Below are 68,129 nucleotides of genomic sequence, written 5' to 3'. Positions count from 1 at the left end.
AGATTAAAAAGAAGAAGCGGTCAAATGTTGCAATAGTCATTTCTGGTACAGATGTTAAATGGTGAAAACAGTTTACACACACAGGCCTAAACTTAATGTCGCTGACACCAAATGACGTTTTGTTTGCTCTAACCCTGCAACAAAAGCTAATATTCCTATCAAACAGCACAACTTGTGGTCAAATGGATATATTCTTTTAATCAGTTTTTACACAGTGGACAGCAACATACAGCGATCTATATAAACCAGCCCAACCTTCATTTGTGCTATATGCCTGTGCCATTTGTTGATACGTTACATGTGCCAAAAAAGGACAGCATGAACTGTATTTATTTCTCCTAAGATGATTTTACTAGATGCACCAAGGTTATTATCGTTAACAAAGACGAACAAAATAATGAAAACTAGATGTGAAAAAACATTGTCATTAACTTAAATAAAAATAAAAACAAGGCTTTACACAAAACATAACTAACTAAAACTGTGTTGTAGGTTTGCAAAACTAACTAAAACTAGCTAAAATGAAAGAGTAAATGTCCTTAGTTTTCATTTATTTCTTTATTTTATAGACCCTAAATGAGCCTACATTTCGAGTGGATATGAAGCCGGTGGAACTGATGTTGCGATGCAGTTGGTCTGGCCTGACCGGCAGTTCAGCGCCGTGCGCACATTGCAAAAACTAAAATCTTAGTAAGATTAATTATCTTAATTGAAGGCAAAATATACTTGTTTTTTGTCTGACAAGATATTTCTTCTTGCCAAGCGGCTTTTCTTTTCTGAGAATTTCACTTGTTTCAAGTATTTTTTGGCCTTAAGTAGCAAGTGAAATGTTCTTGTTCTGTTGGCAGATAATTTTGCTTATTTTAAGTAATATTTCCCCCATTTTAATGCTTTTTTCCCTTGTTTTTGAGAGCTCAGTTTTTGCAGTGTGGTGATTAGCCGATAGGCACCTGTTGGTGAGCCGCGGGTCTGTTATGCTTTTGTCCTCCGCATGAAGAGCTGGCACTCTGCGTGTGTTGTCCATAAGATTGCTTTATCCATCAAGAGAGCCCGGGGTCAGGGCAGCGTCTGGTCACAGCGCAGCAGGTGGCGACCGCTGTTACCAGGAGAGCCCCAAATAACGTTAGGGGGAGGCTAAAGTGCAATTTATACTCCTGCTTCAAACTGACGGCGTAGCCTCTGTGTAGCCCCCCTACCCTACGCCGTCACCTACGGCGTAGCCTGACATGCACCTCCTCAAAAATGTAACTACACGTCGAGTCGTCGCGGTGTAATTGCAGAATGACTAACACACCTATGCACAAGTATAAATGCCTGGCTACGGCGTAGCTACGCACGTAGACCCTACACAGGAGTATAAATGGGCCTTAACTTAGTCGGGGAGACCCAGGTAGGGATCGGCTGCATAGTTGGTGCGATTTGAACATGTTTTCTATTATTTTTCACACATACATGTGTACTAAATAATATGAATGCAAACACTTTACAGCATTGTGTTTAGTTTGTGTTGCAGGTAGTCACTGTCTTGGTGGTTTTCTTTTCCTTGTTTTTGAGATTCTCTGTTGAAATATAAAAGAGGAAGAGAGACATTTGCTAAGAAAGTTGTGTTCATTTATTTTTTTCTTGTGTGCAGGTCTTTGTGTGTTCATGCAATGTCACTGACATGTAAGACCTGCAGTAAGAACCTAGACTAGATACATTTGGACATTTGTTATGGTACATCTTTCTTACTTTGGCTTAATTTGATCCATGCTTGCAAATAGCAACACAGAGGCATTCTTTACAGATGGATGAGGACTGTTTGCTGATTGAAGAGTTGTGCAAGGGAATTTCACACAGGTGCATTAGAGATTCATATGCAAGTAACTTCTATCAGCTGTGAATAGAAGTTTTCCTATTGTTCAATACAGTTAATGCAGTAGAGTTTGGGGTCTTTCTATAAGATCTGCGTATTTGAAAAAGGGTGCGAATAATATGTGAAAAAAATCAGTTAACACATTTGCAAGATATGAGCTAAAAGGTGATGATGAAGATCAAGTGGAACCAAGGGGAAACCTTAGGGTCTGAAAACTGAGGCGAGTGGGGAAGTCCTTTAAACCTGCATTCTATCAAATGACCAGTAGGGGGCGACATCTCTGGTTTCAAGAAGTCTGGCTCCATTAGAAATAATGTTAAAATGTTTCTACTTCTCAGCTGATTTATTACCTCAGTAAACACTTTCATAATGAGTTTCTGGTCTCAGTCGCTAGTTTAATGTCTTCTTCAATACAGCATGGTGTTCATTTAGTAAATTATGGTCCAATTTAGAGAAAAATAGACCATAAAGCAGAGCATACTTCAGGGCATTACTATCGTGATTGACAAGTCGTAACCATGGCGACCTGTCAATCAGGCCAGAGTGACTGGTACCCACGCTGCTGTGTAAATTTAACCAGCGTTAGGAGTCGGCTGTTTACTTTCTCTGGTGAGTACATTGAGTTTTAAACTGTGAATTACAGATGCACCTAGCTAAGTTAGCTCCACCGTCTCGTCCAAATATGGTCACGTCTGATGCCGCTGGTTGCAAAAAAATCATCATGGCGGAGGCCAAAATGCCAAACTCGAGGCTTCAAAACGGCAGTCCAGAAACCAACGGGTGACGTCATGATGACAATGTCCACTTCTTTTATACAGTCTGCGAGTGGATCCCAGTTTCATTAAGCGTGTCTTAGCAATCCAGAAAAACTGAAGTGCACAAAGGCAGTGTTTGATTTAAATAACCACTACCCTGTCCAAATTTACACATTACACAAGTACATAGTGTACACGGTGTACTGCATGTCAATGTACAAACAGAAGTCTGCTGTGCTGCTTTCCATTGTCTGTTTATGGCACAACTGTTGTTGTATGTTGATGTTGGTACAGTGTCGTACTCTTAACTGTGTGTATTTTTTACAGTAATTTTAAATGTGGTGTCATCGTTTGCATATTTGTTCGGAGAAGTCGAAGACAAATTTCCACTAAGGTGGACAATAAAGTCTAATAATAATAACAAAGTGTTTGAATTGAGAATTGAGTGTCTTAATTAGTGGTGGAATGTATCTAAGTACATTTCCTCTAGTGCTGTACTGTAGAACACATTTAAGGTACTTGTACTTTACTTGAGTATTACTTCTACTCCTCTACATCTCAGAGGCGAATATTGTACTTTTTACTCCCCTTCATTTGTCTGACAGCTTTGATAGCTACTTACTTTTACATTACAATTTTTATTCCTCTCCTGTTCAGTGAACACCATGTATCTCCAAATGTGGTGATTTTGAATTTGAACTCTTCTGATAAACCAAAGGATGAAATGTTCCTTTCAGTGGTGTGAGAAAATTATTGTACTTTCTAATATTAAAACCGACCTTAGATCAGCTGGAAACAGGGCTGTTTTTTCTGAGTTCATGAAAAGTTGACCCTTTTAGAGATACATGGTTGTCACAGGACAGCAAAGCTACAAACACATGATGATCTTACAGAATATGATGTATTGCTTTACCAACACTATATATCTACTGCACATCTTTTCAAATGCTAACACACTGTGTCCACAACTGTTAAAAACAGAATAATGGCAAATGTCCTGCATTTCTTCACTAACCAGACATATACTGGATAGAAAATATTTACAGAATATGTACGTATGTTTGCATCTCAGTGTGCAGTGTTTTGAACAAAGTGTGGTTTAGGACCACAGTCTAAGTGTAAAGCAGGAAATGTGCTTGTATTTTAGCATAATTGGTTCAGGAATTGTTAAAAAAACTGTTTTGCAGCAAATATACATTTTAGGAAGTATTTTTATTTTTTAAAATTAATTTACTACATGCAGTGATATGGAAAAAAGAAAGGATACTGACGAAAATGTCTGTTTCTGAATTTGTTACTTTTCCTTTACTGCAGTCTACGAAGTGAAAATATGATGATTTAATAGAAAATCCATTCAAGCTTCAAAGATAAAACATTTTAATTTACAGTATGTGTACACGCTCCCTGCTGTACTTTCTGAGTGAGAATTGTTGCCAGTGTTTAGTGGAACGAGTTTATTTTGAGATGAAGTGTTTTGGTGGTTTGAGTGAGTTTTGGAGGTGAGATTAACAGTTTGGTCAAGATGCTGGTAATGCAGACTGAATGAAAAGTTTTGACAGTTACTTGTAGGCAACTGAAAACTACTACAGGAGAGGATGGAAAGGAGTCAAACATCTGCAGGGATGATATGCAACATACTTGTAAATGCAGCTTGCAATCCTGCATCACTATCGCCTTACTGGCCATATCAGTTTCAACTTTGATATTTCCATTTCACACATTCAGAAGTCCTGCAGTTCAGCAGGACACCAAAAATTGAGTATAACTCTTATTGATCCTCTCCACGGAAATCTTTAGTAAAAGGCGAAAGATTTATACGATCTGAAGAGAAATCAGAGTGATCTATTTTAATTTGCAGTGAGAGGACGATCACTTCCGCGGGAACGTGACCCTCACCTCTGGTGTAAAGTTGATGCCACTAAACGGATTCATGTTGTTTACATGTGGCGGTTCTGATGGACAGAAAAGTCGCACGTGGATATAAATGTAGCCTCTCACGTGTTAACTGTGATACTGTGAGACGCAACTTTTATCCTGCGCGTTCACGTTTGTGCAACGCAAGGCATGCTGGGATTGTGTGTTCGCTTCTGGTTTACCTATTTAAAATTTACTCCCGGGGATTTTCGTGAGTTTAAAATATTAATTTCAACTACAGAAGGGTACGACTGCACGACACCAGTACCAACACTTCCAGCTGTGTCAGGACTCTTAAATAAATATTAAATTACGCCCCCCTCTCACACCCATTACACGTGAGAGGGACATGCCCCACCCCCCACCCCCCCGGTTTGAGTGACTAGTTAATAAATCAGTCACACACTCTGCATCAGATATGATTAAACGGTTGAAACGCGGACAAAAAGCATGTAGGCCTATGGAAAACATGCGACAGAAGGCAAAGGTGGTGCTGAAAAGTTAAGGGAGAAAAAAGAGTGGTGCAGCAAAGAGCCTCAATATTACTTTATTTTGTGCTTTTTGTACCTGAAGACAGCAGTGGAGACGCCTGCTGCAGGGTGGGTAGTGACTTGTTACAAGTAATGTAGTTTTGCAAAATAAATAAATTGTATTTTAAACTGTAGCCTACTTTTACTCTTTACTCCAATATTTTCTGTGGGCCAGTAATCTACTTTTAATTTCGGTACATTTTCCATTCATACCTTTATAATTTCACCAGTCTGTAATATGCTATAGGCTTCGTTAACAGAGGCGCTGTCAGCCAGGCTGTGTGCGCGCTGTTACGCAGAAGAGCGCCAGGTCTCCTGTGTGGTACAGAGACGGGCGCTTATCACAGATATGAATGAGCTGGTCAGATGGAAAACTTTAGCCTATAAAATCAGGCAAATACCTTTTCAGTTTAAGGCTTTATTGTTCTACTGAAGCAACTGAAATCCAGTGAGCCGTGTTGGAAAGCAGCCTGCGTCGCTCTTTAACGAGCCAGCCGGCACTTTCACTTTCCATTAATGGCGCATTAAAAGCGTCTTAGTCTCTGCAGAGAAAACGGAAACTTCACACTGTAACATCCAAGTCTGATGATCACTAGAATGATTCTAATGAATTAACAGTATCCTGTTGTTGAAAAGAGCATCGCTTTCTTTTGATGGATATTAGCCTGTTTTTTTTTTGGTTTGTTTTTTTCATAGCCTACTGTTTAATAGCGATGTGAACAGAATGTCGCCGTGAAACTAATCTTGGCTTTCACTCAGCAGCTACCAGCTGTTATTTATTGAGATGCACAGAGAGAGAAAATATGGTGGATGAAACAGTCCTGTTGGGCTTTACGCATGACGCACAGCTTCCTCTGTATGCTGGTTTACCTGCTTTAACAACGAGCTGCTCCCGTGTTACTGCCACAATCATTCTTTGCGTTGGAAAGATTATTTAGATGCTTTAGGAATAATCAGATTGTTTTGGCTGCCTGTGCTACTGCAGAGCAAGTGCTTTGGTTGGCTACATGTCTATAATAAAATCAAACGTGTTGGAGTTTATTCAGGCTCATCTCATTCCGGTGTTTCTTTTTCTTTTAAAGGAAGTTTTATTTGGTGTTTTTGATCTCAGGAGGGATCAGAAAGGACGATATTTCAGAACAAATCTTATATTCTTCCTTGCTAAATATAATATCCAAAACTGTAAATTTACTGGTTCTAAACCATTCTTCCCTGACTTGAAGAATGATCTCGATGCATATATGGACTCCATAACATATCGTTTAAAAAGACTGTAAAGCTCAAAAGGACTGTACAAAGATATGCAACACTTAAGCTCGTGGAAGTGACTGAAACTCTAAAACAGAAGTTGGTGCTTTAATCCGGACTTTATTGAAAATTAATCTGTAAATTGTTCTAAAATCAGAAAGAGCTTTATTGCCAGGTAGTGTTTTTCACATACGGAATTTGCTTTGGTGATAAGGTGCTACACATAGACAAACTGACAGGTGACCTAAATAAATGTTATACACTACAATATATAAATGCGGAATTAACAAATGCAAGTTATATAAGAACAATAAGAGAATAGAGAAAATAATACAACTATTTGCAGAGAAAGAACATTGTGGCAGATATTTACATGTCCATTAATCCGGTTCGTGTTGTGCAGACAAAATGTTGTTTGTGTCCTGTTGTGTATGTTGCATGATGTTTATGCCAACGTTTTAATAAAGTTCACCACAAAATGTTTTACTGACAGTCGGAAAACCCCTTTGACCCCTGACTGAAGTTATTATCTTTGTGTTGCAAAGAAGAACCAGAGACTTAAAATAATACTGAGTGGTCATATTTTGTGTACGGACTCGATTGTTAAATATTTAACTTGCTGTAGGTGAAACCTTTTTTTAATGCACCCATTAAATTTGTTTTTATACAGAGTAGGAAGCCCCGCAATAAAGCAGGGCATTAAAAAATTGAGTATAACTCTTATTGATCCTCTCCACGGAAATCTTTAGTAAAAGGCGAAAGATTTATACGATCTGAAGAGAAATCAGAGTGATCTACTTTGATGCAGCGCGAGCAGACCATCACTTCCGCGGGGACATGAAACTCACCTCTGGTGTAAAGTTGATGCCACTAAATAAAAACACACAGCGGACTCATGTCGTGGACAAACACATCTGTGCTGATACATTTAGTCTAAACTTTGCACTTGTTAACTGTAGTTAAATCTAAACACAACGCTTCTCCTGCGCTCACTTTGTGACGCAATGCATGCTGGGAGTTAAGGACGTCATTCTCTTTTCCTCTTCTCAGTGTTATTCATTTACTCTTCTGTTTTAATACGCTTAGCTCACAAGACATGTCGATGCACAATGTTTGGTTCATGAAAACAAGACGAGAAGATATTTTAATGCTATTTTGCAGAAATATTCAATGCTGAAATATCTGAGTTGGGTGTTTTAGGGCCCCTCCCCCAGAAGATTTAGAGCATTAAACACTTACTTTTCTGCATTCTGGATGAAATTTCTCTGTCTTTATTTCAGCTGTATAAAGAGAAACAGAAAATTCACTTGGCAGGTGACAATTCAAAATATAACAATATAATGCAATATACTGTAATTTTAAATGTGGTATCTAGTAGCTTGTTTTTTAGTTGAAGTTACATTCTTGGGACAATGCACATTTGTTTCTTCTATATTTACATTGCATAGCATGTTTTCATACTGTGCAAACAAGTCTTTCTCAAACCATTTCTATTTGTTATTTTACATGTCAAGAACTTTTTTTTGACAAATTATACTTTCAAAAGATGATGGGGACATTTCAGCCATTTCAAAAAGTGATGTGGAATTGTCCCCAGTGTAAATGTGCACACAAACTACAGTGTTGACTATAATTCTAATAGTTTGTATTAAAGCCTTAGTGTGACGGCCTTTAAACGACCACACAAAACTTGTGCACTTCTCTTTTTTTTAAATTTCCCAAACAGCACTTGTTTAATGCACCATCACCAAGTAAAATAAAGAAATAACACTATAAAACATATAAACGTGTTTTAAACAATGTTCTTTCTGTTAGGCTGTGCGGTTTTAACAGTATAAGAATACCGTAACAGAAATAAGGGATAGCCTACTAGCCACTGCAACAAACATAACGAGACTCCATCCACACACAACTTGAAGGTTTTCTTTTAAAGACATGCCCCGATTTCTCACAGGGGTATCTACCTGTTAGAAGTTATGTTTTCGACATATTCTTGCAGCACAGTTAATTGTATAAGGTCAGTAAAATTCAACGCAGTCTCCAGCAAGGTAAGGAAAGTTAAATTTAATTTCCCCTGTCCTCGACTTGCGTGACAGCAGCTGAAGCTTTAAGTTCCTCAACTTTTTGATTTTTGTTTCTTACGCTCCACAATACCAAATATCCTATAATCTGCTGTGATTACAGTAGCTTGTCTCACCTCTGCCCCCCTGCTTGACCTTTAGCTTAATTTGAAACAGGCCAAACATTCATTACCAAAAACAAGTGATTACAACCCACAACAAACGTAAAACTAGATACTAATTTAAAAGGGAAAGGTTTTAAAATAGGCGCCATTATTTGTAATTGACTTTTATGGCACTTCCTGAATGTCAGCAGGTGTTGCACACCATTCTGTAAACCGTCAAATATTGTGACCTTTCCAGGGATCCGTACATTTCAGCTGTAAATCTCTGTAAACATTTTTGTGGTATCATAAACTTTATTTCAAACGTACTGGCAAGAATAATGTGCCCCTATAATATTAAAAATAATAATAATAAATACTCAAACTGTAATATAAAGGCTTATCTGTAGAGTACTATTCTTGTTTCTATCTGTTGGTTTTACTACCTGAACAATAATCAAAAGGCCTACAGGGAAAGTTCCTTGTAGTCAGATCTCTAATGAGTCAGCAGGTGGTGCTATTTGTTTTACAGTTTTTTACAATTGCTCACACAAGATTTCAAAATCTCCTTTTTTTCAAAACTCTATACACACTTCTCCAAACTGCTCACACAAAATGCAAAATGATTGATTGAAAATAATCTGCTAAGAGATGCTGAAGTACACAGTAAATGTAATGTTGAAGCAAATATTTATTTGGCAAAACATTCCAGTTGTAACAGTAGCACAGTGTTGTATACAGCAGCATACAAGAAAAGGAAACCATAAACATTTATAAACCAAAAGTATAGTTTTTACTTTTATTGCTAAAAATGACAGTTTTTAAAAAATCTTTACATGTCAAATGATTTTTGAAACCTCTCAAAACCTCACTCAAATTCCCAAAACCATTAGCTATTTCTCAGCCTTTCGCTCAGTTTTCAATTGCATAAAACACTTTTTTCAAAACACTACACACAATTTCCTACCTAAAACACAAAAATATAACAGGAAATGACTTGCCTTCCTTTTCCAAACACAACCAATCAAAATGCTACACATAGGCCCAATTCCAATGCCCCCCCCTGAACCCTGATGATTGAGTGCATCAACCTCTTATAATTCATCATGCTGTAAACAGAGAGCCATCTCAAATCAATGAGGATGGTATGTAGCAGATTGTTGAACCCTTTCATGCTGAGTGAGCACTGATGCCCGCTTGTTGAACAAAAATGTATTTTTTTCGGATACAGAGTATTTGAAATATAGCTTGCAGTTAAATAAAAAATGAAAATACCTTCAGACAGGTTTATTTGAACAGTAAGAAAATATGTAATGGAATGGAAAATTTAGAAGAAAAAATTTGCATTTTCCAAAAAAAGTAACTTAAGCTGAAAAAAACAACAACAAGCTACTGATTATAAAATGACCCAAAGACGTGCAGCACCAATCAGTAACTTTAACAACTTTTCCGTTCTCTCCCTTTGAACATGAAAAAGAGGAGGGAAGACTAAATCATGCCTGCATATGTGTTGCCTCAGCAGGGATGATATTACACGAGAAAAGTTGATCTACAGGAGAAACAGATCTGAAAGTAACACAGAATGACTGAGAGCTGCACTGACATAGATTCTGTTATATTCATATAATTTGAAACGTCATGTGTTACCTGAATTTTGTGTTTCCCCACCATAAATTGGTGCAGAAACTTTCACCAGAATGCAGGAACTGAAGTGTTTAATGATCAAAATTTCTCTGAAAAGGACTCTGATAAGTAATGCATTTATTACAACCTGAGATTATTTATATATGTATTTATATATATATATGCATATGTAGCTGCACAATCAGTACAAGCAGATTCAGGGTCCAGCACAGCGGAAGCTGAGCCAGGGAGAGGCCTATTCAGAGCTAAAGCTGAGGGCTTTGATTTTTCTGCACACACATACACACTGCACTATTTTATGGCATTGTAGTTTTTAATTATATTTAACTATTTTAGCGTTCTGACTGACTCAGTGGTGCCTTGCTTGTAAAAACTTAAGAGGCAGGTGTCATAAAAAGTCAAAATGAAATAGAGTGTTACCAGTACAACACTATATATTAAAATAACTGCAAAAATCTTGCGCTGCGCCTCCACACGGCGCTCACATAAAAGTCCCGGGATGAATTTCAGTCCCAGTACATCCCTGTTCACGGTACACAAGAGGTTAATTCGGCAAATTAATAAGTTGGTCATTCATGTCATGATACAAAAATAAAAATCGTGTTAAATATCAAGACATGTGTTGAGAAAGGTTAGCTGGATTTCCTGTTGGTATTATTCTTATTTCAGACTTGGATCAAAAGTACGGATGCAGCAGTAACTTTCATTTTTAGAAGTGCTTCTCCATCTTTTAAATGGGGCAACAATTAGTTCAATTATTGATTCATCTGATCAAGATTGTTTTCAAAAATATCCTGGTAATAGTTTGGATTATAGAAGGATAGAAAATCATCCCAACAAGTTTGCCAGAGCCAAAGGGGACGTCTTCACACATCTAGTTTTGTTTGACCATTTTAAAATGAATCTCCACCCGCGACCCTGTACGCAGGATAAACGGATGAAGATGGATGGAATCTTATAATTAACAAAAAATTAACAAAATTAAATGACTTTTCAAATTCATCAGCGTCCAACATCTGAGATAAGACCAATGTCTCATTTTGGGAACAAAATCCTGAATTTAGCTGTGAGCAGTTTTTAATCAGTGTATTTATATGAAAAGGTATGCTGGTTGTTACTATCAACTACACACCATCATTCCTGCTCATGAAAGTATCTTAAAGATCAGATCCTGCTGAACTCTGGAAGACAGCCAAATTATTTTTAAGAGATGTCTGTGATTGATGTACAGTTTGTATGTAAACTGGATGTATTGACTGATTTGTGTGTTTCTGATGTGCTGTAGTTGTTTTACTCTTTGAATGTGAAATCTCTGATATGGAACCACAATCTGAAGTAAAACGGATTGATAGATAGATAGAAATATTGAGCTTTGGTGCATGAGACGGTGTTACAAAGAGGTGAGACAGGTTGCTGAACAGGATATATGTGTTTATTGAATCAACTGAAATTTAAATCAGAACTGTTAATTGGTTATCCAGCAGTGATGTCATCGAGGCTTGAGATCCTGGTGGAAAAACCATCATCAGCGGGGGAGCGACATCCTCATGCCAGATGCCAGATGTGTCGCCACATGATGAAGATCTTTACAGGCGTTTGGCACAAAGAACAGAATTCAGGTTGGTACAGATTACGTCGTTGACATAATCTCTTCCTGTAGACAGATATAACAATAACAGCACATTAGAGGCCTCTGATACAAAGTTTTCACAACAACATTGTTTTCCTTTTGTCAATTAAAGCTGCAGTAGGGATTTTTCTAATGACACTGTCATATTTGCTAAAACTGTCACTATATTCTGACAGGAGTACATGAGACAGATAATCTGTCAAAAAAATACATAAATTAATAAAAACCATCAGGTTCCTTCTACTGCTATTTCCAACAATCCAACTCTTCCTGAACAAAACCACCAATCAGAGCCAGGAGGAGTCTACACTCAGACTGCAGGCCAAAGTGACTCAAATCCGATTTTTTTTGCCCATATGTGACTCAGATCTGATCTTTTTATGACAGTGTGAACAGGCCAAGTCACATGGAATCTGATCTTTTCCAGATTTGGGCCACTTTCATGTCACATAAGAGCAAAAATCATATTTGGGTCACTTTGGCCTGCAGTCTGAACGTAGCCTTACACAGTGTCAACCGTCTGCTCATGCTGTCAGCTCACTATCTTCAGCGCTTGGCTCGTCAGGCAAAATAATTCCTTCCCAAAGAATACGGAGTCAAATAGATGTGTTGAATCATTTCTTTATGTAACGTGGCCACGGAGAGAACCCACTGTTACTCTCCCAAACTCAACGTTTCCTCTCCTTAAGTACAAAACAAGTACAAAGCAAACAACAGCCAACAAATGGTAGATGAAGGAAAACTAATGGCAGAGTTTTAGCATACACTCAAAAACTCTTTCTGAGCTAAGAAAGGAAATGCAAATGTATGTGGCATCAGATGTTTCTCTGTCTCTTGATTGGTCTATGTTAAAACTCTCACCTACATGCCAGCAGACGTTTATTGTAAATCAGACAACCCTTTGTTAAGGAATAAAAACCCTGTGACCAATGCTCATTTCTCACAAGTTAATTACAGTGAAATCCTAAAAAATCAGCAACTTATAATGCATTTCTCACAGACTTCAGATGTTTTGCAAACAGAATGGCTGAGAAACAACCACCGGAAATTAAGGAACTGCCCATCGCTCCTTTGCCAACAACAGCATGCAGTACAAATGTGTGAGAACACATCCCGGCTCTACACAGAGTTTCGGGCTCATTGTGTTTGATGCCATGGCGCTCGTATAGACCAGTGGCAAAGAGGCAATATGACAGACTCTGGGGGATAACTAATGTCCCAGCCTCTCATCCTGCTGTTAGACTTTGTCGCAGCTGTCTATGAAGCTTGGAACACTTTGCTCTGGGCCACTAAACGTCCGAGGGCGTCTCTGAGAAGACAAGTCACGTCTAGAGGGACCGAGGTCATGTCAAGACTTGCCGTGACTCTAGTCCTATGCGGGATCAGGATCACTTTTTCTTTTGGGAGGGGCTTAGCGTCATACGAGCAGCAGACAGAGAGGCCAAAGGTTTTGCATTATATGTTCAATTGTTACCGACTGCTGCGTTAAGTAAGTAAAAATTCTCCTGATATAGCACTCTCTTGCCTTGTAAATGAAAGCTTGTACAAAGAAAGGAAACAATCAAAAAGAACAGAATGCAAGGTATAAATTAGATAAAACAACAAAAATCCCAAAGCAGATCAGTTTTTACCTCCCGCGTTAATGTACATGCAGTTTTCATTTCCGCCAACGTTGTTGGGTTCCCCTGGAGCCCAGCTTTTGAAGTCCCACTTGGAACCATCACTCCACAGCCACACACCCTCCTGAAAGAAAAAGTTGTAAGGGTCAATTTATTATTTTTCTTGCTATACAGACAGTGCAGACATCCCCACTGCAGAGAAATCTGTCACCATTCCAAAACAACTGGTTATACACTGTATATATATGCTTGTGTCTTCTCTTTGAAGTTATTTCTTCTGCTGTATCTCTCGTGCAAAAGACATCGCAATGAGATTACCTGATAATTAAGCTTATGAAACAGGAGGACCATGCGATAGTTGGCCACATCACACCTGGCAGCCTTTTTTAAAACTACCAAACAGAATATGAGATCACGTTTATTGATGAAACACTCACCTTCACTGCATCGTAGCCTCCGACCCAAGTTCCTTTATGTGTGTTAGTCGATCTGAAAATCAGATCTCTGATGAAGGCGTACTCCTCTGGGGTTTGAATGGAGGCCAGATTCCCACCAATAGAAGTGCAGAAACGCTGATGAGGAAGAGAAAGTGCAATCCAAAGAGACACAGTTTGTTTAAATTCAACATAACTAAATAAACATAATATTTAACTAACAATAGAATCCAACAACGAAAGAATCCTTTGTATTTGAAATGTCTTTAAGAAAAAATATTTTCACATGAAGTCCATCTGTGTGAATATTACAAAATTACAAATTACAAGACACAACTTAACTTTTAGTATCAACATATTTGAGACTCACAGACAGTTGCCTTTTAAATGATTATTATTATTATTATTATTATTATTATTATTATTATTTATATCAACAAATGAGAGTTTCTTGGACTGCTTGATTATTGTACAAATACAGGGTGGCAGTTTTAGATGTTATTGTTTCATAAAGTACCTCTGCAGTAGCCCAGTCCACATCACTGAACTGGAACAGGAAACAGCGACTGCCAAACTGAGTCCAACCAGGAGGGCAGGTCGCAGGGCAGTTACCTATAAAACAATTGTCATCTTATCCTCACATTTGACAAGCTAATATTAGGCAGTGTTTTCCATTTTGCTTGAAAAATTACTTCTACAATTACTCCATTTCAAAATTAATTTAATTTCACCTCCATAAATATAAAAAGCACCAACCTTGTCCACTTTGCCCCTGTAGATGTAACACAGCATTAGAAATGAACGAGTTAGAATTAGAATGAGTTTTCCTTTTTGTAGCCTTAGCTGTGTGAAGATGCTCTGTGAACACAATGGAAGCTTTTGCTATTTTTGGTAAGATGGTATTTTATTAAAATGGGGGTATTTGTCTATTTTTGTGACCTTTCGAACGTCCGAAAAAAGATTAACTATTCAAAGTGTAAGAAACAGACTGTTTGAGGAAGTTTGCATTGACACTAACCAGCAAAGCTGTGCTGATCAAATAATCATGACACTGAAGCACCTGAGAAGCAGATAGTGGAAGCTCTTTGGGATTTACACTAAAATTACCAACAAAAATAAGCCTGTAAGCCGACTGTAAAAAGCAGCTGCTTTACTCTACAACCAACACAAATCTGAGGACTTGCCTGCTCGCTGAAACTTATGTGAGGCAGCAGAAATGAGTGGAGCAACATCAGTCTCATCTGACTGCCTGCTTTTCATTTCCTCCTCAGATACTAGAAGCTCATAAAAAGACCATCACCTAAAGAAGGCAAGATCTGTATGCAAGGATATGTGGCCCATTGGTTTTGTTTCAGGAGGACGTTGAAACGAACGATGAAAGAACTGGAGCCACGCAGACAGATGGACATCGCTGGGGAGGTGCAGGATTACAACATATGGGGTTGTGATTGAATCAGTTCAAACTAATTTAATTAGCTTGAATTCGCTCAAACTTGACTTTTTGAAGGAATGACAGCCTTAATGTCTACGAAGCACATTGGTGACATTTTCTTAAATCATTTTCCTAATACACACTGATTGGCTGGTAGTATGGCTCATTCGCCTCCCTAAATATTATCACCACACATGCTTGTTGGAACGGTGCAATTTGATCACATACGCTTCAATAAAATGACAATTTAATAGACTAAATTAGGATTTTGCGTTGGTTTCATTAAAACACCCTATAGGTTTAATATAGCTGTAATAATTAAACAAATGTAAAAACTCTACTTACATTTGCTCCAATCCACAGCCCACTGGTCAAACAGAGGAGCCCAATGAAATGAAGAACTGATGCCATCTGTGTAAAGACATTAGACAAATTAATTCACTGATGCCAGGAGTTAACACTATTGTAATATAAAAATAAAAAAGTCTTATTTCTACATTTATCACTGAAAAGTGAGTCAAACATTAAATATAATCTCTTTTATATAGTTAGTTAGCTGGCTGTTAATGTATAGTCTTTTCTGTAAAGCTGGTTCTGTGGTGAAAGTCATGAATTAAAATCTTACCTTGTAGTGATGATCAGATGAAGTAGCAGGTAGCAGGATGTCTTGGAAAAGGGAACTCAGTCCTTATATATCTTTTCTGGGTGCTTTGGTTCCTTAACTTACGTGTCATCCCCTGATAACAGGACACGGTCTAATTTTTGTTATGAATTGTTTTAGCTATTGCCACAGCCTTGAGTAAATGTCAATCAGTTCGTTAAACAATGTTAAAAAAAAACATTCTAGTAATTTTAAGCAACTGATACGGGAACAAAAACAAAGGTGTTACCTGTTACAGTTAACTGGAGACACTGCTCCACCTGTTCCGTGTCAAATTTAATACTAATATAAATATTTTATCTGTATGTGATACAAAACAAAATACATACTTTTTTGTTATCGTGATGGTTAACAATATTTTAATGTGTTGATCTATTTCCATCATTATTACATACAGCAGCAACACAGATAATTACTTTTATTAATGCCCTCTGGGAAATAATTTATCACTATAGGGAATAATGTTCGGAAGTTCTTCTGGCTCAAAATAGAAGTAATGTTACTGCAGGTGCTGCTCTGGTGCAGTTTGGGGTAAATCCCAGTTTTTCAAAATTCTATGGAAACATCAACGCCACCAGTAAATAACCAAAGGGCACGCAGAGACAACACTGTTCTCTCCATTTTGACTATGGACGTTGCTGAAATCAGAAGGAATCATTTTGATGCAATGACCACATATTCAAAAATGTTACTGGTTACTTTCACAGGATGTGACGTGCCGGGATCTGTCTAATCCAACAGGTGAAAATGACTTGATCTGCCTCCAAAACCATATGCTGACTTCACTCAGCAGCATGTTGGGAAACGTAAAGAAAAATATCTTTGTCAGACATATTAAGGAAGGGAATTATAACGACAAGGTCACAGCACAAGCCGAGGAGATCGAGAAGTCAAACACCAGGCGGAAGTTAGTTTTATAATCTCTAGACAGACACATTTTACCAAGCACCATCTGTGCTAGAATTGTCTTACCTAAGACAGACAGGCATTATGAAAACATATAAAACAAACAAGGCAAAATACACAGACATAGTCTACTGCCTGAGGGAACGTAAACTCAAACTAATGTGACCGCAACTGTGTAGTATCAGGCAGTATCATGACCGACAAGTACAAAGCAAACATGTTCAGTCATCCCTCATAGACAGCGGACAGAAAGTTATAATTGTGGGAACACACCAAAGAAGGAAGTTTCCTTTCAGAAGCCATGAAAGTTTTTGGTGTTTTTTCTGTTTTCTCCGCTTATCCTGACTTTTTTATTTTTAAGCAGAGTGCAGAACACCCCAAAAATAACCAAGCGTGGCTATACTACAGCATTGATACAAACTCTTAGAGGGGAAGCGGGGAACTAGTGGATGTATGTATTACAGGAAGTGAGAATGTGTATATCATGAGTTTAAGCTGCGGCGTAAGTGTAAATGGTGTGTTGACTGGGATATTTGTAAAAATGACGTGTGTTCACGGAGAATGAGTCTTACAGAAGTGGGTGTTTGAAGAGGAACGATGGAATGAATAAAATGCCACAATTTGGAGTCACAGGACTGAAACACAAGTTAGAGCTAGAGAGGAGTTTAAAGTTCCTGGTGTTCAGATAACCAAAATGTAATAGTCAGTCGTTTAATGGTTACTTTCTCACCTGAAACTACATTCAGTGGCGCAATAGCAGCTGTACGGTCATCTAGTAACTAAACTGACCACGAGACTTGACATGTCAGGATCTGTCTGATCAAACAGGTAACTGGATCAGTCATCATCAGGGATTTGTGAGGAAAAGCTCACGGCACAAGCAGAGGAGCTCAAGGAGTCAAACTCCAGGCTGAAGTTAGTTTTATAATCTCCACCCAGCACGGTCTGCACTGGGGCTGAATGATAATTTATCTATGAAAATATCAGAGATTATTATGATTATTTTGACATTATGAGTCTGTACCAAATATGGGTAAATATGGATATGGGTCTGTACCAAACAAGCAAGTTCCCTCACGTCTGGAGAATATGATTTCCAGGCACTGGCATCTTTGTAGAACCACAATGCTTCATTTTAATCTTTCTATTTTTTTTTATTATTGCAGCTTGTGCAATTTGAATATTGCACATGACCATATTGTGATACTTCAATAAATTGTTCAGCCCTTGTCTGCACTAAGTTGAAGTTAGTTTAAAGGTTATGACTTATCAGCTGCACTCATCAGCACACTGCTGCCTGTTTCTCCTCTGACAACTGGCCCATGTACAAATATATTGTAATAATATTTATAGTATAATTACCGTCAGTTATGTCCACCCGGTGGAACAACAAGGAATTTCCTTGTGACTAAAATAAGACAGGCATTAAGAAAATATATAAAAGAAACACAAGGCAAAATAAACACAGACTGGCCGACTGCCTGTAAACTCAAACTAATGTTCTCAAGACCACAAGTGTGTATACTGCAACAGGCAATATTATCACACACTGACTGACAAGTTAAAAGCAAACATGTTCAGCCATCACTGATTCAGACAGCAGATACAAAATGACTCTTGCGGTTTTACGCTTGGGAGACACAGGAGGAGGAAGCTTCCTTTAAGCGTCCATGTTAACAAATTTGATGTTCAAACATGCATCACATGCTTGCCAACAATTTAGATTTTCCTGCCTCTCTTCTCCAGGAGTTTTAAGACTTATTTTAGTACCTAACAAAATGTTTCCATAGCGCAGAGTATTGGATTAACTGTCAGGTACCAAAAGATAGACAGGTGTGTGTGCTGGTAGTTTTCTTTAGTTACTTTAATATTTTAATTAGATTTTTAAAAAACATGATTTTTCTCTTCATTTTGGCCTCAGACAAGCATAAAAGTCTACACCTGTTATTTCAAGGTGTCAGACACATATTTAGTCATCATTTTATACACTATGGAGCAAGGTTTGGTGAAGACGGTTATCGAGAACTTTAATGTTGAAAGCTAAATGGTAAATGGTAACATATTGATAAGAGGAGTAATGAGCAGAGCTGATACTAGATTTGGATTTAATAAAACGCTATATAATTGCACAGCTGTGCTAGCATTGCTCCAGGACATAAATTTCTAAATGTTTGAATGTTTTTAGAAATAGAAATAGAAAATATACAGATACAGATGAACTGGTATTTATGTCCATGTAGCTAATTCACTTCTGTTTTGCAATAGTATTTTCATCTTAAGTTAGATGCTGAGGTTTCCTCTGGAGCAACTATGGATTAAGTGTCTTCCTCAGACACATTGGTGGAGGTGTTGTTAATGTGTATAAAAAAATGTTTCCAATGAAAGTTTTAAGCATTATAGTACTGTACCATAGCCTTGTTCTTCTCTTGACAAATGTTGGGCAGCTTTGTAATATTAAAGAGTATAAAAGAATATATATATGAGGTGTAACTTGTTATTTGGCAGTTATTGTGCATCGCAGGTGATGTTATGCAATAACCCAAAAGTAATGTAAGTAATAGTGTAACTAGTTATTTTCTGCAGTGAGTAATCCTGTAAAGTAAGGCATTACGTTTAAAAAAGTAACTAATCCATTAAATTTTTTGAGAAACTACCCCAACACTGGTGACAAGCACAACAGAGCAGGTAAATATGTTGAAAGGAAAGAAAGAGGAAAAAGAAATGTGTGGTGCTGAAAAAAATAATAATTTAGAAGAAAAAAACGGCTCAAGAGGCTGCTAAATGTGTCTAATTAACCAACCTCTTCCGTTTTCCGTTCTCTCCCTGTGAACATGACAATAGAGGGAAGACTAAATCATGCCTGCATATGTGTTGCCTCAGCAGGGATGATATTACATGAGAAAAGTTGATCTACAGGAGAAACAGATCTGAAAGCAGCACAGAATCAGAACCAGAAGGAGCTTTATTATCAAGTGTTTTACACATACAAGGAATTTGCTTTGGTGATAAGAATGACTGAGAGCTGCACTGACTTAAATTCTGTTATAATTATATATTTTGAAATGTCGCGTTTCCTTTTACATAGGCCAAATAAAAACAATTCCACCATAAATTGGTGCAGAAACATTCACCAGAATGCAGGAAAAGAAGGGTTTAAAGATCAATATTTCCTGGAGGAGGTCCCCCCAGACCCCCGATCATATATCTCAGCACTGAAGACATCTTTATCTTTAACACCGTTTAGGGATCTTTTCGTTTCATTCTTGTAAAAATAATAGCACATACCGTGATGTTTCGCGAGCTAAGTGTCTCTTCACACCCCTAATCTAAGCCCCTGTGCCCACCTTTCAACACAAAGTGACGCCCTTGGACTCAGCACAGGCACTGATAAGTAATGCATTTATTATAACCTGAGATTATTTATATATAGGCATATATGCTATATTATATATATATATTATAAAGAACAGTTGAAGGAAAAGGAACAGGAGGAGGAACAGGAGGAGCTGCAGGAGGAGCTGCAGGAGAAGGACGATGGAACCAGAAGGGCAGTGTGCAGGGCTGGGTAGTTAATTATCCACAGATAGGATTAGAGAATGGATTATGTTACGTCCCAAGGTCTAGGGGTGTCCTGGATGTAACATGAATATGTGGCCTCCCACTCTTCCCATTCCCAAACAAGGCCAAAACACAATTTAGCAGTTTTTATTATACATCGGAGATGAGCAGTGCCCAAAACAACAACCAAAACACTAAGAAAATCTAAATCTTTCCTAAACCCAAAAGGTAAAGAAAAGACAAAGCTCTAAAACTAGGCTTGTAAGTCCAAAAACAGGAGAAAACGGTGCAAACAAAAAAAAAAGGGCTTCTCACTCCTACTCACTGCTAGTAGCTGACACAATATAGCTACGACAAAGGAAATTGCTTCATAGCAACAAAAATGGCAAAGCCAACAAAACCAGGTTGTCATAAGACAATCAGAAGGACTACGATAAACTACTTACAATGTAAGTTGAATATAGTCACAACCGTTCACTATGTACAATAAACACAGACATAACACACAGTCCTCAGGCAGGTTGGGAATGGCAGAGAGAGGGGGAGAGTTCCTGTCAGTAGGGATTAAGATGGCTGCTGTCATCCAGGTGCACAATCAGGAGGCTCCAATCAGCTCAACCGGACCAATCCAGTGTGTCCACCTGTTCTCCAGTACCTGCATACACTCACACACACACTCTAATGGAGGAGAACAGCTGACAGTGAGAGATAAACAAACAACAAAATATGACCCCAGGGTCATAACAATTATTATTAGTCATATTTATTAATGATGTTCTTCTCATGCATATGTAGCTGCACAATCAGTACAAGCAGAGTCAGGGTCCAGGGGTCTCATTTATAAAATGAAATATTACCTCTGAGTAGGCTTTCTGAATAAACAAACACTCCTTTGATTGACTTTCCCTGAAATGCGCAAAAAACCCCACACAATTTAAGATCATTTGCGGTGCACAAAACCAACTATGACTGAGGATAATAAACACAAACAGAGATTTCTGTTTCTGCAAAAGAACACCTCAAATATGACAGTTTAATCTGTCTTAGTTTATTCTCATAAATAAGGTGAACAGGAGGACAAATTACATTTAAATTGATGCTATTTTCAGATACCAGACCATAGTTTCATATTGCCTATTGTAATCACATGTTCGTTGCCAGCGTGTGGCTGTGATGCGCTGCTTGTAAGAACACATTATGGAAACATAACGCTGTCATTTAAAACAAGTCATATTTCTTTCAACTCATTGGCAGCCTCATTAAGTGAGCGGACTGTTTGTGTAGCCTAAATAAATGCTCAAACACAAGCGGAATGCATTTGTTTTACTCTCTTTTCAAACGAGGGAATCCAAATTGTAGCTGGGTCATTGTTTAGTTGCAAAATAAAGCTCCAACCCATAGAAGGGTACAGTACTATTCTGAGGTAACACAACAAGGGGTTAGAGGTCAAATTCTATAGAAGAGTTCGGTCCCTACATAACCACCACTCACTGCTCTCCCTGTAGAAGGTCACTGGCCCTCTGTCCTGCAGCTACAGTGCTATTTTGAACTGTTATGAGTCAAATGCACATATATTGGATACCATATCAGTAAATTTCGTTTTGTAGCTTTTCTGTCAGAATTTACCTCCTTTTCTTCATGCAGTAAGAGGTATTAATATTAATTGTGTTTCACTGACCATTTATAGGCAACTATAAGCGTTTAAAGAGTCGGACATTGAGCGCCCTCACATGTGCTACAGTTCAAGTTGGGAACGTACACCATTTTTGGCTTTTGGGCGCACGTACACTTTTAGTGAGGTTTCGATGCACAGTTTTATAAATGAGACCCCAGATCCTGAACTTTGGAAAACTGCCAAATTATTGTTAACAGATGTCTATGATTGATGTACTGGATATGCACACTGGATGTACTTGTAATCATGCTTGTGTGTGTGTCTGTTTTGATTTGTGTGTTTCTGATGTGCTGTAGTTTTGTGCGGTTTTACTCTTTGAATCTGAAATCAAAAGCTGTGGTGCATGAGACGGTGTTACAAAGAGGTGAGACAGGTTGCTGAACTGGATATATGTGTTTATTGAATCAACTGAAATTCAAATCAGAACTGTCTATTGGTTTTCCAGCAGTGATGTCATCGAGGCTTGAGATCCTGGTGGAAATACCATCATCAGTGGAAGTGACATCCTCATGTGTCACCACATGATGAAGATCTTTACAGGCGTTTGGCACAAAGAACAGAATTCAGGGTAGTACAGGAGTAATCGTTGACAAAATCTCTTCCTGTAGACAGATATAACAATAACAGCACATTTTTTCACATTTGCTAAAACTGTCACTATATCCTGACATTAGTACATGAGACAGATAATCTGTAAGAAAAAATAAATAAAATAAAACAAGCAGGTTGCTCCTGCTGCTATTTGCAACAATCTACCACTCCCTGAACAAAACAACCAATCACAGCCAGAAGACTGCAGGCCGTAATGTTTAATTCCCAATATTTTCCAATATTATTCTTTTTTTTTTTTGTTTGACAGTTCACATTATTGTTTAAATGTGGCCCATATCAGACTCTGGTTAAGAAGAGAGCTCATGACCGGTCCATTTTAGGTGTAAAAGGGAATCTGTGAGCAGATGATAGCGAGGTGGAGGATTAAAAGAGCCACATGTATAATATTGGCCTTTGTGGAGCTTTTTCGTACATCGCGCCTCCGTCTGGCGGAGGAACAGCTGCTCTACAGTGACGTCAAAGTCCCATCGATTCCGACACCGATGAGTCCGAGTGTCCAGACTCAGGTCACGTTTTAAAAAATCGGATTTGGACCACATGTTAAAGTGGCCCAAGATCAGGTTCCATGTGACTTGGCCTGTTCACACTGTCATAAAAAGATCAGATCTGAGTCACATATGGGCAAGAAAATCAGATTTGGGTCACATTGGCCTGCAGTCTGAACTTTAGTCATCCTGCTGTTAGACTTTGTCGCAGCTGTCTCTGAAGCTTGGAGCACTTTGCTCTGGGCCACTAAGCATTGGAGGGGCATCTCTTAGAAGACAAGTCACGGCAAGAGGGATCGGGTCCTGTCAAGACTCTTGCCGTGACTCTAGTGTCCTGCTTATGGGTTTGGTGGGAGGGGCTTAGCGTGAAACAAGCAGCAGAGAGGCCAAAGGTTTTTCATTATATGTGCAGTTGTTACCAACTGCTGCTTTAAGTAAGTAAAAACTCTCCTGATATAGGACTCTCTTGCCTTGTAAATGAAACTGTACTAATGTACTAAAAACAAAGAAAGGAAACAATCAAAAAGAACAGAATGCAAGGTATAAATGAGATAATACAGTAAACAATCAGTTACAAAAGATTGAGAACTTTCACATTCCTTCTCAACAAAAATCCCAAACAGGAGGACAGCAGATCATTTTGTACCTGAATAGTTAATCTGCATGCAGTTCTCATTTCCGCCAGCGTTGTTGGGTTCCCCTGCAGTCCAGGCTTTGAAGTCCCACTTGGAACCATCACTCCACAGCCACACACCCTCCTGAAAGAAAAAGTTGTAAGGGTCAATTTACTATTTTTCTTGCTATGCAGACAGTGCAGACATCCCCACTGCAGAGAAATCTGTCACCATTCCAAAACAACTGTTAACAGTTATCAAACTCGGAGACAGGAACCAGGGATTTAGGCCCAAATGCAGACAAAGCTTGATTTATACTTCTGTGTCGAATGTATGGCATAGCCTGACGTGTACCTCCCCAAAAATTCAACTACAAGTTGCAGTGACATATTGTTTACACACCATAACATTTTGGCAAAACTTTGGCAGATTCATCATTGACCATATTTATAAAGATTTTGCATTAATGTGGGAGAATGTGGCTAATGGCAAAATTCCACATTCACAAATGTAAAATTCAGCAGTACGAAACCTGACTTTGTACTTTTTCTCCATAAGGTTGTGCATTATTTCAATTTATTATCTAAATCCAATCCAACAACAAAAAGGCTTTGAAAACTGTCAACATATAATCCTCTTTCTTTATGAATTATACTGTCCCTGGCCTAGTGTGAGATTTTATTATTTATGTGTTGTATATTTGTATACTGCTATGTATTCCTCACAGTGTCCCATGTAAATTGTATGCCTCTGTTTGCAATAAAGATTTAAAGAAATTATGTGATCATTCGGTCATTTACGTATGAAAAGTCGTTTACGTATGAAAGAGCCGCACGCTTATGATTTTACCCCATGGACACCAACGCACAGGTATAAATGCATGCATGAGATATGCGGCCGTCCGCACAGACGTCCCTCTAATGACGATTTTTTTGTCAAACAGACCCTAGCTGTTGACCCTGCCTTTATTTGGGACAGGCGTCCATATGGGACAGGCCTTTAATTCCTCTTGCATAAAACTGAAATAGACTACTATTAAAAAGTTTATTTATTTCAAATATAATATTACTTGTATAAAGTGTATCTAGTAATATCAATCACAAGTCATTCATTTGATCTAGCTCTGACAGACGGCAGTCAGAGAGCGATGGACTTCACATGACGGGATTCACAGCTTGGATTATTTTTTTGAAAAGCTGTTTTGATTCTTTTGATCAGTGGACCCTTACAGACTGAAGGAAGATAAATAATCAAGCAATGGTCACATTCGGACTTAACGAGCACCTCAAAGGTAATGGGAGTCGGCACTTTTCCCCCCTTTTCATCTCTTATACCATGCAGGTTACATCAGTAAATCTATAAGAATTAGACTTTGGGACTTGTTGTTTCCGTTAAATAAACAACTGAACTGTGGAGAATCTAACCGTTCTAACGATGTGCAGCATGTCCATACTGACAGAGGCTATATATAAGCATCTTAGAGCCAGCTAAAGCTGCTGGGTTTAAGAGGTTTTATACATCCAAAGAACTTCTATAAAAACCAGACCAGGCGTTTAAATGGGACCTGAAAATGTGTTCCCACACCAGGCCAGTAAACGGGGTCGGCAGCTATTTGGGACTCGGCTATTAATTTAAGTTTTACGGAATATGCTTCCGTCTTCTCTTTGTAGTTATTTGTTCTCTCTCTTGCAAAAGACATCTCAATGAGATTATCTGATATTCACCTTCACTGCATCGTAGCCTCCGACCCAAGTTGGTTTATGTGAGTTAGTCGATCTGAAAATCAGATCTCTGATGAAGGTGTACTCCTCTGGGGTTTGAATGGAGGCCAGATTCCCACCAATAGAAGTGCAGAAACGCTGATGAGAAAGTGCAAACACACAGTTTAAGTTCAACATAACTAAATGGACATAATATTTAACTAACAATAGAATCCAACAACGAAAGAATCCTTTGTATTTGAAATATTTTCACATGCAGTCAAACTGTGTGAATATCACAATAACAAATAACAAAACACAACTTTACTTTTAGTATCAACATAATTGAGACTGACAGACAGAAAGTTGCCTTTTAAATAATTATTAACAAATGAGGGTTTCTTTGACTGCTTGATTCTTATAGCAGCAAACTGGTTCAGAGGATGTGACAACAAATACAGGGTGGCAGTTTTAGCTGTTATTGTTTCATAAAGTACCTCTGCAGTAGCCCAGTCCACATCACTGAACTGGAACAGGAAACAGCGACTGCCAAACTGAGTCCAACCAGGAGGGCAGGTCGCAGGGCAGTTACCTATAAAACAATTGTCATCTTATCCTCACATTTGACAAGCTAATATTAGGCAGTGTTTTCCATTTTGCTTGAAAAATTACTTCTACAATTACTCCATTTCAAAATTAATTTAATTTCACCTCCATAAATATAAAAAGCACCAACCTTGTCCACTTTGCCCCTGTAGATGTAAAAACACAGCATTAGAAATGAACAGAGTTTTCCTTTTTGTAGCCTTAGATGTGTGAAGATACTCTGTGAACACAATGGAAGCTTTTGCTATTTTTGGTAAGATGGTATTTTATTAAAATGGGGGTATTTGTCTATTTTTGTGACCTTTCGAACATCCGAAAAAAGATTAACTATTCAAAGTGTAAGAAACAGACTGTTTGAGGAAGTTTGCATTGACACTAACCAGCAAAGCTGTGCTGATCAAATAATCATGACACTGAAGCACCTAAGAAGCAGAGTGTGGAAGCTCTTTGGGATTTACACTAAAATTACCAACAAAAATAAGCCTGTAAGCCGACTGTAAAAAGCAGCTGCTTTACTCTACAACCAACACAAATCTGAGGACTTGCCTGCTCGCTGAAACTTATGTGAGGCAGCAGAAGTGGAGCAACATCAGTCTCATCTGACTGCCTGCTTTTCATTTCCTCCTCAGATACTAGAAGCTCATAAGAAGACCATCACCTAAAGAAGGCAAGATCTGTATGCAAGGATATGTGGCCCATTGGTTTTGTTTCAGGAGAACGTTTTCAGGATGATGAAAGAACTGGAGCCACGCAGACAGATGGACATCGCTGGGGAGGTGCAGGATTACAACATATGGGGTTGTGATTGAATCAGTTCAAATTAATTTAATTAGCTTGAATTTGCTCAAACTTGACTTTTTGAAGGAATGACAGCCTTAATGTCTACGAAGCACATTGGTGACATTTTCTTAAATCATTTTCCTAATACACACTTATTGGCTGGTAGTATGGCTCATTCGCCTCCCTAAATATTATCACCACACATGCTTGTTGGAACGGTGCAATTTGATCACATACATTTCAATAAAATGACAATTTAATAGACTAAATTAGGATTTTGCCTTGGTTTCATTAAAACACCCTATAGGTTTAATATAGCTGTAATAATTAAACAAATGTAAAAACTCTACTTACATTTGCTCCAATCCACAGCCCACTGGTCAAACAGAGGAGCCCAATGAAATGAAGAACTGATGCCATCTGTGTAAAGACATTAGACAAATTAATTCACTGATGCCAGGAGTTAACACTTTTGTAATATAAAAATAAAAAAGTCTTATTTCTACATTTATCACTGAAAAGTAAGTCAAACATTAAATATAATCTCTTTTATATAGTTAGTTAGCTGGCTGTTAATATATAGTCTTTTCTGTAAAGCTGGTTCTGTGGTGAAAGTCATGAATTAAAATCTTACCTTGTAGTGATGATCAGATGAAGTAGCAGTAGCAGGTAGCAGGATGTCTTGGAAAAGGGAACTCAGTCCTTATATATCTTTTCTGGGTGCTTTGGTTCCTTAACTTACGTGTCATCCCCTGATAACAGGACACGGTCTAATTTTTGTTATGAATTGTTTTAGCTATTGCCACAGCCTTGAGTAAATGTCAATCAGTTCGTTAAACAATGTTAAAAAAAAAACATTCTAGTAATTTTAAGCAACTGATACGGGAACAAAAACAAAGGTGTTACCTGTTACAGTTAACTGGAGACACAGCTCCACCTGTTCCATGTCAAATGTAATACTAATATAAATATTTTATCTGTATGTGATACAAAACAAAATACATACTTTTTGTTATCATGATGGATCTATTTCCGTCATTATTACATACAGCAGCCACACAGATAATTACATTTATTAATGCCTTTCGGGAAATAATTTATCACTATAGGGAATAATGTTCGGGAGTTCTTCTGGCTCAAAATAGAAGTAATGTTACTGCAGGTGCTTTTTCAAAATTCAATGGAAACATCAAAGCCACCAGTAAATTACCAAAGGGCACGCAGAGACAACACTGTTCTCTCCATTTTGACTATGGATGTTGCTGAAATCAGAAGGAATCATTTTGATGCAATGACCACATATTCAAAAATGTTACTGGTTACTTTCTCTCCTGAAATCTCAAAAAATCTCAATACTTAATTCAGCAACACAATAGCAGCTGTACAAACATCTAGTGACTAAACTGACCACAGGATGTGACGTGCCGGGATCTGTCTAATCCAACAGGTGACAATGACTTGATCAGCCTCCAAAACCATATGCTGACTTCCCTCATCAGCATGTTGGGAAACGTAAAGAAAAATATCTTTGTCAGACATATTAAGGAAGGGAATTATAACGACAAGGTCACAGCACAAGCCGAGGAGATCGAGAAGTCAAACACCAGGCGGAAGTTAGTTTTATAATCTCTAGACAGACACATTTTACCAAGCACCATCTGTGCTAGAATTGTCTTACCTAAGACAGACAGGCATTATGAAAACATATAAAACAAACAAGGCAAAATAAACAGACATAGCCTACTGCCTGAGGGAACGTAAACTCAAACTAATGTGACCGCAACTGTGTAGTATCAGGCAGTATCATGACCGACAAGTACAAAGCAAACATGTTCAGTCAACCCTCATAGACAGCGGACAGAAAGTTATAATTGTGGGAACACACCAAAGAAGGAAGTTTCCTTTCAGAAGCCATGAAAGTTTTTGGTGTTTTTTCTGTTTTCTCCGCTTATCCTGACTTTTTTATTTTTAAGCAGAGTGCAGAACACCCCAAAAATAACCAAGCGTGGCTATACTACAGCATTGATACAAACTCTTAGAGGGGAAGCGGGGAACTAGTGGATGTATGTATTACAGGAAGTGAGAATGTGTATATCATGAGTTTAAGCTGCGGCGTAAGTGTAAATGGTGTGTTGACTGGGATATTTGTAAAAATGACGTGTGTTCACGGAGAATGAGTCTTACAGAAGTGGGTGTTTGAAGAGGAACGATGGAATGAATAAAATGCCACAATTTGGAGTCACAGGACTGAAACACAAGTTAGAGCTAAATGTAATAGTTAGTCGTTTAATGGTTACTTTCTCACCTGAAACTACATTCAGTGGCGCAATAGCAGCTGTACGGTCATCTAGTAACTAAACTGACCACGAGACTTGACATGTCAGGATCTGTCTGATCAAACAGGTAACTGGATCAGTCATCATCAGGGATTTGTGAGGAAAAGCTCACGGCACAAGCAGAGGAGCTCAAGGAGTCAAACTCCAGGCTGAAGGTAGTTTTATAATCTCCACCCAGCACGGTCTGCACTGGCGCTGAACGATAATTTATGTATGAAAATATCAGAGATTATTATGATTATTTTGACATTATGAGTCTGTACCAAATATGGGTAAATATGGATATGGGTCTGTACCAAACAAGCAAGTTCCCTCACGCCTGGAGAATATGATTTCCAGGCACTGGCATCCTTTGTAGAACCACAATGCTTCATTTTAATCTTTCTATTTTTTTTTATTATTGCAGCTTGTGCAATTTGAATATTGCACATGGCCATATTGTGATACTTCAATAAATTGTTCAGCCCTTGTCTGCACTAAGTTGTAGTTAGTTTAAAGGTTATGACTTATCAGCTGCTCTCATCAGCACACTGCTGCCTGTTTCTCCTCTGACAACAGGCCCATGTACAAATATATTGTAATAATATTTATAATTACCGTCAGTTATGTCCACCCGGTGTGTTTATTCGTATAACACCTTTGAACAACAAGGAATTTCCTTGTGACTAAAATAAGAAAATATATATAAAAGAAACACAAGGCAAAATAAACACAGACTGGCCGACTGCCTGTAAACTCAAACTAATGTTCTCAAGACCACAAGTGTGTATACTGCAACAGGTAATATTATCACACACTGACTGACAAGTTAAAAGCAAACATGTTCAGCCATCACTGATTCAGACAGCAGATACAAAATGACTCTTGCGGTTTTACGCTTGGGAGAGGAGGAAGCTTCCTTTTGAACAAATTTGATGTTCAAACATGCATCACAAGATTTTCCTGCCTCTCTTCTCCAGGAGTTTCAATACTTCTTTTGGTACCTAACAAAATGTTTCCATAGCGCAGAGTATTGGATTAACTGTCAGGTACCAAAAGATAGACAGGTGTGTGTGCTGGTAGTCTTCTTTAGTTACTTTAATATTTTAATTAGATTTTTAAAAAACATGATTTTTCTCTTCATTTTGGCCTCAGACAAGCACAAAAGTCTACACCTGTTATTTCAAGGTGTCAGACACATATTTAGTCATCATTTTATACATTATGGAGCAAGGTTTGGTGAAGACGGTTATCGAGAACTTTAATGTTGAAAGCTAAATGGTAAATGGTAACATATTGATAAGAGGAGTAATGAGCAGAGCTGATACTAGATTTGGATTTAAGAAAACGCTATATAACTGCACAGCTGTGCTAGCATTGCTCCAGGACAAAAATTTTGTTTAAATGTTTGAATGTTTTTAGAAAATAGAAATAGAAAATATACAGATACAGATGAACTGGTATTTATGTCCATGTAGCTAATTCACTTCTGTTTTGCAATAGTATTTTCATCTTAAGTTAGATGCTGAGGTTTCCTTGTGTATTGAAAACGAAAGCGACTTACAGTTGCTCTGTATGTCAACTAGGGATTAAGTGTCTTCCTCAGGGACACATTGGTGGATGTGTTGCTAATATGTATATGAGAATGTATACTGTGTATAACTGCCACATATCCCTTGGCAGTCAATTAGCTAATGAGGACCCTGCCAACATTTAGCCCTGATCACAGACAGCAAAGTACCAATACTACATTGCGTACTGGGCAAAGTGGGCAACTTCAGGAAACCCCTGGTCCACCTGTGCATTACCCTTTTTCTATGTATTCATTACGTGGTTTATTAATTATTAAAATGTTCAGTTCATATTGGACATTATTATATACAGTCATTAAGGGTTGCGTTTAGAACAACTCTTTATGTGGCGCTACAGAAACAGTGAAGGACGGAAAAGGTTTGATCAAGCATTTGATCATCTTATTTTATTTAACTAAACACACACAACGCACTGGACTCTTGTGGAGATGTGAACTCAGATAAGGACCCATTCTTTGTTGGTTGAACTTTGGGTTTTGTATTGAGCCCTGACTGCATAATACACTGTTGTGAACAGTTGTACAGTTTTTTTGTAAATGTATTGGTGTATTGGGACACCCCTCTGAATCATTGAATTCAGGCGTTTCAATCACTTCCATAGCCACAGGTGTATAACATCAAGCACCTACAGGCACCCAAACTGCTTCTACAAAACATTTGTGAAAGACTGGGTCGCTCTCAGGCGCTCAGTGAATCCAAGCGTGGCACCGTGATCTTCTTCCCCATTTGGGAGTGAACAACACAGCAGTGGGCGAGCATCTTCATGGGTTGTCCCCTCACAACACCGGGTCAGACAGCTGATAAACCCACTGTGCGCTGCTGCTACAGCCCAGTATGGGTGCGCTGCTAACATTAGCCCCGTCCGGTCTCTGGTTAGCTTCCTCGTCATCTTCCAAAACTTCTTAACCCTGATTCTCCCCCTGGTTCTGGATGGCACGTCTCCCTAAAGACGCCCTCCTCTCCTCTCTTCTGTTTCGTTAGTGTTTACTACAACCACTTCTCTAACTCATTTTGAACTACGACAACTACACCTACAGTCCCCTTGATTCAGCGCTGGGTTATTTGATGACAGGGCTGGCTGGCTGTTAAGTGCTTTCCAGACTCGCGCTTGACCAATGACATAATTCTGTTTATATAAAATAATGCTTTATTTTGGTTCATACATGTTGTCAAAATCTGAAATGTATACAATGTAAAAAAACATTTTAATTTCACTTGCCCCAAGTGTGTCGTGTCAGTCCCCAGATGAAGGCCTGCAAGAGCATCTCAAAATAACAAGCATCTGCTGTATACTAGTGCATGCATAACCACAAACCCATGCATTTAAAATGTTCAGACCAGTTAAATCCAAAGTCCAAATGACAGCTTGACTCCTATCCAAGGGGTGGGTTTGAGAAAGAGTGTGAGTATTGACTTTTACTGATCACGTGGTGATTGAGATGTTATTAGAATGGCAGGTCAAGGGTAAAGAGAACAGTCAGTTGAGGTTAGAGATGAGATGCCTCATCATTCCCTGTCCAGCAGCAGCTGGAGCTTATGGGGCGGATCAATGTCGCTGATGCTGGGTGGGTGATACGGCGTGTCCCCCTCCCCTCTGGTGAGTCTACAGAATTCATGTTTTTGAACTCATGCTAATAATCTAAAAATCTGCCCTCAAGTTTAAGACTGCCTTTAACTCTAAATTGTGAAAATTGAGCGAAATATTGAAACCCTAGGCTCCCATGTTCTTGGTTTAGTGCACATTTCCCTGACATATTTGTTTTATTTATTTCCCTCAAGTACTCATGACAACACAACTGTCTCATACTAATCTAGAGCAGTGATTCTCAAATTTTTCATGTGAAGGACACCTAAACTGAGGCAAATTAGACCACTGACCCCCATTTGATATGATTTTGTCCCAGGATCGCCCATCTGGTAGGATTTTGGCTTTTAGTTGGCTTTTATTCCAGAAAGTATATGAAGTCCATCACCAAAATAGTCATGCATTCAATCACTATGTTACTTAATGGATGGAATTATAGTGAAAATAAATGATTCCCCTTTTTGCTGGGGACCCCCTGGAACCCCCTCAAGGACCCCTAGGGGTCCCCAGACCCCACTTTGAGAACCACTGATCTAGAGGACTAATTAGTTGTTACTACACAGTCACTCCAGTGTGCTATGGATCCCAGTGGTCCTTGGTCTGTCCATGTTGCCCTCAACTAACTCTGCCTTCAGCATGTTTGCAGCGACTGCACAGGTTTTGCAGATGGCACTGCTTCAACGTTTTTTGTTTTGTTGCAGGGACGGAGATAGGTAGTTGTTTTCACATTTAGCGCATAAGAAGATTGCAGAATGTGGCTATTAAAGAGCAAATTTCTCTCAGGACAGACTATAGACTACTTTGTCTATGCTTTACAGTAACATAGGGATTAAAAATGAGCCTGTGTTTGCTTTGCAGCAAGAGGTGAGATTATTTTCATAACTCAAAAATATTGTGTTCTCTTCAGCCCGCATTGACTCACTGGGGGATCAACCATTGTTATGTGAATGCTTTTATTCTAAGTTCGTATCAGTAGTTAGGTACACATTGTCTTTTTAATTAACTGTGGTTATTCTTTCCTACGGCTTACTTTTTAAAAAAAGAATCATGTCAACACTGTGCTTGGTTGTTCAGTCGGTAGGGCTGCACGATTATGGCCAAAATGGTAATCACGATTATTTTGATCTATATTGAGATCAAGATTTTGCTTATGTATAATTCTTTGCATTAACCATCAGGTTTCTTCAACTTTCACTCAGAAGCAAAAATCAGCCTTTAAACTTGAAATAATTTTTTTTTTTTCTTTTTATCGTGATAACATTTTTGGCCATATCGTCCAGCTGTAGTATCACCCTCTTCAAGGAACTGGACTCTGTTGTGTTGTGACAGATTTGTCTACGGTGGTCACATGAGTTGCTTTTGCATTCTTTGATAGTACCAGTGTGCAGTGCTCTCCAAATTACATGTAGGCTATAGGCCACATATGACTTCTGGACCCAAGTCGCATAAAACGCTTCCATCCATCATGGATGCGCAGATATTATTGTTGTTGCCAGATATTTAGCTAATATCATTTTATCTCTGTCACGAGAAGGATGCTTTGTCTGAACACAAATAAATGTCTTAATTATTATTATAGTCCATTGAACCCACACATGAATATTTAAAAGTCAAAGTAAAAATATGATTGATTAGCTGATATTTTGAGTGAAGGACATCACTATTAGCAGTTTAAAAAATGCTTATCAGTACATCCCTACTAAAGCCAACATTAACTCACCTTCACCTCCATCCCTGGGACAAAGAGTAGTTGGCAGATGTTTGGGTATTGGCTCATTAGATCAGCGAGATCATACAGTTTCAGACCTTCATGTAGCTGGGAGAGAAGTGTGGCATGGGGAACAACAGCACTAAGATATTTAAATGTCAAAACCTGAACATTAACAGACATCCATGACAAGTGCAAAGTGTAAAAACAAACATACCGAACAATTTCTTCTTTCTTTTCAACATTAACAGGTCATTGTAGTGTCTGTGGCCGACTTCACCTTAAAACGACCCGCGCACATCCTCACACACAGGGGAAAAAATGGATTACAGAGCAATGGTGTTGTGTCTTTGAAGGTGCTGTCTAGTCTAGTAAACAGAAGGTGGCTGGTTCCAGCAGCAGCACCTCAAGAGCACGGAACTTGTAACTACGCCTGATAACTGCTTGGCTCCTTGCAGGGCTTTGAGTGGTGGGTAGACAAGCGATATAGATTTGGAGTCAGATTACATTAATTTACTGTAATATTCTAAAATGGGTTATATGGATGAAGTCATACTTCACAAAATGTTGGACCAAAATACCCCAATACTGATGGACTGGCAATATAGCTTTCATAAGATGAGGTTTCTGATTAACAGTTATTATTAATTTGTATGATCAGAAAGTGCATCAAAGTACAGAAAATTGCATTACTTACACTAATACAGGATTTAAATCCGGAAAAAGAGAACATGTGTGCTATATCACAATATTAAGATATCCAAAATCACAGCCAATGTCTAGTGTCATGTCATAATATTAATTATATTGCCCAGCCATATCTGAATGAAATCTCAAACTCTTTGTATTGACGTAATGATATTTTTTTTTTTGCTAGAGCATAATATGAGATTTTTTAATCTTGTGCAAACAGGATAATTTACTATAAATTCATATGAGTCTTTTAGGACTTCAGATTCTTGCGGCCACCATATAATGGAGAAAACTCAGCTGATCAAGTTTTATTTCAACCTTTTAATGTCATACAATGACATTCTTACTGCTCTAGCACTTACTCACAGGATTGTCATCAGCAGGAATCGTTTGCTGCACATACTAAAAGACAGCAGACTCAGCCGACGGAGGGGCTATGCAGATTTAAGCCATGTCATTGACTTCATCCTGCACAACTACAGGATCCCGGGGAAGATGCTTGGATATAGATGGATGTTTAGCAAATGCCAAGAACATAGCCTTAAAGCAAAAAAAAAAAGAAGTGAGAATCATATTGACCGAGCTGGACTTCACAGGACAAGTTAAAACCTTTTGGTGTGTGTATTAATGGATGTATCGACGGCTTCTCTCGGAAAGTAATTTGGCTGAATGCCTACAACACCAGCAGTGACCCAAGAGTCATTGGGAGATATTTTGTAGAAGTTTTAGGATCACTAGGTAACTGTCCCAAACTAGTGCACACTGACCGTGGCACATAAACTGCCTTAAGAGCTGCAGCAGCTTTTACCCTTAAACCATGGAGACACTTTGTCAGGAGAGCGAAACTAGCTCACTGGAGTGAGTACAGCAAACCAACGCATTGAGAGTTGGTGGGGCGGAACTCCAGAAAGAGGGTATGGAATATTGGATCCAGCTTCTTGGTGAGCTATGGGACGGACGATTACTGGACAAGGTCATTCTTCAGCTGTGCGTAATGGGAATTATTCAGGTAACAAGTGGATGATTGCAAAACATTATATAAGGCTATTAAAACTCATGACTGTCATTCAGTGATTAATTGTGTCAATCCGATATGTTGTTTCCTTTCCTTTTCTTCTTTTCTTGCCCGTTACATTTTATGTTTATTTCCAGGAAGAGCTCAATAACATTAAAGATGTTTGGAACGCACACCGAATCCGACCTGTGTCCAACCCAAACGTGCCACATGGAATCCCCAAATGTGATGTACTGCACCCCAGAGTGCCCTGCGATGGACTGGCGACCTGTCCAGGGTGTACCAAGCCTTTCGCCCGATGTCGGCTGGGATTGGCTCCAGCCCCCCGCGACCCTGTACGCAGGATAGGCGTTTGATGATGGATGGATGGATGCACCCCAGAGTTATGGGACACTGAGGACAATGTGTGTTTCGCAGCTGCGTTCCTTGTGATGAAGATACATTTGATCTTCGTTTGATACTTCTGGAGGAACTGGTCTTACCGTTCTACAGTAAAAGCCTCATGGAAGCGATTGACCTAAATTTAACACTAAGGAACTTAACTTCTCACTCATGTGTCATCAATAGCAACACAGTTAGATGTTTAATTTGAAATGGCATTAAATAAGTAACATTAAGCCTATTTAGAAATGCAGGAAATTTAAAGTGCATTACACAGCCACTGCATGCATCTGCTGTGAATTATAGAAAGCTATGACTGTTGTTAACATTACTGTTACATAAAAGTAATAATAATTTGTTTATAACAGTATCAAGAAGACAGTCTAGAGAGTCAATTTGAAAATACTTTATCAACACTTCACTTTGAACACTTACAGTGGTGTGAAAAAGTGTTTGCCCCCTTCCTGATTTGTTATTTTTTTGCATGTTTGTCACACTGAAATGTTTCAGATCATCAAAGAAATTGAAACGTTAGACAAAGATAACACAGGTAAACACAAACTGCAGTTTTTATATGATAAGATTTTTATTATTAAGGGAAAATAAATTCAAACCTACGTGTGTGAAAAAGTGGAAAGCAGAATCCATATGTTGAAGAGGGAGAGAGAGATAAAAAATAATTGTCCTTGGGTCATGAGTCCTGCACCTTACAAACTGAGCTAACCAAACAACATGTCACTGCAAGTCCATGTTATGCCTTATTTTCTCATCCACCATCTAATGGTTGCAAATATTTCACCGATGCAAAACTTATTTACCGACACCTGCAGGATATTCTTCTTCTTCTTCTTCTTCTTCTTCTAATGTACGTATTCAACATAGTGATGAGTGTCTGCACTGCCTGAACAGTGACGAAACGCGCTCTGTGGTGCTGTGTGTCCGTTTTCAGCTGCTGTAGAAACATGGAAGGGGGGACCCGCGGTTATGTAGATATAAATGTCTCATTCTAAGGTCATAAAAACACAACAGTTTATAGTGTAAGGTCCTTACACACCACTGAAAACATAGTTATGGATCTTTTATTGAATATCTGTCAATAAATCCTCAGAAATATTACATACTGAACCTTTAAGTGTTTAATGTTCATACTCTTCTGATATGGGGCGCTGAAACACCCTCTCATATATTTCAACATTGAATGTTTCTGCAAATTAGCGTTAAAATATCTTCTCGTCTTGTTTTCATGAACCAAATATTGTGCATCGACATGTCTTGTGAGCTAAGTGGATTAAAACAGAAAAGTAAATGAATAACACTGAGGGAGGGGGGGGGGGACATTTTAAACGAGAATGACGCCCTCAACTCCCAGCATGCCTTGCGTCACAACGTGAGCGCAGGAGAAGCGTTGTGTTTAGATTTAACTACAGTTAACAAGTGCAAAGTTTAGACTAAATGTATCAGCACAGATATGTTTGTCCACAACACGAGTCCGCTGTGTGTTTTTATTTAGTGGCATCAACTTTACACCAGAGGTGAGTTTCATGTCCCCGCGGAAGTGATGGTCTGCTCGCGCTGCATCAAAGTAGATCACTCTGATTTCTCTTCAGATCGTATAAATCTTTCGCCTTTTACTAAAGATTTCCGTGGAGAGGATCAATAAGAGTTATACTCAATTTTTTGATGCCCTGCTGAAAGGCGGGGCTGCTGATTGTGTGCAATGAAAAAATATGAGCGATACCCGCTGAGATCCGTTAGCGATGCAAGAACTTCAGATAGAAACGCACGGACGTCTGTGTCCATGTAATGTGGCTTTTACTGTGATCTTCCTTCATAATCTTCAGGGAGGTGGTCAATTTTATTCCTCTCATAATTAACCACCCAGAATTATTTTAATTGTCTGGTTCTGCTTTGCAACACAAAAACAAACGAATTCAGTCAGTGAACCCCAACTTGAAGTAAATGTTTATCTGATTGTCGGTACTGTTTTAATTGGTGAACTTTATAAACTATGTTGGCACATGCCTGCAACATATAAAGGCACAAACAGCAACATTTTATTTTCCAACAATTTAGAGATTCATTTTCAATAAAGCACCAACTTCTGTTTTAGAGTTTCAGTCACTTCCAGGAGCTTAAGTGTTGCATATCGTTGTACAGTCCTTTTGAGCTTTACAGTCTTTTTAAACGATATGTTATGGAGTCCCTATATGCATCGAGATCATTCTTCAAGTCAGGGAAGAATGGTTTAGAACCAGTAAATTTACAGTTTTGGATATTATATTTAGCAAGGAAGAATATAAGATTTGTTCTGAAATATCGTCCTTTCTGATCCCTCCTGAGATCAAAAACACCAAATAAAACTTCCTTTAAAAGAAAAAGAAACACCGGAATGAGATGAGCCTGAATAAACTCCAACACGTTTGATTTTATTATAGACATGTAGCCAACCAAAGCACTTGCTCTGCAGTAGCACAGGCAGCCAAAACAATCTGATTATTCCTAAAGCATCTAAATAATCTTTCCAACGCAAAGAATGATTGTGGCAGTAACACGGGAGCAGCTCGTTGTTAAAGCAGGTAAACCAGCATACAGAGGAAGCTGTGCGTCATGCGTAAAGCCCAACAGGACTGTTTTATCCACCATATTTTCTCTCTCTGTGCATCTCAATAAATAACAGCTGGTAGCTGCTGAGTGAAAGCCAAGATTAGTTTCACGGCGACATTCTGTTCACATCGCTATTAAACAGTAGGCTATGAAAAAAACAAAACAAAAAAAAAACAGGCTAATATCCATCAAAAGAAAGCGATGCTCTTTTCAACAAAAGAATACTGTTAATTCATCAGAATCATTCTAGTGATCATCAGACTTGGATGTTACAGTGTGAAGTTTCCGTTTTCTCTGCAGAGACTAAGACGCTTTTAATGCGCCATTAATGGAAAGTGAAAGTGCCGGCTGGCTCGTTAAAGAGCGACGCAGGCTGCTTTCCAACACGGCTCACTGGATTTCAGTTGCTTCAGTAGAACAATAAAGCCTTAAACTGAAAAGGTATTTGCCTGATTTTATAGGATAAAGTTTTCCATCTGACCAGCTCATTCATATCTGTGATAAGCGCCCGTCTCTGTACCACACAGGAGACCTGGCGCTCTTCTGCGTAACAGCGCGCACACAGCTGGCTGACAGCGCCTCTGTTAACGAAGCCTATAGCATATTACAGACTGGTGAAATTATGAAGGTATGAATGGACAATGTACCGAAATTAAAAGTAGATTACTGGCCCACAGAAAATATTGGAGTAAAGAGTAAAAGTAGGCTACAGTTTTAAAAAAAGGACCGTGAGAAGGTGCCAATAGCTTTATTTGATTTGATTTATTTATTTTACAAAACTACATTACTTGTAACAAGTCACTACCCACCCTGCAGCAGGCGTCTCCACTGCTGTCTTCAGGTACAAAAAGCACAAAATAAAGTAATATTAAGGCTCTTTGCTGCACCACTCTTTTTTCTCCCTTAACTTTTCAGCACCACCTTTGCCTTCTGTCGCATGTTTTCCATAGGCCTACATGCTTTTTGTCCGCGTTTCAACCGTTTAATCATATCTGAGTGTGTGACTGATTTATTAACTAGTCACTCAAACCGGGGGGTGGGGGTGGGGCATGTCCCTCTCACGTGTAATGGGTGTTAGAGGGGGGAGTAATTTAATATTTATTTAAGAGTCCTGACACAGCTGGAAGTGTTGGTACTGCTGTCGTGCAGTCGTACCCTTCTGTAGTTGAAATTAATATTTTAAACTCACGAAAATCCCCTGGAGTAAATTTTAAATAGGTAAACCAGAAGCGAACACACAATCCCAGCATGCCTTGCGTTGCACAAACGTGAACGCGCAGGATAAAAGTTGCGTCTCACAGTATCACAGTTAACACGTGAGAGGCTACATTTATATCCACGTGCGACCTTTCTGTCCATCAGAACCGCCACATGTAAACAACATGAATCCGTTTAGTGGCATCAACTTTACACCAGAGGTGAGGGTCATGTTCCCGCGGAAGTGATCGTCCTCTCACTGCAAATTAAAGTAGATCACTCTGATTTCTCTTCAGATCGTATAAATCTTTCGCCTTTTACTAAAGATTTCCGTGGAGAGGATCAATAAGAGTTATACTCAATTTTTGGTGTCCTGCTGAACTGCAGGACTTCTGCATGTGTGAAATGGAAATATCAAAGTTGAAACTGATATGGCCAGTAAGGCGATAGTGATGCAGGATAAGCATGCAAGCTGCATATACAAGTATGTTGCATATCATTCCTGCAGATGTTTGACTCCTTTCCATCCTCTCCTGTAGTAGTTCTCAGTTGCCTACAAGTAACTGTCAAAACTTTTCATTCAGTCTGCATTACCAGCATCTTGACCAAACTGTTAATCTCACCTCCAAAACTCACTCAAACCACCAAAACACTTCATCTCAAAATAAACTCGTTCCACTAAACACTGGCAACAATTCTCACTCAGAAAGTACAGCAGGGAGCGTGTACACATACTGTAAATTAAAATGTTTTATCTTTGAAGCTTGAATGGATTTTCTATTAAATCATCATATTTTCACTTCGTAGACTGCAGTAAAGGAAAAGTAACAAATTCAGAAACAGAAATTTTCGTCAGTATCCTTTCTTTTTTCCATATCACTGCATGTAGTAAATTAATTTTAAAAAATAAAAATACTTCCTAAAATGTATATTTGCTGCAAAACAGTTTTTTTAACAATTCCTGAACCAATTATGCTAAAATACAAGCACATTTCCTGCTTTACACTTAGACTGCGGTCCTAAACCACACTTCAGTGTGCAGTGTTCAAAACACTGCACACTGAGATGCAAACATACGTACATATTCTGTAAATATTTTCTATCCAGTATATGTCTGGTTAGTGAAGAAATGCAGGACATTTGCCATTATTCTGTTTTTAACAGTTGTGGACACAGTGTGTTAGCATTTGAAAAGATGTGCAGTAGATATATAGTGTTGGTAAAGCAATACATCATATTCTGTAAGATCATCATGTGTTTGTAGCTTTGCTGTCCTGTGACAACCATGTATCTCTAAAAGGGTCAACTTTTCATGAACTCAGAAAAAACAGCCCTGTTTCCAGCTGATCTAAGGTCGGTTTTAATATTAGAAAGTACAATAATTTTCTCACACCACTGAAAGGAACATTTCATCCTTTGGTTTATCAGAAGAGTTCAAATTCAAAATCACCACATTTGGAGATACATGGTGTTCACTGGACAGGAGAGGAATAAAAATTGTAATGTAAAAGTAAGTAGCTATCAAAGCTGTCAGACAAATGAAGGGGAGTAAAAAGTACAATATTCGCCTCTGAGATGTAGAGGAGTAGAAGTAATACTCAAGTAAAGTACAAGTACCTTAAATTTGTTCTAAAGTACAGCACTAGAGGAAAAGTACTTAGATACATTCCACCACTAATTAAGACACTCAATTCTCAATTCAAACACTTTGTTATTATTATTAGACTTTATTGTCCACCTTAGTGGAAATTTGTCTTCGACTTCTCCGAACAAATATGCAAACGATGACACCACATTTAAAATTACAGTAAAAAATACACACAGTTAAGAGTACGACACTGTACCAACATCAACATACAACAACAGTTGTGCCATAAACAGACAATGGAAAGCAGCACAGCAGACTTCTGTTTGTACATTGACATGCAGTACACCGTGTACACTATGTACTTGTGTAATGTGTAAATTTGGACAGGGTAGTGGTTATTTAAATCAAACACTGCCTTTGTGCACTTCAGTTTTTCTGGATTGCTAAGACACGCTTAATGAAACTGGGATCCACTCGCAGACTGTATAAAAGAAGTGGACATTGTCATCATGACGTCACCCGTTGGTTTCTGGACTGCCGTTTTGAAGCCTCGAGTTTGGCATTTTGGCCTCCGCCATGATGATTTTTTTGCAACCAGCGGCATCAGACGTGACCATATTTGGACGAGACGGTGGAGCTAACGGCCGTGTGTGGAGCTAGCTAGCTTGCTTAGCTAGGTGCATCTGTAATTCACAGTCTTAAAACTAAATGTACTCACCAGAGAAAGTGAACAGCCGACTCCTAACGCTGGTTAAATTCACACAGCGGCTTGGGTACCAGTCACTCTGGCCTGATTGACAGGTCGCCATGGTTACGACTTGTCAATCACGGATAGTAATGCCCTGAAGTATGCTCTGCTTTATGGTCTATTTTTCTGTAAATTGGACCATAATTTACTAAATGAACACCATGCTGTATTGAAGAAGACATTAAACTAGCGACTGAGACCAGAAACTCATTATGAAAGTGTTTACTGAGGTAATAAATCAGCTGAGAAGTAGAAACATTTTAACATTATTTCTAATGGAGCCGGACTTCTTCTTGAAACCAGAGATGTCGCCCCCTACTGGTCATTTGATAGAATGCAGGTTGAAAGGACTTCCCCACTCGCCTCAGTTTTCAGACCCTAAGTTCCCCCTTGGTTCCACTTGATCTTCATCATCACCTTTTAGCTCATATCTTGCAAATGTGTTAACTGATTTTTTTCACATATTATTCGCACCCTTTTTCAAAACACTTAAACACACAACGCAGATCTTATAGAAAGAACCCTTCTTTCAGGTATCAGATGTCCAGAAGGACGGGAGGATAAAAGCATAGATGGATGAAGGAAGTATTATTTTCTTAGGGATTTATTATTGATGTTTTTCACCATACAATGACTTCAATGAGCACATTAAGAAGGTCAAGAAAGGCAGTTAAATAGAGACATCATAAAATTAGTATCATACCACTTCTGTATTTCTTGCATTTGACCGCCATCCTACTTGGAAGTGTCCTGCAGCAGTAACGGTCTGGCCATCTGGAGAACCTGGACAAATCCCGGTAGGCCAGCCAACCTCAGGGCCGGTGGGCCGCCTTCCTTAGCCTAAACCTGTTTACTAATAATGAAAAAGTTGGCAGAAGGTTGAGCGACAGGGGCCAACCCCGCCTTCTCCCCAGGCTATTCCATATGAACGTCAACGCAGCCCTTCGCCCCGCCACATCCATCTCACTTATGCACCACAATGACAGACAGCAAGAAAACAAGCTGCAACAGAACATGGAAAAGCAGAGTTTAACTGAAATGTAAAAAAGTAGGCCTAACCGACTCCTTCTGTGGTAGTACTAGTAGCTACCAGGGCCACAGACACTAAGACCAGGAAGAGAAAGATGCCACAGAGGACAGCAAAGCCGCAGACAGCTGAACCTCAATATCAGCGCTGACCGCCACATATTGATTTTTGATTTTTTTTTTTACTAAGCCTATTAAAAACTGTTTTTCTGCAGAGCTGGGCACAGCACCTCCTCCTCTCTCTCTCTCTCTCTCTCTCTCTCATGAACACCACTGCACAAATCTCACAACGCTGTCAATGTTGGAGACCCACCACTTTTCAACACAAAGTGACGTCCTTGCTGCTGTCAGTCATTTAAACGTTTCCATGCGCGCAGTAATGTCGCAGTTAATATCGTGGGACATTTATGCAGCAAAACCAAACAAAATTACCGTAGTGAAAAGCTTGAAAGGTCAGACAGAGGAAACAGAATTCAACTTTTAGGGTCTGAAGTGTTTAGATGCTCTGATGAAGCTCAGAATTGATCAGGAGGACGGCTGCTTCACTCCAGACAGTGTCTCTGTATGATCCTGGACTGTGTGTGAGACCGTTTGGATGTGTAGAAGAACACAACATATTATTTAACATTAGATCCTGATGATCCTGTCGGCTTGTCGAGAGATTTAAATACGAGGTTATGCTGCTGTGGCTGGTACGTAAATGCGCACAGCGTCTCTCTTGATGGGGAGGCTGTTTCACCCACCCTGAAATTCGCAAAATGTATTTATCGCCCAAAACTCTGTCTGCAAACAGCAGTGCTCTCAGTTAATGCGCGTACGACGTTGTCATGTGTTTGTGTTTCCCCAGGTCTGGACACTGACCATCGATGGGGAAACAGTATTTCAACTTGAAATGAGGGTTGGATGGTGTAATCAGCTGCGTCCACATTGTCCTAAAGCCTTCCTTTAAGTTCAGCTTGTTACCAAAGGTTTTTATTAGATTTTCTTTAGTCTACATATAATTACGGAGTTCTGGACTTCGGTCATGATTGTGTGTGTGTGTGTGTGTGTTCTGCAGCCTTTTTAAGGTAGAAGCCTACTGCCATAGTGATCAGTGGCTGTGATGCTGCTAGGTGGTTTTATTTGAGGTTGGGCCTGTTTGTACGTGCGTTCATTGGCAGGGCGGCCGTGGTGGAGTACACGGTGGACCGTTCTGGTGGGCCGGTCTGGATCAAAGTCCAGGGCCATTTTTTACTCACAGTCCGTCCCTGTCCTGCAGAGAGATGGGTACTGTGTAATAGTAATCTCTGTTACAGGACTTTCTGAAACCTGTCATGTCTCACCATTTTGTATTAGGCGAGGATCTCATTTAGTTCTTCCTTCCACTGGTTTTTAGAGATCCGCTGGGTGGTTTCGGGGCTTATTTTACACCAGTGGCAGCCATTCTTGATGAACAACATGGTTGGAATCTTAACTCTCACCAGTACTTTAAAATCAGATCTTACCTCAACAAATGTAGTGGAGTAGAAGTAGAAAGTGGCATGAAAAGAAAATACTCAAGTAAAGTAAAAGTACCTGTAATTTGTATTTAACCCCAGTATTTGAGTAAATGTACTTAGTTACTATCCACCACTGGTTTTAGAATATAGTGTGTGTGTGTGTGTGTGTGTGGGAAAGAGAGAAAGAGAGAGGGGAAGTTGGTTAGAGATCTTCAATAAAGAAGAAGTGATACAGAAAGGTGACAGAATACAGATACAGATCATGGCTTGTTAAGAGGAATGCAGTTATTATCTGCGATATATCTGTTAGCTATTCATAAATAGGAAGTAACAGAAACTACTGGTATCTATGTTTTCAAGCCGCAACAAGACTTAGTAAAGGAATATACTTAATAATAATAATAATAAAAATTACTTTGACTTTCACTGCGGGGAATATTGAAAGAGGATTTGCAGACAAATGGGGACCGTTGGCTTCGTGTTGTTGGCAGTTGTGATTGTCATTTTTAAGGTGAGGTTTCCTGCTGTCTTTTTAACTCAGCACTAACTTCCAAACAGCTTCCAGTCATTCCAGTCCCTCAGTGTGCAACTTAAAACAACTGGTGGTTAATGTAATAACTCATTTACATAATATACAACGCTATTTGGATGTTTTGGAAAGCTTTGTTAATGACATTTTAGCTATTTCTGTTATGCAGCAACCAGCTTCTTATTTCAGTAAAATCTCATTTTATTAGATTCTGCAGTGCATTTAAGTGAACAGAAATAGGTGGATGGGCAGGGTGTTAATGGCAAAATGATATTTTAAAAAGTGCTGCTTCATCTATGTAAATAAAACTGAATTGAACATGTGATAAAAAAAATAATGTTTCCATAAATGTGTTAAAACCCTAACATACAAGACAGCTGAAAGTCGTTGTTTAGTCGTCCTTCCCTTCTGTTGACGGCGAGTCCATGGGTCTTCACGGGCCGGTTGAAAAGGGCCGTCACTGTCTATGTTGGCAGCGGTTTGAGATTTCTATGTTGAAAAACAAAAAAGATATTGACGATCGAAATGGGTCGTATTGCACTTTTAAGACGGTCCCTTATGCCGTCTGTAGTGACAGGTTTATTGGACAGACTGCATCTTGACTGCATCGTCTTCTTTGGTGATTTTGAGTTAATCAAAACTGCAAAAAGTGACGTTTACCTAAATTAGCTCTCCAACATCCCAAAACTGGGAGAATCGGAGGTTTTTAAACGGAGATATTGAAGGTAACAGCCACGAAAACTGACAAATGTTGAATATTAAACTAACTTCACCCCGGTCAAAAGCAAGACGTCTGAAGATCTCCCCTTGTTATCTTAGTACTTGTGAGGGGCACATTTCACTTTTTTTTTTCTGCACAATTTATAAACCAAATTTAAAGATTGATAAAAATAAATATTGACAAGACCCAGACTTTTTTATATTAATTTCACCATTTCCAATACATCTGGATTATAATTCATTAAAATGCTGTTTTTCTTCTCCTAGGCCTCAGATTCAGTGACTGCTGAGGAGATGACATGTTTGCCCGGATTCAGGTCAGAAATGGTCATTTTCAAAGTGACCAGAAAGCACCTGATGCCGGGTACAAGACTGGGCAAAGGTCAGAACCAACCAGGGAGCTGTTCTCTCACTCGTTTGCTAATACACTGTTCATTTCCAACATTCATTATCTTTATATCAGGAAATAATTTGTATAGGTCACAGTTTACTGGAAGGGGTTATATATTCTATGTTTTCATTATACCATAACTTTGAAAAATAGATTAAATGTTTGTGTTTTGTATGTTTATCACGTCTTTTTTTTCTTCTTCAACTGTCTCAGCACAACATCTATCTGCCTTCTGTGCTGTGGTCTAGTCTGTCTCAATTCGATTCCGTTGTGAACTAACCTGAAATGACGAATGTAAGATTTGACTGCTTGTTCTTAATGGTGAATTGGAACCGAAAGGATCATTATTGCCGACACACTATAGGTTTTTGTGTGATTGTCACATCTTTGCTTGTGTAAGGCTGCATCCACACAACTACGTATTTGTTTTAAAACGCAGACCTTTTGCTGTGTTTGTACGTCTCGTCCAGACTAAAACGGCAAATCCTGCTGATATATAAACTGTGTAAACTCATCTGGGACAACCAAAACGGCTGTCCAGTTGTCTGTTTGGATGCTTGTTTTCGATTAGCTGGTTGATGCTTGTTTTTGGCTGTTTTAGTAGTATGTTCCTGGAGAAGTATGATCAGCTGCTGATACTGGATACTATTGAAATCACAACCTGAAAACTAACCCAATAATTGGGCATTCAGGCCAGACGGAGTTTTAACAAAAGGCAGCTTCATTTTCACATCATGGCAGTTGAATTTGGATGTTGTCAGGTTTTTGTGGTCAAGCTGGTGTCTTGGTGAAGAAAAGGTTTTAGGCTTTTGCTAAAAACCCAAAACAATTCTTCTCCATTATAAAAATCTTACAAAAGGAGTTTTTATTCTTCTACAAGACAAAAACCCGAGTTACATCTTGGCAGGCTCAGATGAACTAACTGCGCAGTTTGCGATCACCATATTTTATAATCCTCAGTCTCCTCCTACTTTAGGTGGGACTTTTGCATCGTCTCTCCCTCTTTCTCTGATGACCACACCCTTTCTAGAATTTTCTGATGGTGAAGTTCTCCATGCATTCATTTCAACTATCGTTCAACTAACTTTTTTCCTTATTTTACTTTATGTGTAAAATTAGCTGTATTGACTACAAAACTTCACCACAACATTATTTTATATATTTTTGGATGGTTTGGTCTTAAAATTCACCATCAGAACTTCAGAATGTCTAGTTATATATTTTTAAAGATCAAAATGCATAAATTGGGCAGCATGATGCCCCGGCCTTTCTGTGTGGAGTTTGCATGTTCTCTCCGGGTGCTCCGGCTTCCTCCCACCATCCAAAGACATGCAGCCTAGGTTAATTGGTGTCTCTAAAATTGTCCTTAGGTGTGAATGTGAGTGTTACTGGTTGTTTGTCTATGGACCTTTCCGAAACTAGACCCTTGCCACTTCCACTCCGACACGGAGTGAACTCTGGTCGAAGTCACCCTCAAATCGAGCTCCCGAACCCGCTTAGGGTTTAAATACAGCGACAACGTTCGGATGAACTACCCTCTCTCCCCTGTATAAATAGGATCTCACGTTACCGCTGCACTCACTGCTATAATACGTGTATCAAATAAACAACAGTGGTATTAATATTCAAGATTGACGTTGAGGAAAAGTGTGTTTTTTACAATACGAAACTGAAAGCATTTGTCATTCAGTTTGTGTTTGTGTCGAATATTTATTTAAGAACATGACTTTATATATTTATTATATAATTATTTATTTTCTTTTATGAAAAGATTGATATTCATTGTAAAGAAAAGCCTATTTATTTGTACCTCTTTAACTTAGACTATATGAAAAATGTTACATTCAACATTTCAAAAAATGCAAAAAATTGCAGGATATTTGACAAAGAAATGTGCAAAAATTCACAATATGACCAATAAACACACCATACTCCGGGAGAATCAATGACCCAAGCTTCATTAAGGAGGCTCGCTGCAGACAGGAGGAAAGTGTTGTTGCTGTGTGAGGTTTTGGTCCTGATGGACCGCAGCCAGTCTGAAACAGTCTGTGAGTGGGAGGGGTCGGCCGTAATCTTTTATTCTCGGCTCAGCGTCCTGAAGGGCTTGAAGATTGCAGCCAATCACCTTCAGAGCAGAAGGTGCAAATGCAGATTCTTTACTAGTTCTACTTTACTAGGAAGACCACACTGTAAAAATACTCTGGTACAAGTAAAAGTCCTGCATTGAAAATTAAGTAAAAGTATTGTAGGAAGTCCCACTCTATCTAGCCTGCTGTGCCGACTCCAGGGTACCACTTTTAATCAGTGTTAGGCAATGTGTGGCAGTACTGCATTTGTAACGGATGCCTGTTTCTTCTGTCCACTTCCAGTGGGCTTCACTGACTGCACAGACCGCACAAGATTTGGTTTCAGCAGTGATGACAGACGTTTCGTGGTACAAACAGACGGCACACTGACGGTCAGTAGAGTTTAACAGACTTGATTGAAAACTTGCCAATTCTAAAGCTCAGCTCTCCAACATCCTCACTCATCCTTTTAGCCATATAGGAGCTACAGTGTTTAGGGCATTCGTGTAACTCTGGTTGGATATTAAAAAGTAATAGGAGGAGTTTTCTAATTGGGAAACAAACCCAATTGAATTATAAATTCTCTGCAATAAACTGAGTAGAGCAAATGCGACTTTCATTTAAGAAGTGGCATCTGTAGCTCTGTGGAGAGAAACCTCTAAATGTTTTCTTGCCTTTTTCTTTACATACACCACACACTGACCTGAGCCCAGCCAAGTCTAAGTTTTGATTTTGTCAAGTAGAAATCTTTATTAAATCTAAAACTGTTGCTAGTACGTCAGCCTTTGCTGATGAGTGTTTTCTCCCTCCAGGTAAAGAGACAGGTTGTTCTTCATGAAGGACACCAGGACTTCTTCATCCACTCCTGGGACTCGCAAGGTCACAAAATGACTCTTCCTGTCAGGGTATTGCACCATGGGCGTCACCATGGTAACCAGCACCAAAATGTTGAGCATCACCATGAGGATCACAACCTCCAGCACCACCTGACTGAAGTGGACTCAGAGGTAGGATTAGAGACACTACTGAAGGAAGTTTCCAGCCCCATTTGTAGGATAAATTAAACTCTTCTACAACAATATATTCTGTTTAAAATATGCTTTGCTAGTCCTACATACTTTGTTGTTTATTAAGGGCTTGAAACATTAAAAAAATCTTGTGCAGTTTACAAACTTGGCTGTTTACAAATGTGCAAGACTGGCTGAATTTTTTTTAGTATGAATTGTTTACTTTATGAAACATTTTAGCACCAATTTCATTGATGCCAGGAGCTCCGTGTTGTTCAAGGAAATAAGTAACTAATGGTTTGAAAAACTGGTTAAAAATGTTGAAGACAAAACTCATTTTTCTTCTTTGCGTAGATTTAAACTGACTATAAATGTACATGTTCTTCCAGAGTGCACCTGAGACACTGGTGCCTGTTCTGTATTTCCCCAAGTCTGGTGAAGGACTGAGGAGGAAGAAGAGAGAGTGGGTTATTCCTGATATCAGTGTTGGTGAGAATCACAGAGGACCCTACCCCTTGAAAATATCTCAAGTAAGAGGAACTAAAGATGTAGAACGCTGTAACCAGGCCACTTGGTTTCTGTATGTCAGAAATTACTATTAGTATTGTAACTATGTAGTCAGTGACAGGGGGATAACTCAGACCTGGTGTGTTTTGTTCAGATCCGCTCTTCTGTGGATAAAGTGAAGAAGATCTATTACAGCATCTCTGGTCCGGCAGTTGATGAACCTCCTGTTGGCCTTTTCACCATGGACAGAAACAATGGCAATCTGTATATCACACAACCAGTGGACAGAGAGGAACAAGACAAGTACATAGTAAGTATCCTCTGATGTTGGTTTTATACATGCACTCTTTGTCACCTTTTTAGGTTCAAACAGGGAGTTAAGGGAAACATTTGAACACACTTTGTATTCTGTTACCCACCATTTTATGTTGACATAAATGTAAAAGTAAATTGTAAAGTACACTGAGGTAGCGGTCGGTTTACTTTCACTTGCAAAAAGAAAAAGCTGATTAAAATTCCTTTCTTTACTGTATGTCAACACTGCTCTCCTTAACGATAGCTGAGGGTCTGCACTCCGAATATTTCACTCCATATTTGAGTGAAAATGATTGTGTCTATGTGAAAATTAATTTTATTCTGACATATTATATTAACCTAATACATATTTATTCAACATTTCAGTAAGTATTAAGTAATATTAAGTATTAGATTGGACTCTCAGATACCCAGTACTAGAGGACTTGGCTCAGGGCCAAAAAACTTGACTGAGACATCTGTATGTACGATACACTACATCATGTATGTTCATTTGTCCATCCCATTGCCATGTATAGAGGAGTACTTTACAGTGATTCAACTGAATATAACCCAGAACCTACCATAGATCGTAATCAACAAGCTGTCAACAATTAAAACTGTGACGGTAAAATCCAGTAATGTGGTATTTATTACAGAACATTTTACAACAGGGCTTTTCTATGTTTCTGCTGACTCCATTAAGAATCACAACGTGGAAGAGTTTCAAAATTACAAACAAATGTAATCGAAACAATCAGAGGTGTTTGTCCAGAAACTTTTGTCAACTTTTCAGCTAATCTTTAAAACCATATCTCACCCAGAATGTGTTCTCGTATTACATGGCTCCTTCAGAAAGCAGTTGCTATACACGGACACTGAATGTAAGTAGCTGTGGTTCCATGTAATTGTCAACTGAGTTTTAAGCAAACTTGAAATGTTGCAAAAAAAAAAGCAAAAGCTACATTTCCATCAACTGGTTTGCAGTGAAAAAAAAGGAAAGATGAAAATTTTCACTTTTGAACCAAAAATTAATGTCTTTTCAACAGTGTTACGGCCTCCGCAGTTATCTGTGAATATGTGTCTGTGATGTGCAGCTGTGTGTTATGTTGAGCAGGATGTACAAACCCTTGCCGAGGATTGGCTGGCGCGAGTCCGCCTACTTTCTGGTTCCGGCTGGTGGTCTGATTGGTCGCCTTCCAGATCAGTTGTTTAAATAGCTGCCTACCTGTGTGAATTTGGCAGATGTGATTTTCCCCTTGACTGACTGGCCCCGTTCGTATTGTCCTTTATAGTGGTAATTGTGTTAACTGCTGTAGAAGCGTTAGTTCTAGTGATCAGTGTTAGTTCTTAGTGTCTGAGTGTTACCTTTACAGTGAATTGTGTACCTTAGTGGGGGATTATTGATATCGACCAGACACCTGCAGTTAAGTTTGTTAGACACACAAGGCTTAGAGGGTTCTGCTCATTTTGTTTCTTACTGGGCAAGTCAGAGTTTTGTTTTGTTTGATTTCGGAGTAGCAAGTGGCTATCTCTCAGTTGGAGAGACCTCTTTAAGTTATATTTGGTTCTTTGATTTAAGCAGCATCCACCAGCCCTTTTCTGTTCTGTTTGTAAACCCTGTCAACAATAAACAACTTGCACTTTTACCAAAAACACTCTGGTTCATGTTGCTTCCCTTTCCCCATGAGCGGGGTCGTAACAAACGGTGAAGATAGACATCAAATGTCTATTAAATGGTAAATTAAACACACGCACACACACTTATATATTTATATACATATATATTTTAACCAGTGACCATGACCCTTAAACTGTTTCCAAAAGACAAAAAACACCGTGTATGAGTATTTATTAATGCACAATTTAAACAAAACAAGAACAATGTTCTTTAAATACAATTAAAATGAAAAATTGTTGCTGGGAAAATAAAATAAAGACAACATACACAAGACATACACAGTATCAAACATATCATTTTTTCTGCATCTCTCAGCCGCCTTTTTCGCTGGTCTGCCATTCCGCTGTGAATTTGAGTCTGTGGCGCTCTGGTAGGACCTCATGACAGAATCTATAATATTAGGGAAACTGCGTAATCAATCATCATTTGAAACTTTGATACATTTGAGCATTAGTAGTTATACACACATTGTGTTCTTACGTCTTTTAAATGTTTTTTCACCTAAAAAATGCTCACTAGGAAGTCTTAAGACGTTCAGACCATAAATCATCAAGGTTTCAACCACCACAATTCAACGGTGAAATTTGGCTTGGTGCTCACTGGGAAATGTTTGTTATATCAGAACTAATTCAGCAAAGGTGTAGCCTATTCATTTTGCATTTAACGCATGAACTCTTTTATAAAAAAGGCTCACGCAAATGTAAAAACCTGCGAAATTAATAAAATTTCGTATTTTGCCATTTCCATCAACCTTTTGTAATGCGATAGGCCGACTTCACAATGGGCATAAATAAACGATGATGGAAACACGACTAGTGATTCAGTGTGAAACCAGTGGCAGGAATGTTCATCATGTCACCTGCGTGCATGCTCTAGTGATGTATGAAAGCATCTACATTATTCTTTCATTTGCAGTATTAATAATAAAAATGTGTTTGTCTCTGTGCAGTTTCAAGCGCATGCTGTGGCAGATGGTGCAGGAAAGGCTGAGGCTCCTATGTATATTGCAGTGAGTGTAATCGACCAGAACGACAACAATCCTATTTTCACTCAAACCACTTATCTGGGAGAAGTTGCTGAGTCCTCAGCAAAAGGTATTGTCAGTAGATCTCATTTCAGCCTGAAAAAGATTCAATTGTGTTTTTCACTTTTACAAGAGAAAAAAAGCAGGGCAGAGCTTCTAATGTTTTTTTCCTAAACTTAGATAAAGTAAAAATCCAACAACTTGTGGCTGATTTTCTTTGCTGATTCGTGATGAATTTCTGACATGTCAGATATTTTGGTTGGCCGTCTTCAGGCTGTCTCATTGTATTTTATTTCAACAAAAAATTGTTTGTTTTATTTTGTGATAAACTGGACTCTATGTCTCAATGGGACATTTCTGTTAAAATATTTTGTGTGCTCAGAAATTTTAAAAAGTTGCCCAAAACACAACTCACATGTTAAATGTTTTCACCCCCGATTCCGTTTCATTGCAGCAGGTGAGCTGCGTGTGGGGGAGGCAAGTTGTTAATGTTAACACAGACTATCGAAACGATAGCGAGCAACGTGGTACAGAATGTCATCTGGTGTTTACTGTTCGCTGTTGCTTTACCTGGAAATAAAGTGTAAATGCTGAGAGGCTGAACAAAGTTTCCCAGTGAAACTATATTGGTCTGCCAATGCTGTCCAGAGGAGTAGGGAAGAAGATGAAGCACGCTGATAAAGCCAAAGCCCTCTCAATTTGTTCATTTTGTAGAAATTGTCCCTTATTCACTAATTTGGGAATTCTGTGTAGAGAACTATAGAGTGTGTCAAATGATAAAATCAAAAATAACTTTTGACACAACATCAGTACTCTTATCTTATCTTATCTAGTTTTCTCAACCTACCTTTTTGGTTTTTGTCTGCAACAGTGCTTCATTGCTTAGTTGTCATTGCTTGACACTACTGTTTATCTTTTGAGGTGATTTAGTCCTCCGTAGGGGGAAAAATACTTCTGTTTTCTAAATTATAAAACTCAGAATGTCCTTGTGTTCAATCTATCAAAGTTCTCCCATGTGAACCCCCTCTCCCATGACCTCCACTGGCTCCCTGAAGTAGCTCACATCAGATCAATGTAACTTCGCCCACCTACCTCCAGCATCAGTCAGACCTTATGCCCTAGTTTAAGCACTGATAGACTCACTTGTTCAGAGTTCACCTGGACTCTGTATGGCCTCCCTCCTTCACTCCTCCACCCTCAAACAAACCCTCTTAGGCCCTTGTATGTTTGTACTTCCTGGCTCTTTAAAAAAGCATTTAGCTTATCGTTGCAGTCTACCTGTAAAGGCTAACCCAGCAGTCATGAGCGCTTGAAACTTGTTCTATACTCTTTTTCATTTTCTTCTGTTAAATGTCCTTATTGTAAGTTTATTGTAAGTGTATTGTAATTTACATAAAACATCAATTTGGACTCAGATGTCTCAGATAGAGAAGTCTGGAAATTTAAGTCTGGAAAAGTATAAAGTAAGAATTTTAAAATGGAAAATGTGCAGGTCAGGGATTTTGTCTCTCCCAGATGCAGACAACACAGCTCAGGAGGATTTTTTAAACACAAGATATGGTTAGATAGGCTTATGCTGGGTAAGGTTCCTCCAATGTGGCATGGGGTGGCAGGTAAGTGTGAGGCCAGGCAAGGCAGGTAATCAGGGCTGACAGAGAAGTGAGTCTGCGGTGGGGAAACCTCCAGCTAGGCGTTCTCCACGACAGAGCAGAGCAGGTTCTCCAAGAACATTAAAGCAGGGCACTGGAAAACAGAGTCAAAAACAAGTACAGAGTAACAAGAGGCAGGTTAAGCTGGTCATAGTGTTACAACAAACTAGACTTAACAATCCAGAGAGGGAGGAAAGGACGAGAAAGAGGGAGAGGAAGGGAGAGAGACAGAAACCACATGCAGGCAGACTAAAACCAAAACCCACCAAGCACCTCTCACGCGTTCAAAAAAGGACGAAATAAACTCAAACACATACACACAACACACAAACTGTCACCTCCCTGCATGTGGCAGTGACAGCAGGAACACTGACAATGAGACCACAAAATGACAAAGTCACAAACCATGTAATCACCAGGTGCATTGTTAGGTTGGACAGAAAACTAGGATACACATGGCCCTGTATGTCACCGCGCCCCAGCTTCATTTAGTATATAACCTCTTCAAAGCTAGAGCACGGGACTTTTACATTAAAAGGACTGTCCGTTACTTTTAAGTCTTTGCTACACAATGCGGATTAAGGGTGCTTTCACACCTGGATTGATTGGAGACGTTGTACTGGAACAAGGGGGGGCGTTTCCCCTTTGGCCCGGTTCATTTGGAAATATGTGAACACAACAATCGCACCCTGATCCAGAACAAAACAACCGAGCCGAGATCCCCTTAAAGAGGTGGTCTGCCACCCTGGAGCGGTTCATTTGCAGTGACCCATGAACTGGAACAAATGAATATGTTGTCTGGCGACCAACACCAAAAGATCGCTTGTCAACATGTAGCTTCAGCAGCTTATTTTGCCTATTTGTTGCAGTATGTTGTTGTGGTTAACGTATTGTATAATGTACTGCTGTCTGAGTTTTTTGCCTTCACACGGCACTGCTCAACGGAGCGTTCACAACACCTCTCTTTCATTTTATCACTAACCATTTTGTAGAATTCAGTGTTGACCAGTGTGGTGACCAAACATTTGTGAGATGTGTTGTTCTGACCAAATATCTAGGAGGCATTTCAGCTCCTCGCAGCACCGAGTCAACCTGCGGTTCATTTTGCGTTGCTGTTGTCATTTGTCTTTAAGCATGTGTCCACGGTGTTCTATAAATACTCTCACTGTCAGAAGGGAAGATAAAAGTTCTGCACTGCAGGTTTAATAAAGTGCTCTGAATACTTTAAGAAGCCTGTACCTAATATTGGCCTCTAACTTCTCTCTATCAAGGTTTTGAGGTGATTACTGTTGTGGCCGAAGATCTTGATGAGCCAAACACTAACCACGCAGATATCCGCTACAGGATTGTGAGCCAGGAGCCAGCATTTCCCATCAGCCTGTTTGCAATCAGCGCAATTTCTGGAGTCATCAGAGTCGAAGCCACTGGGCTGGACAGAGAGGTAAAGCTTTAAAATATAAATCACCTGTCTCAGCGGGCTTTCATATCTAAATGTTGGAATGATCTGTTTCAGACAAACTCCTGTCTGATTTGTTTCAGGTCGGTGTAAAAGCTTTCATGTGTGCTCTGGTGTGCTGTTAGCTCCAGGGTGGCTGCTCATGCTGACTGTGAATGAAATGTAATCTGCATTCAATTATAATAATAATATTAATAATAATCTTTATTTGTAGAGCACTTTTCAAAAACAAGTTACAAAGTGCTTTAACAAGTGTAAAGACAATAATACCCCCCCCCAAAAAAAACAATGTTATACACTGTTGGGGAATTGGGAATTTTCGGGTCTCTGTAAATAATATTAAACAGTACTGTCTAGACCTGCTCCAATAAAAATTGCAATGAGATGTTTTTTGTAAAAGTAAGAAAGTAGTAATAATTTGGTTAGTTGTTTTAACTTGAAACTGTGAGTAATTAAAACTCAAAGTATAAAGCTGAAGTGTTAAAAAGTTCATTTAGCTAAAAAAACAACGCAGAGGCATCCATAAAAGTTAAACTCTTTAACTTTTTTTGTTTCACCTTTATTTATTCAGAGGAGCTTCACTGAGAGGAAGCCTCTCTTTTGCAGGAAGGCCCTGATCACATTCACACTGGAGCTGTTGGGGTTATGGGTCGTGCACTACTTGGTTTACATTCCACACGCAGATTTTATCCTGCCGGTCCAGAGATTGAACTCTACGGATTAAATATTGTTTATATTATTTTCCAATTCCATGTCACCACCTCCAAAGTGAAAGTAAAAATGAAAGCAAAATGTTTAAGCCTTCTAGCTGGTGAGTTAATTCATGTCTCTTCTAACAGAGAAACCCAGAGTACACACTGGTGGTACAAGCAGCAGACATGCAGGGAGCAGGAAAAACTGGAGAAGCAAATGTAATCCTTACTGTCACAGATATCAATGACAATGCTCCAGCCTTCACTCAGTCCTCCGTAAGTACAACATACTTGTAGCTGGAAATGCAGTAAATGTACGGTGTCTGTTACAGTGTGGCAGCTTCTCAAGACCGAGAAAAGTTTCCCACCTGCTGGAAAAGTGAAGCCGGTTAGCGCTAAGTTATCTCCCCTCCCTTTAAGACTGCGCAGCTGAGCAGCTTCTACAGCAGCTACATAGCTGCTATGTAACTTAACATTAGCTCAATTTATAGAAAGTAACTGGAAGCTGTATTTTATGTTGAGAACATCAGGTACAAACTTAGACTAAACTGACGCAGCCTGCAGCTCTGTCCTGGACAGACTGATTCAATTATTTTTCAGTTTTTAGTCTGAAAAAGTGGTTTTGGAAAAGAAAGGATGGAGGTGACTGGAGGAGCTGAGGTTAGTAAAGCTAATTAGTGATGCAAACTAGTCCTTTTAAGCTGATGAGGAGACGTTTCTTTTTGGATTTTAATGTGCAAATAAAATGAACCTCAGAAGGGAGGAGGTTTCTCATGTTGCCTATTTTTTATATTAATGTCTACAGATAAATGTCAGAAGCTGTAAAATGAAGACACAAAAGTCAAACATGAACAGTCCTATCTATAATGATTCCAGAACCAACCAAATTATTTTCTCCAGATCTAAAGGTTGTAGTTCCTCCAGTTGACTGATCTTTGGGTGTAGTTTATTTATTATCTGCTCTAGCTTTTCCAACTATTTGTTCAGCAATATGGTGAAATTAACGTCCCAATATGATGTGAAATTACATATTTTTCATTGGTTTGAAGTGTCATCTTTTCCCATCTTTCCAACAACACAACAGAAAAATCGCTAGAAATAATAATATGCATTAATATTAACGCATTCTCCCAGTATACAGCAACAGTTGACGAAAATAAAGCGGGCGCTCAGGTCATTGTGATGTTCGTAACTGATCTTGACAAACCGCATACACCAGCTTGGAGCGGCAAGTTCACAATTGTCAGTTGTGATCCTGGAGGACTTTTCACTGTGACAACAGGACAAAACAAAAATGACGGAATCATTTCTATCGCCAAGGTAGGAAGTAAACCAGGAATTCTCAAATAAACCACAATATTGAAGTTATGAGATATCTGTCAATAAATCGTTTAATTTACAGATTACTTTCTGAGACCAGTTTCTTAAATAGCATTTGCTGTTATGTAAATAATCAAAGTTGTAAACAAAGGTTTACAATGAATTTAGGTTTTAGTGCTGTGCTTTGTTTCCATCCAACCAGGGTCTTGACTTTGAGAAGATCAGCAGGCACGTTCTGTTGGTTGCGGTGGAGAATGAGGTTCCTTTTGCTGTCCCTCTGCCCACCGCCACCGCCACAGTGCTGGTGAATGTGCTGGACGTCAATGAGGCTCCAGTCTTTAACCCAACAGAGAAGCATGTGTCAAAACCGGAGGACCTTGCAGTCGACAGTGAGGTGGTGCAGTACGCCGCTTCTGACCCAGACACTGCACGCAGACAGAAAGTCATGTAAGATCAAACCCTGATGTACCATCTTACTACACTGCTCAGAAAAAATAAGGGAACACGTGAATCAGACATCAGATCTTGATGAACAAAATAGTTCAAAGCTCAAACTCTTTTCTGTTCATTGTGTAATTCATTGAGAACAAAATGACGTAACAGCGGTCAGTGGAAAACAAAATCACCAACTGACAGGGGGCTGAAGTTTTTTAATCACAGGTAGCCCTTTTATGGGGCGGCAAGAAGGTTGTGGGTTCAAACCCCGGTTGCCCCGGCCTTTTTGTGTGGAGTTTGCATGTTCTCCCCATTCAATTTATCATACAAAATATACGCACATGAGCTTGATCATTTTTGCCGACCTCAATATCCCCCATTTTGTTCAATGTGTGTTTGTCTACATAAGAATGAGTCCTCTCGTCTGCTCTCTGTGTCGGAGACTCAGGCAGCTCCTCCACACACAGAGCGGACAGCAACAAGTGAAATGTGTTACTGGGTGTTTTAATTTGTGAAATAAATGCTAGAGAATGCTTGTGATTCACCAGACTAGCTGTGGCCTAAAAGCTGCTCTTGGCTACTGATTGGCAATCAGCTCATTTGCACAGCATTTATGTTTTTCTGTGATTATCTTGCTGATGTCCAGGTACAGAATGATTAGAGACCTTTGCAGGCTGGCTGAAGGTGGACAAAGATACGGGTCTGATTACTGTGAAAAGCGCCATGGACAGAGAGTCCCCATTTGTCAAGGATGACAAATACACAGCACTCATTGGTGCATATGACGATGGTAGGTGGGAGACAAGACTTACACTTGTACACGCTTATCTGGTTTTCATCACAGCTTTAGGACCAAAAATAGTTATCTGAATATGGATTTATCTTGCTGTGTGTGTATGTCTGTTATCTCACCAGATGAAGTCCCAGCCACAGGAACTGGTACTCTAGTGATCCACCTTAACGATGTCAATGACAATGCACCCTTCATTGAGCAACATGCGATCAAGGTGCATCTTTTCTCCCAAACACACTCCCAATTTAAGGTTGACATATTTTGGGTAGAGAACTTGTATCATGTGATGGGTGGAAATGAAAAATGCTAATATTCAAAATGTTACAAAATCAAGTCACATCAATAATTTTAAATACTAACTTCAGAGGTAAAAGTAAACAAAGGCCACGGTGTGCAGTAATGTGAAGAGCATAAACAAAATCTTAAATCAGACGATGTTTTCTCAGGTGTGTAACAAGGACTCGGCTCCTCAGCTGCTGTCAGTAACAGATAAAGACGGACCGGGCTTTGGTGCTCCATACAGCGTCTCTTTACAGGGCCTCTCGGAGAACATCTGGACTGTTGGGATGAACAAGTCAAGTATGTTATTTTGTGCTTTAAATGGGGGGATAGGAGAAGCAGCCCAATATAACATCCACACAGAAAAGCAAAACAGCAGCAAAGTTGGCAATGGTATAGACATTAATGGAAATTAATAATAGGACGTAATAATGATGCAAATTACAATTAGTTTTTCTCCAAACAGCTTCTCCATGAGAATATTGTTGAAATTAGACACAATGACTCTCAAACCAACACTTGGTCAAGGCCCATGTAACATGTAAGTTAACTGACGTCACTTACGTCAATTTACGTAACTTGCCTAACTTCAATAAAAAATATTTGATGTTGACTTTTTGTTTCCCACGGGACACGCACCCCAGTCTCCTGGTTCAAAGTTGAGGTACTGGCCCTCCATCCACGCCAACCACCTCCTTACTCAGTCTTTTCTATTAAATATCATATACCTACCTTTACTATGAAAAACCAACACCACAGGGCTTCCCCCACTACGCTGAACGATAAGTGTAAAGGGATCCCCTGTGCGTTACAAACTGATGACTATAGTTCTTGACCATGCATCCATATGTGACGACTTGGGAGCGAGAACGAGTTGCTCAAACAATGGAGATTTTTTTCCCTCTTTGTTGCAGATCATAACATCATTCTGACTTTAGCCACCGAGCTGGCCAGTGGAGAGTACACTGTGGTTCTGAGGGTTTCAGATAATATGGGCCTGGACCAGAACAGCACCGTCCAGGCCACAGTGTGTGACTGCACTGGGGAAGAGGTGTCCTGCCAAGGGCCTGTGGCAGGACACATCGATGTGCCGACAATCCTGAGAATACTGGAATGCATCGTGTTGCTGATCAGTAAGTCTGATGTTTGATTTTAATTCATAATGAAAAGATGCCCATCATAATTCCAGGGACTGCAGATGTTAATAAATTATAGCTTGGAAGCTAAGAAGAAGTCTTGAAGCTTGGCATCACAACAATGGTTGGAACCCATGTTCAGGAGGAGGACCTAAGGAAAATTCTGAGACTGTGCAACTAAAGTGCTGTCAACGTGGTCTGTAGGACACTGCGTTCAAATAAACCAGTGTGTGCATCATTGGCGATGAAGGAACTTGTCACCCAGTACAACAGTGTTGCTCACTAATATGTTTTAAGAGTTTTTAGATTTCAGCTTTTAGCAAAGAGGAAGACGAAATGATACAACAGACAATACGTGTTAATTAGACAATTGTTCGTTTTGGTCTTAACAATAAGTAAACATCTGATGTTTTTTTTTTTTTAATGAGTCCAGTAATGATCATGGCGACTTCTCTCTGTATCTCTGTGCTCTGTATGTTCAGTGCTGTTGTTGCTGCTGGTGAAGTTTGCGAGAGATGGAGTCTTTACTGCAGGAAGACGGTATTAGAGACGAGATCTGGAATGACCTGTCTGAGGAAATCAGGCTGTCGGAGTCAGTGTCCTGTCTGAAAACATCTCTTCTGGAAAGTTTATCTGAGCTGACAGCCCTTTTTATTATTTTAATTTCCTGCTTAAGCTTTTATCTGCACATTTTGTTATATTTTATTTTTGTATTGATCGCTATGAGTTTATGTCTTTTATTGATCTCGTGTTGTTTCTCTCTGTGAAGGACTTGTGTGATGTACATTGTTAAGTGCTCTACAAATAAAGTTTATTATTATATTATATACACATCTATAATAAAGAGGGGGACAGAGGGGGATGATCAGGAAAATTCAGACAGAGGTTGGTCTTGATTCATTTGTGGTGCAGCTCAATCGGACTTCTATCATACAGTTTGTTAAAATAATCAAGGCACAAAGTCAGGAACAGAAAACATTTCCAGTCATGAAATGATGGAGGCACATGTCTCAGTCAGCTACATAAGCAGCGCTGCTGGTCAGATACTCTGTTAAAGTTAGAGCCAAGTCTGATATTTACCAACTTGACATATTTTAACATCAGTAGATCATCACTTCCTCAGATCAGATGGTTCTAGTGAAAGCGTCACCTCTGCATAATTGATTTTCTGGAGGAAAACCCAGTGGAAGTTAAGTCAAAGCCTTACTGATGAGTTACTATAGCGAGTAGTTACTGGATGATTATTAAATAAGGTCCTCTATCACAGTGATTGTATCTTGACAATATCTCAATATAATATATGTTTTATTTCAAGCAGATTGTAGCACATGTAAAGGTTGCTTTTTTAATGCATAACATAAAAGTGGACAAATGTGAAAGAAGTATTCAAAAACCCTTTAAAAGTACCAATATCATGTTATAAACTGCCATTCAGACACAATTACCCCGTCAGAATTATTCATAATATATTTAGATTATTATCATTGATGTATTGTAAGAAGCCCTTTAGCAGTTTTAGTGTTTCAGTCAGCTGGTGCGGAGTTCATTTATTGTAAAATATTGTGGTTTACCTTTTACTACAGTCCAGCAGTCAACAGCCACTTTTCAGAGGATGTTTTTTAATAGGCCTATACATATATATAATAAATTATAGGCTGAAGATGGATGTAGCTCCAAAGCCCAATGAAAAGGAAATAAACAAAAAAGCATCAGTTTTGCTGTTTTTATTGCAGATATTTTATCCTTTGTTGTTGCTTACTGGACACGAACACAGATGGTTGCAGATGCACAAGGTTAATTTGGCAATGTATGGTACTTTACATAATTTGTTTGTAGAGTTTGTACTTCAATTAAATGTCATTTTTTAGTGTTTCTGTTTGAGGAATGAAATTACAAATAATCAAAGTGAAATCCAGGTAGCCATCAAATGCCACATAACTCTCTGAGGGTGTGGTCAGTGAGTTACCAAAGCTTTGATAAGTGTGTGTTGACATCGCTCTCACTTTGTCAAACATGTTTTACTGTTGCCTCCAAAGGTACTTTACTACAAACGCTTTGTTAATTTTGAATTCTTTATAAAGTTATCTTAATACAATTATGGTTTGGTGAATGTTTTTATTTATTTAAATGGAAATTAGAAATGAGTCTTTCACTAGAAAAGATTATTATACATTAGACATCCAAAAGTTATACAGTGTAGCAAAGCTGCAGTTGTGACAAAAGTAGTAAAGCTGTGCCCCCGAAACCCAACGCAAGATTTTTGGACCAGATGAGTGGTGTCCACTTGTGTAAATTGAAAACATTTCTAAAATGGGTTAAGTTGGGCTGTATCCCTATATGCATCGAGATCATTCTTAAAGTCAGGGAAGAATGGTTTAGAACTAGTAAATAAGAAAGAATAAAACTTGTTATGAAACATTGTCCTTTCTGATCCCTTCTGAGATCAAAAACACCAAATACAACATCCTTAAAAGAAAAAGAAACACCGGAATGAGATGAGCATGAATGAACTCCAACACGTTTGACCAGAATATCTCCAAAATAAATGTGAAATATTTTCCTCTAAGTTTATACAGAAAAACATGCAGTTGTGCGTTATGTCATTATTTCTCTTAAGGACTTGGTAGAACCGTGAATCACTTTAATTTCTCCTTATTTATAAGCAAACATTTAAAGGGTTATGCCCACACTTACACCAAGGCACATTCTCTAACATGCTATTCCAATGTGGGATTATGGGATTGTTGTTACCGGTGTTGCGCCGAATTCTGCATGCCTGCCGAGAATTGCATGCACCTCACTCATTCAGGCTGAGAGAAGTAATGCACATTTATGTTGAGAAAAGAGGTGAATGTGACATCTGCTCTGCCGAATTATGTAGGCTATCCACCTGTTTAGGACCTTTTCAGACCCTTTACTTCACATGCATGTAAATTGACAAGTTCTAATGTCACTTATCTGTATCTGTCCCTGATGTTACCCTTTGCTCAATTAGGCCCATAATAAATGATAGCTGGTTGTACAGGCATCTATCTCTAACCATGTTTAGGCACACATTATATCATGGAGGCTAACATATACACTAATCATATCTTTGCTATTTCAATTAGTCCACACGGTCAGAGCTGCTGCTGGACCCGCCTGCGGGCTTCAGTCTGAGAAGACAATGAAAACACAAAGCTACAGACAAACCGTGAAGCGCGTCTCCATCTTTGTCCCTACCGGGGATCGAACCGCGGACCTTCTGTTCCGCAGCAGGCGCAGCCAGTGACCGGCCACGGCGATGTCCCGCCTGTACAGCAGTTGTCTTGATGCGCAGATCTCACAGCCAATCAGATGGCTCCAATTGTTCCAATTATTCCGATTTCGAGAATCAAATTTTTGGGAATCCAATAGAAAACTCGGGCTTGTTCCGATTCCTTAGTGATCCCGCCTCCTGTTGGCTGAGCTGACTCTGGAGAAGAACATATCAAGTAGTAGGCTAAGTTAAACTTCCATCAAGTGCTGATAAGTTTTTGTGATAAACATGAAAACTCATATTTCTGTCTGACATTAGTCAAACTGAACTAAGTGAGGTGTTTTTTTTAAATGTCAAACTTTAATTTTGCTGTAAGGAATTTATTATAGAAACTATTTACCATTGATTTGTTCAAGAAAGATTCGGGTTTTCCATTACTCTCAATGTAAATACACAGAATAAAAATACTGTTCATACAGCTTCACATTCTGTAATCTGCATTCAAGTTCACCAGCTGGTGTCTAACTGTGTCTTTCCGCTGAGCAGTGGACTGACTGACTTATTAAAGTTTCTTGTTCAAATTAAATAAAATAAGAACTCTGAAATCTGCACTGTGTTTTACATTTTTATTATTCCAGATTATTTATAATGCATCACACAACTTCTGACATGTCAACATGACTATTAACTGCAACACTAGTCAGTAAAACTCAACATGGATCACTTGTGCTGCTGCTGAGACACTGTGAGGGGTCAAAGGTCAGAACTGTAGTGAGTTGTCCCGCCCTGTCTTCCTTTTCTGATGGCGAAGAAACAGAGGAGCTATTAAAGTCCAGGAATTTACAACTGAATTAAAATGAATTATATTTATCAATGAGGGGAAAAGGTGCCTCAATCACATGTACAGATGTTACTTCCCCAAACAAAAAGACACAAAAATGGTCATATGTGTCATTTTTGGAGGCACTGACAAACAACCTGTTGTTGTTTAGGTGTGAGAACATGTTGCAAAAGAGGAGGGGAGGTTTAATCACACTTGCATGTGTGTTGACTCAGCCTGGATGATATTAAATGAGAGAAGCTGATCTTCACTTAAATAAATATATGACAGCAACACAATTGTGCGTTTCCCTTTAATTAAATAAAAACATTTCCACCATAAATTGATGAAGAAAGGGCAGACACATGGTGCAGAGCATTTAACCAGAAAGCAGGAAATTGAGTGTTTAATGCTCAAAACTTTCTGGGGAAGGACACACAGACCCCCCAGTTAAAAAGTGTCCCCTCCTCTGTTGCAGCAAAACCTACGCTTTTGCCTTTCAACAACAAAATTACTCCATAAATTCACTAGAATGCAAGAAAACTGTCTCTTGGTCTGTGACTTTTGTGTCACTAGCTATCAGTGAGTGTGGGGGCCCCTCTGCTGGCCACGGGGACGTATGCCACCGCAAAGGTGGCTCCTTGGTTCGATACCGGCTCTGCATACAATAAACACATTAAGATGAAGTAAAAAAGAAAGGCAAAGTACTGCAACAGTCAGGAACAGAAGGTGGGGAGTCTGACTCGGGTGGTAACGCAGGAGGTTATGATCCGGATCAACGTTATAAAACCAGCTTCCTGACCAATCAGTTCTCCTGACTTCACTGTCAGTATAATAGTGTAGTTTAATCATATTATCCTTGACTTAATGTCATCTGGTCGGCTGCATATTATGAGCATGTAGTTTGGTATTCAAATTAGGTTAGATATGATTTTGATTCTTATAAATTTAGGTGGCATTTGTTTCTTATTGAGATATAGCGCCGCACCTTTTGGTATTTGGGCGCAGGTGAGTTTTCCGTTGAGATTCAATCTTTCCTCCAATTTTTTTTTTTAGCACTTTTTATGGCATGAATGGATTTTTAGTTGCTTCGGGAACCGTATTTCCCAGCCCTCTCCTGCATGTTTTATCTCTCTTCCTGCTCCCACACAGCCGATCCAAATGGAGAAGGCCTACTCCAGGAGAGTGGTGGGAAACACTGCTTTAGAACGACGCTTGGAACATTTTTGAGTGTGATTAATAAATTAATCTGATATTTGAAGCGACGAGAAGTTTCTTGAAAGCGAATTGAACGATCATTTATTCGGTACCGGTCCTGCTCTATACCTCCTGCTCGCTCTTTTCTCCAGCACAGACTGAACAATAAGCTTTTAGAGTCACAGAAGTCCAGATGTTTAGCTGGTTTTGTTGTAGTTTTCGCGAACGGAGGGAAAGAGACCCACTCTGCCGCGGGACGCTGCAGTACCGCCACCAACCATGGGGGCGCTGTTTCACACATTAAATAAAATATTCATAAAAATCATAAATTTAATGAAAAATGAAGAACGCTTCACGATTTTGCGTGACATCCGTGCGCCGGGGCCATGCTAATCTTCTCTGTATCATTCCAATTTTAGTACATGTGTTACCAGAGTAACACAACAATCCCCTGTCCCTGAGTTTAATTTCAAGGGTACTGTTCCGGGACAGCTGTGGGTCACGGTAGCACCTCATACAGAGGCAGGAAGGGAGTAAACTGTCTCTAAATGGCTTTAATCTAGATATAGAACAATGGTATGCAGAGGTGTGGGTGCTGTGGTGAGCCCTGTACCTACTCTGACCCACTAAGACCCATTCTGACCCGGTTTGACAGAGAGACAGAGAGAGACACACAGGCGGCTGCAAGACCTGTCGGCTTCATTCACCCGGATGGAGACTTTTTCCTGGCAGCAACAAGCTCCGTGGCTCAGCTCATGAAGAAACCGACCCTGAGAGGGAGGAGAATAAGACCACAAAGGCTGCGTAAACAGAGCTGAAGCTTTCTGTGCTCGTGCTGTTCTTGCTGCAGGATAGCTGGTGTGATCACACACGCTGGCGTTTGGGAAATGGATTCTAGCTCTCGAGGACGTGAATTTCTCTCTGCTGCATTCACAGAACCTCCCTGTCCTCAGGTGGACGAGTACAACAGGGCTACACCAGCTTAACACTTCCAAACCTGACAGGATTTATATATGAATACATGGGAGAAGGTGGCAGAAAGGGAGTGCTCTTTCACCTCATTCAAACTACCTGGGTTCTTTAAAAACAAACTATTTCAGAGTCAAGATATTATAGTACGTACACATACATGACAGCTTTTATTTAAGTGATTAAAAATATTTTGATGTGCTTGTCCCTTCTTGCTTCAGTCCATCCTACTCTTTTTATTCAAAAAATGTCGGTGCAGTTTCACAAACTCACCAGCAGGTGTCAGCCTTTGACCGGCGCTGTTGTGGCTGTGGTCTCACTGCAAAACATTAAGGAAAAAACAACAACAAACATTAGTCACAAGAACTGACTTCATACTTCAACATTGTATTAATGTACACCGTTTAACAGCAAGTCAGCCACGAATAATTAGCCCGTAAACATGTAGGCCCATCTGCGGGGAAATCGCCCAAACCACAACCCATTAATAAAATCAGACAATTTGTAATTCGTTTTTTTTTTTCTCACCTCGCAAAACATGAATTATTCATTTATTTTACAGCGGGGGGTTCGACTATTATATTCGGCATACAACCTGAACATCAATCAGCTCTTAATTACATTATATGGCAACTTTTGGATCAATTATTTGGCAGTTTTCGCAGGAAATGTGGTTGACGATGAGTGAGTGAATGAGTATTTGGCTGTTATTACGACAACAATCTACCATATTCACAAGCCAACACACACAACACGTTGTGGCAGTGGTAATTACACTGAAAGTGTCTCTCTGATTCTGATTTTTTTTTCCCTCCATGACCGACGAGCTTCTGTTACAAATTGAATGCAGCTCCGTTTTTACTCACCTGCCCTCTTCTTGCATCTCTCTCCACCTGTCTTCAGGGAGGCTGTAACAAACATCTCTCTTCTTCACAGAGTCGCTTCTAAAATCCTACTAACCACGTGAATTTATAAAACTGCTATATAAATAACAGTAATATTATATTGTAAGCAATGAGCATAATCTTATTCATTTACAGGCTATAGGCTATTATTTTTTGTATCATTATTTTCCCGCTACATTTAGCCAAATAATTTTATTCATTTATTTATTTAAAAGGGACAATGCACAATATATGTACTGTACCAGATTTAGCTAAAAGCTAATTCCCAT

General features: G+C 39.1%; 2 protein-coding genes, 5 non-coding genes and 1 pseudogene across 7 annotated transcripts; 3 read left to right on the top strand and 5 right to left on the bottom strand.

The window, feature by feature from the left end:
• Nucleotides 1-4,337: 4,337 nt before the first annotated feature.
• LOC119906295 lies at nucleotides 4,338-4,451 on the bottom strand. The gene has a single exon (XR_005444962.1). It is a non-coding gene; the product is annotated as a U5 spliceosomal RNA (small nuclear RNA).
• A 2,528-nt stretch (nucleotides 4,452-6,979) lies between these two features.
• LOC119906303 lies at nucleotides 6,980-7,095 on the bottom strand. Its single transcript, XR_005444970.1, has one exon. It is a non-coding gene; the product is annotated as a U5 spliceosomal RNA (small nuclear RNA).
• A 4,425-nt stretch (nucleotides 7,096-11,520) lies between these two features.
• LOC119906268 (galactose-specific lectin nattectin-like) lies at nucleotides 11,521-15,929 on the bottom strand. The gene is made up of 7 exons (XM_038723834.1): nucleotides 15,851-15,929; nucleotides 15,571-15,636; nucleotides 14,550-14,565; nucleotides 14,311-14,405; nucleotides 13,797-13,931; nucleotides 13,372-13,483; nucleotides 11,521-11,764 (listed from the first exon to the last, which is right to left on the bottom strand). Exons 2-7 carry the CDS (start codon nucleotides 15,634-15,636, stop codon nucleotides 11,697-11,699), a joined length of 492 nt encoding a protein of 163 aa, XP_038579762.1. The 5' UTR covers nucleotides 15,851-15,929; the 3' UTR covers nucleotides 11,521-11,696.
• A 6,470-nt stretch (nucleotides 15,930-22,399) lies between these two features.
• LOC119906267 (galactose-specific lectin nattectin-like) lies at nucleotides 22,400-27,534 on the bottom strand. The gene is made up of 7 exons (XM_038723832.1): nucleotides 27,457-27,534; nucleotides 27,177-27,242; nucleotides 26,173-26,188; nucleotides 25,934-26,028; nucleotides 25,461-25,595; nucleotides 23,769-23,880; nucleotides 22,400-22,627 (listed from the first exon to the last, which is right to left on the bottom strand). The coding sequence occupies exons 2-7, from the start codon at nucleotides 27,240-27,242 to the stop codon at nucleotides 22,560-22,562; spliced, it is 492 nt and encodes a 163-aa protein (XP_038579760.1). The 5' UTR covers nucleotides 27,457-27,534; the 3' UTR covers nucleotides 22,400-22,559.
• A 10,164-nt stretch (nucleotides 27,535-37,698) lies between these two features.
• Nucleotides 37,699-37,814, top strand: LOC119906296. Its single transcript, XR_005444963.1, has one exon. It is a non-coding gene; the product is annotated as a U5 spliceosomal RNA (small nuclear RNA).
• Nucleotides 37,815-40,188: 2,374 nt separating this feature from the next.
• Nucleotides 40,189-40,302, top strand: LOC119906294. The gene has a single exon (XR_005444961.1). It is a non-coding gene; the product is annotated as a U5 spliceosomal RNA (small nuclear RNA).
• A 4,797-nt stretch (nucleotides 40,303-45,099) lies between these two features.
• On the top strand, nucleotides 45,100-62,826 carry LOC119906249 (annotated as a pseudogene).
• A 3,496-nt stretch (nucleotides 62,827-66,322) lies between these two features.
• LOC119906297 lies at nucleotides 66,323-66,428 on the bottom strand. Its single transcript, XR_005444964.1, has one exon. It is a non-coding gene; the product is annotated as a U6 spliceosomal RNA (small nuclear RNA).
• Between the last annotated feature and the right edge of the window lie 1,701 nt (nucleotides 66,429-68,129).

Source organism: Micropterus salmoides, unplaced genomic scaffold (genome assembly GCF_014851395.1).
Source record: "Micropterus salmoides isolate LMB-PRFRI ecotype aquatic unplaced genomic scaffold, ASM1485139v1 Ms_hic_scaffold_16, whole genome shotgun sequence".
In the NCBI taxonomy this organism is placed as follows: domain Eukaryota; kingdom Metazoa; phylum Chordata; class Actinopteri; order Centrarchiformes; family Centrarchidae; genus Micropterus; species Micropterus salmoides.
This window is presented reverse-complemented; position numbering and strand designations above follow the sequence as displayed.

Bases quoted from the DNA above. Each gene is read 5' to 3' on its own strand.
- LOC119906268 (XM_038723834.1), bottom strand. From the start codon at position 15,636: ATGGCATCAGTTCTTCATTTCATTGGGCTCCTCTGTTTGACCAGTGGG. The intron at 13,932-14,310 runs GTACTTTATGAA...CTTCCTCATCAG, and splicing joins TGGACTGGGCTACTGCAGAG to CGTTTCTGCACTTCTATTGG. The intron at 13,484-13,796 runs GTGAGTGTTTCA...TTTTTCTTTCAG, and splicing joins GAGGCTACGATGCAGTGAAG to GAGGGTGTGTGGCTGTGGAG.
- LOC119906267 (XM_038723832.1), bottom strand. From the start codon at position 27,242: ATGGCATCAGTTCTTCATTTCATTGGGCTCCTCTGTTTGACCAGTGGG. The intron at 25,596-25,933 runs GTACTTTATGAA...CTTTCTCATCAG, and splicing joins TGGACTGGGCTACTGCAGAG to CGTTTCTGCACTTCTATTGG. The intron at 23,881-25,460 runs GTGAATATCAGA...TTTTTCTTTCAG, and splicing joins GAGGCTACGATGCAGTGAAG to GAGGGTGTGTGGCTGTGGAG.